A 60,993-nucleotide genomic window follows, 5' to 3' on the forward strand; every position below is an offset into this window, starting at 1 on the left:
ATGTATATTACTATATTTGAAATAAACAACCAGTCCAAGTTCGATGCTTTGAACAGGGCCCTCAAAGCTGGTGCACTGGGACAACCCAGAGGTACAGGATGGGGAGGGCGGTGGGAGGGAAGTTTGGGAAGGGACACATGTACACCATGGTTGATTCATGTCAATGTATGTCAAAAATCACCAAAATATTGTAAAGTAATTTTCCTCCAATTAAAATAAGTAAATAAATTAAAAAAATAAAATAAAAAGAACACACCTGCTGATGCAGAAGATGTCATAGACCCTGGTTTGAGCCCCAGATCCAGAAGATCCCTTGGAGGAAGATGTAGCAACCCATTCCAGTATTCTTGCTTGGAGAATTCCCATGGACAGAAGAGCCTGGTGGGCTACAGTCCATAAGGTTGCAAAGAGTTGGACACAACTGAAGCGACTGAGCACATGCATGCATACAGTATGCTTTATTTTCAATATTTTTCAATATTTAAATATATATATATATAAAGTTATTATAAAATATTGGCTATGTTTTTTGTGCTGTACATTACATCCAGTATTTTATTTTATGTATAATAGTTATTTTTTAATAGGTGGGAAATTGCTTTACAATATTATGTTAGTTTCTGCCATATAATGTGAATCAGTCATAATTATGAATATTTGACTCCTTCTTGAACCTCCTTCCTACTCCCCCATCCTACCCCGCTACATCATCAGAGAGTACCAGGCTGGGCACTGTGTGTTGCATTGAACATTCTACTATCTGTTTTACACATGATGGTGGCTATATGTCAATGCTACTTTCTCATTTTGGCCTACACTCTTCCTTTATTGTTTCCAAATGTCCATTCTCTACTAGGTTCATCAGTACCATTTTCCTAGATTACCTATATATGCATTACTTTTGATACTTGTTTGTCTCTTTCTGACTTCACTCTGTACAAGAGGCTCTAGGTTCATCCTCCTCACTACAACTGACTCAAATTCGTTCCTTTTTATGGCTGAGAAATATTTTATTTTATATATGTACACCTTTTTTTGTTCATTCATCAATGGATACATATAGATATATAGAGATAGAGATATTAGTGGATTTCTAGGTGGCATACATGTCCTGGCTATTGTAAATATTCCTGCAATGAACATTAGGGGTACATATGTCTTCTAGAATTGTGGTTCTCTCAGGGTATATTCCCAGTAGAGGGATTGCTAGGTCATATGGTAGATTTATTCCTAGTTTTTTTTTTTTTTTTAAAGAATCTAGATACTGTTCTCCATAATGGCTGTATCCATTTACATTCATACTAACAGTGCAAGAGTGATCCCTTTTTCCATATCCTTTCCTGCATTTACTGTTTGCAGATTTTTTTTTTTTTTTTGATGATGAGCATTCTGGTTGGTATGAGGTGATACCTCATTGTAGTTTCAATTGGCATTTATCTAATAATGAACAATGTTGAGCACCTTTTCATGTATTTATTGGTCATCTGTATATCTTCTTTGGAGAAGTGTCTGTTTAAGTCTTCTGTCCATTTTTTGATTGCGCTGTTTGTTTTTCTGATATTGAGCTGCATGAGCTACTTGTATATTTTGGATGTTAATCCTTTGTCACAAGTATTATTTGCTACTCAGTTTAGTTCAGTTAAGTTGCTCAATCACATCTGACCCTTTGTGACCCCATGGACTGCAGCATGCCAGGCTTCCCTGTCAATCACCAAATCCCAGAACCTGCTCAAACTCATACCATCCAATAACCTCATCCTGTGTTGTCCCCTTCTTCTCCTGCCTTCAATCTTTTCCAGCATCAAGGTCTTTTCCAATGAGTCAGTTCTTTGCATCAGGTAGTCAAAGTATTGAAGATTCAGCTTTAGCATCAGTCCTTCCAATGAATATTCAGGACTGATTTCCTTTTGGATTGACTGGTTTGATTTCCTTGCATTCCAAGGGATTCTCAAGAGTTTTCTCCAACACCACAGTTCAAAATCATCTATTCTTCAGGGTTCAGCTTTTTTTTTATAGTCCAACACTCACACCCATACATGGCTACTGGAAAACCATAACTTTGACTAGATGGACCTTTATCAGCAAACTAATGTCTCTACTTTTTAATATGCTGTCTTGGTTTGTCATAGCTTTTCTTCCAAGGAGCAAGTCTCTTTCAATTTCATGGCTGTAGTCATCATCTGCAGTGATTTTGGAGCCCAAGAATATAAAGTTTCTTACTGTTTCCATTGTTTCTCCATCTATTTGCCATGAAGTGATGTGGCCAGATGCCATGATATTTATTTTTTGAATGTTTAGTTTTAAGTCAGCTTTTTCCCTCTCCTCTTTTACTTTCGTCAAGAGGCTCTTCAGTTCCTCTTCACTTTCCACTATTTGCTACTATTTTCCCTCATTCTGAGAGCTGTGTTTTCACTTGCTTATAGTTTCCTTTGCTGTGTGAAAGTTTTTAAGTTTTATTAGGTCTCAGTTATTTTTGTTTTTCTTTCCATTAATATAGGAGGTGGATAAGAATCAATCTTACTTCAATTTATGTCAGAGAGTGCACTGCCTTTGTTTTCATCTAAGACTTGTATAGTTTCTGACCTTACACTTAGGACTTTAATCCATATTTTTGTGTATGGTGTTAGGAGAAGTTTTAATTTCATTATAACTGTTTTCCAAGAACAACTTATTGAAGAGGCTGTCTTTTCTCCATTGTATGTTCTTGCATCCTTTGTCAAAGATAAGGTGCCAATAGTTGTGTGGGTTTGTCTCTGGGCCTTCTATTATGTTCCATTAGTCTATATTTCTGTTTTTGTGCCAGTAACACATTATCTTGATGACTGTAGCTTTATAATATATTCTGAATTCAGGGAGGTTGATTTCTACAGCTCCATTTTTCTTTCTCAATATTCATTGCCTTTTTTGTTTCCATACAAATTGTGAATTCTTTGTTCTAGCACAGTGAAAAATGCCATTGGTAGTTTAATGGGAATCGTATTTAATCTGTAGATTGCTTTGGGTATTATAGTCATTTTGACAATACTTATTCTTCCAATGCAAGAACATGGTGTATTTCTCCATTTGTATATGTCATCTTTGATTTCTTTCATCAGTGCCTTATATTCTCTGCATACAAGTCTTTGATCTCTTTAGGTAGGTTTATTCCTAGATATTTTATTCTTTTGGTTGTAATTATGAAAGTGATTCTTTCTTTAATTTCACTTTCTGATTTTTTTCTATTGTGAGTGTATAGAAATGCAAGAGATTTCTGCATATAAATTTTATGTACTGTGAATTTATTAAATTCATTGGTTATCTCTAGTAGCTTTCTGGTAGCATTTTTAGGCTTTTCGGAAGCTGCGGCCAGCACACTAAGAGCGGCAGGAGGAGCTACCCCACGTCTGAGGTCAGGGGCAGAAGCTGGGAGGACCCCATGCCTGAAGAGCAGCAGCCAGGAGGAGTTACCCCACGTCCGAGGTCAGGGGCAGCGGCCGAGAGTGCCAGGCTGTGATGGTGCAGAAACGACCGCACTAAGAGGGGCAAGAGGAGCTACTCCAGTCTGAGATCAGGGGTGACAGTCTGGAGGAACTACCCCGCGTCGGAAGTCAGGGGTGGCAGCCGGGAGGAGCTACCTCACATCTGAGGTCAGGGGCGGGTGGGAGGAGACACCTCGTGCCCGAGGCCAGGGGCAGCGGCCGGGAGGAGTAACACCATGTCCAAGGAGCAGTGGCTGTGCGGGAGCAGGAGGGCCTAGAGGAGCTATCCCACGTTGAAAGTCAGGAAGGGCAATGGTGAGGAGATATACTTCATCCAAGGTAAGGAGCAGTGGCTGCACTTTGCTAGAGCGGTTGTGAAGATATACGACACGCCCAAGGTAAGAGAAACCCAAGTAAGATGGTAGGTGTTGCAAGAGGGCATCAGAGGGCAGACACACTGAAACCATACTCACAGAAAACTAGTCAATCTAATCACACTAGGACCACAGCCTTGTCTAACTCAATGAAACCAAGCCATGCCCACAGGGCAACCCAAGATGGGCAGGTCTTCATGGATAGGTCTGACAGAATGCGGTCCACTGGAGAAGGGAATGGCAAGCCACTTCAGTATTCTTGCTTGAGAACCCCATGAACAGTATGAAAAGGAAAAATGATAGGATACTGAAAGAGGAAGTCCCCAGGTCAGTAGGTGCCCAACACGCTACTGGAGATCAGTGGAGAAATAACTCCAGAAAGAATGAAGGGATGGAGCCAAAGCAAAAACAATACCCAGCCGTGGATGTGACTGGTGATAGAAGCAAGGTCCGATGCTGTAAAGAGCAATATTGCATAGGAACCTGGAATGTCAGGTCCATGAATCAAGGCAAACTGGAAGTGGTCAAACAAGAGATGGCAAGAGTGAACGTCAACATTCTAGGACTCAGCGAACTAAAATGGACTAGAATGGGTGAATTTAACTCAGATGACCACTATATCCACTACTGTGGGCAGAAATCCCTCAGAAGAAATGGAGTAGCCATCATGGTCAACAAAAGAGTCTGAAATACAGTACTTGGATGCAATCTGAAATCCAACAGAATGATCTCTGTTCGTTTCCAAGTCAAACCATTCAATATCACAGCAATCCAAGTCTATGCCCCAACCAGTAATGCTGAAGAAGCTGAGGTTGAACAGTTCTATGAAGACCTACAAGACCTTTTAGAACTAACACCCAAAAAAGATGCCCTTTCCATTATAGGGGCCTGGAATGCAAAAGTAGGAAGTCAAGAAACACCTGGAGTAACAGGCAAATTTGGCCTTGGAATGTGGAATGAAGCAGGGCATAGACTAATAGAGTTTTGCCAAGAAAATGCACTGCTCATAGCAAACACCCTCTTCCAACAACACAAGAGAAGATCTACACATGGACATCACCAGATGGTCAACACCAAAATCAGAGTGATTATATTATTTGCAGCCAAAGATGGAGAAGCTCTATACAGTTGGCAAGAACAAGACCAGGAGCTGACTGGGGCTCAGGTCATGAACTCCTTATTACCAAATTCAGACTTAAATTGAAGAAAGTAGGGAAAACCGCTAGACCATTCAGGTATGTCCTAAATCAAATCCCTTATGATGATACAGTGGAAGTGAGAAATAGATTTAAGGGCCTAGATCTGATAGATAGAGTGCCTGATGAACTATGGAATGAGGTTCATGGCATTGTACAGGAGACAGGGATCAAGACCATCCCCATGGAAAAGAAATTCAAAAAAGCCAAATGGCTGTCTGGGGAGGCCTTACAAATAGCTGTGAAAAGAAGAGAGGTGGAAAGCAAAGGAGAAAAGAAAATATAAAAGCATCTGAATGCAGAGTTCTAAAGAATAGCAAGAAGAGATAAGAAAGCGTTCTTCAGCGATCAATGAAAAGTATAGAGGAAAGGAACAGAATGGGAAAGACTAGGGATCTCTTCAAGAAAATTAGAGATACCAAGCGAACATTCCATGCAAAGATGGGCTTGATAAAGGACAGAAATGGTCTGGACCTAACAGAAGCAGAAGATGTTAAGAAGAGATGGCAAAAATACACAGAAGAATTGTACAAAAAAGATCTTCACGACACATAATCACGATGGTGTGATCACTCATCTAGAGCCAGACATCCTGGAAAGTGAAGTCAAGTGGGCCTTAGAAGGCATCACTAAGAACAAAGCTAGTGGAGGTGATGGAATTCCAGTTGAGCTGTTTCAAATCCTGAAATATGATGCTGTGAAAGTGCTGCACTCAATATGCCAGCAAGTTTGGAAAGCTCAGCAGTGGCCACAGGACTGGAAAAGGTCAGTTTTCATTCCAATCCCAAAGAAAGGCAATGCCAAAGAATGCTCAAACTACCGCAGAATTTCACTCATCTCACATGCTAGTAAAGCAATGCTCAAAATCCTCCAAGCCAGGCTTCAGCAATACGTGAACCATGAAATCCCTGATATTCAGGCTGGTTTTAGAAAAGGCAGAGAAACCAGAGATCAAATTGACAACATCTGCTGGATCATGAAAAAAGCAAGAGAGTTCCAGAAACACATCTATTTCTGCTTTATTGACTATGCCAAAGCCTTTGACTTTCTTGATCACAATAAACGTGGAAAATTCTGAGAGAGATGGGAATACCAGACCACTTGACCTTCCTCTTGAGAAATCTGTATGCAGCTCAGGAATCAACAGTTAGACCTGGGCATAGAACAACAGACTGTTTCCAATAGGAAAAGGAGTACGTTAAGGCTGTATACTGTCACCCTGCTTATTTAACTTATATGCAGAGTACATCATAAGAAACGTTGGACTGGACTGAGAGAAACACAAGTTGGAATCAAGATTGTTGGCAGAAATATCAATAACCTCAGATATGCAGATGACACCACCCTTATGGCAGAAAGTGAAGAGGAACTAAAAAGCCTCTTGATGAAAGTGAAAGTGGAGAGTGAAAAAGTTGGCTTAAAGCTCAACATTCAGAAAACGAAGATCATGGCATCTGGTCACATCACTTCATGGGAAATAGATGGGGAAACAGTAGAAACAGTGTCAGACTTTATTTTTTTGGGCTCCAAAATCACTGCAGATGGTGACTGCAGCCATGAAATTAAAAGACGCTTACTCCTTAGAAGAAAAGTTATGACCAATCTAGATAGCAGATTCAAAAGCAGAGACATTACTTTGCCCATTAAGGTCCATGTAGTCAAGGCTATGATTTTTCCAGTGGTCATGTGCGGATGTGAGAGTTGGACTGTGAAGAAGGCTGAGCACCGAAGAATTGATGCTTTTGAACTGTGGTGTTGAAGACTCTTGAGAATCCCTTGGACTGCAAGGAGATCGAACCAGTCCATTCTGAAGGAGATCAGCCCTGGCATTTCTTTGGAAGGAATGATGCTAAAGCTGAAACTCCAGTACTTTGGCCACCTCGTGTGAAGTGTTGACTCATTGGAAAAGACTCTGATGCTGGGAGGGATTGGGGGCAGGAGGAGAAGGGGATGACAGAGGATGAGATGGCTGGATGGCATCACTGACTCGATGGACGCGAGTCTGAGTGAACTCCGGGAGTTGGTGATGGACAGGGAGTCCTGGTGTGCTGCGATTCATGGGGTCACAAAGAGTAGGACACTGAGCCACGGAACTGAACTGAACCGGGGAGGTGGGTCATAAAGGTTCTTTCTGTGACTTGTCAGCGAGTGTACTGCCTTTGTGTTCCTCTAAGAGTTATATAGTTTCTGATCTTACATTTAGATCTTTACTTCATTTTGAATTTATCTCTGTGTATGAAGTTAATAAATGTTCTAATTTCATTCTTTTACATGTAACTTTCTGGTTTTACAAGCACTGCTTATTGAAGAGACTGTTTTTTCTCCATTGTATATTCTTGCCTCCTTTGTCAAAGATAAGTTGCCCATAGGTGTGTGGATTTATCTCTGGGCTTTTTGTCTTGTTCCATTGGTCTATGTCCCTGTTTTTGTGCTAGTACCATACTGTCTTGATGACTGTAGCTTTGTAGTATAGGCTGAAGACAGAAAGATTGATTCCTCCAGTTCCATTCTTTCTTCTCAAGACTACTTTGGTCGTTTGAAGTCTTTTGTGTTTCCATACGAATTGTGAGATTCTTTTTTTTAGTTCTATGAATAATACCATTGGCAGTTTGATAGGTATTGCATTGAATCCATAGATTGTTTTTGGTAGTATAGTAATTTTTACAATATGGATTCTTCCAATCCAAGAATATAGTATATCTCTCCATTTTTTGTGTGTGTCATCTTTGATTTCTTTCATGAATGTCATAGTTTTCTGCATACAGGATTTTTATCTGTTCAGTAGGTTTATTGCTAAGTATTTTATTCTTTTGTTTGCAATGGTGAATGGGATTGATTCCTTAATTTTCCTTTTTTATTTTTCATTGTTAGTGTATAGGAATACAAATGATTTCTGTGTATTAATTCTATATCCTGTGTCTTTATTATATTCATTGATTAACTTTAGTAATTTTCTCGTGTTATCTTTAGGGTTTTCTATGTATAGTATCAGGCTTCCCAAGTGGCACTAGTGCTAAAGAACCTGCCTGCCAATGCAGGAGATGTAAGAGATGTGGGTTTGATCCTTGGGTCAGGAAAATCCCCTGGTGGAAGGCGTGACAACCCACTCTAGTATTCTTTCTTGGAGAATCCCCATGGACAGAGGTGCCTGGCAGGCTACAGGCTATAGGGTCACAAAGAGTTGAACATGACTGAAGTGACTTAGTACACACACACATGTATAGATTCATGTCATCTAAAAACAGTGAGAGTTTTATTTCTTTTCCAATCTGGATTCTATTTACTTATTTTTCTTCACTGATTGTTGTGGATAGGACCTCGAAAACTATGTTGAATAACTGGCGAGAGTGTGCACTCTTCTTGCTCCTGGTTTTAGAGGAAATGCTTTCAGTTTTTCACCATTGAGAATAATGCTTGTTGTGGGTTTGTGGTACATGGCATTTATTATGTTGAGGTATGTTCCTTCTGTGCCTACTCTTTGGAGAGTTTTTTTTTTTTTTCATAAATTGGTGTTGAATTTTGTCAAAAGCTTTCTCTGCATCTATAGAGGTGATCACATGGTTTTTATCATTCAATTTGTTATTATGTTGTATTACACTGATTGATTGCTTGTATTGAAGAATTCTTGCATCCTTGGAATAAAGCCTATTTGATCATGCTCTGTTTTGCAGCATTGACTTCCACCATTCTGTCTTCCAGGTCACTTATCCATTCTTCTGCCTCAGTTATTCTGCTCTTGATTCCTTCTAGTATATTGTTCATCTATGCTTGTTCTTTAGCTCTTCCAGGTTTTTTGTAAACATTTCTTGCATATTCTCCACTCTTTTTCTGAGATCCTGAATCATCTTCACTATAATTATTCTGAGTTATTTTCAGGGAATTTGCTTATCTCCACTTCATTTAGTTGTTTTTCTGGAGATTTATCTTGATTTTTCATCTGGAACATAATCCTATTTCTTTTCATTTCACAGAAATTATATAGGTTTCTATGACTGTGATATTAGTTCTGGAGGCTGCTGGGATTGCAGTTCTTATTTCTTCAGTCTGCCCTCTGGTGGATGTGGGTAAGAGGCTTGTGCAAGCTTCTTGATGGGAGGGACTGTCTGTGGGGAAAACTGGGCCTTGCCCTGGTGGGTAGGGCCATGCTCAGTAAAACTTTAATTCAATTGTCTGCTGATGGATGGGGCTTTGCTCCCCCATTAGTTATTTGGCCTGAGGCAACACAGTTCTGGAGTCTACAGGCTCTATTGTAGGGCTATTGGTAAGCTCCAAGAGGATTTACCCCAAGACACATCTCCTTGGACTGCTGCTGCCAGTGCCCCTGTCCCATGGCAGACCCCTGACAACCCACGTCTCTGCAGGAAACCCTCAAACACTCACAGGTAGGACTGACTCAGCCTCCTGTGGGGTCACTGCTGCTTTCCCCTGGGTCCTGGTGTGCACAAGATTTTGTTTGTGTCCTCCAAGGGTGTGTTTTCCCAATCCTGTGAATGCTCTGTAATCAAATCCCAAAGGCCTTCGAAGTCAAATTCCCTGAGGATTCCCAGTCACATGGTCTGGTCCTCAGGCTGGGGAGCCTGATGCAGGGCCTAGAACCTTTACAACAGTGTGAGAACTTCTTTGGCATTATTGTTTCCCAGTTTGTGGTTTACCCACCTGGAGGGTATATGATTTGAATTTATCATAATTGTGCCCCTCCTACCATTTCATTGCAGCTTCTCCTTTGTCCTTGAATGTGGGGTATCTTTTTTGTGGTGGGTTCTAGTGTCTTCCTGTCAATGGTTGTTCAACAGCTAGTAGTAATTTTGGTCCTTTGGCAAGAGATGAGCACACATTCTCTACTCCACCATCTTGAACCAATCTCCAAAGCTCATTTAATTATGATGTATGATATTTTAAATACGTTGTTGAATTCTGTTAGCTAGAATATTCATCGGTGATATTGGCCCATAATTTTCTTTCTTTGTGGCATCTTTGTATGGTTTTGATACCAGGGTGACAGTGGCCTTGTAGAAAGAGTTTGGGAGCTTTCTTTCCTCTGCAACTTTCTGGAAGAGTTTGAGAATGATAGATGTTAGCTATTCTCTAAACTTTTGATAGAAGCTGCCTGCAAAGTCATCTGGCCCTGGGCTTTTGTTTGTTGGAAGATTTTTGATTGCCGTTTTCATTTCCATGGTTGTGATTGGTCTGTTCATGCTTTCTATTTCTTTCTGATTCAGTTTTGAAAGATTATATTTTTCTAAGAATTTGTCAATTTCTTCAAAGTTGTGCCTTTTATTGATGCACTGTTGCTCTTAATAGTATCTTGTGATCCTTTGTATTTCTGCATAGTCTGTTTTAAATTGTCCTTTCTCATTTCTAATTTTATTGATTTGAATATTTTTTCTGTTTTTCTTGATGAGTCTAGCTAACGGTTTGTAGATCTTGTTTGTCTTATCAAAGAACCAACTTGTAGTTTTATTGGATTTTGCTATTGTTTCATTCATTTGTTTTTCATTTACTTCTACTCAATGTTTATGATTTCTTTCCTTCTACTAACTTTGGATTTCTTGTTCTCTTTTTTTGTGGTTGCTTTAAGTGTAAGGTTGCTTATTGGATGTTTCTCTTGTTTCTTAATGTAGACTTTCATTGCTATAAACTTTCCTCCTAGGACTGCTTTTATTTTGTCCCATATGTTTTGAGTTATCATGTATTGTCATTTGCTACTATGTAATTTTTACATTTTCTCTTTGATTTCTTCAGTGACTTCTTGGTTATTCAGCAGGGTATCATTTTCCCTGCGTGTGTATGTGTTTTTTATATTTTTTGCCTTCCAGTTGATTTTTATTATTTTAGTGTTGTGGTCAGAAATGATGCTTGACATTATTTCATTTTTTTTTCTTTTAAATTTAGCAAAGCTTGATTTGTGACCCAAGATATGATTCATCTTGGAGAATGCTCAATGTGCACTCTAGAAAAATGTGAAATCTAATTGTTTGGGGTTGAAATGTCCAGTAGATATCAATGGGTCAAACTGGTCCAATGTATTGTTTTAAGCTTGTGTTTCTTTATTAATTTTCTCTCTAGATGATGTGTCCATTGGTGTGAGTGGGTATTAAAATCTCCCACTATTATTGTGTTACTGTCAAGTTCCCCATTAATAGTTGTTAGCATGTGCTATATGTATTGAGGTGCTCCTATGTTTGGTGCATATATATTTATAGCAGTTATAGCTTCTTCTTGGATTGATCCTTTGATCATTAAGTACTGTCCTTCATTGTCTCTTGTAATGGTCTTTATTTTAAAGTCTATTTGTTTTCTGATATAAATATTGCTGTTCTCACTTTCTTTTTATTTCTGTTTGTATGGAATATCTTTTCGCAGGCCCTCACTTTCAGTTTGTATGTGTCCATAGGTCTGAGACGGGTTTCTTGTAAACAGTATATATAGGAATGAAGGGTTAATAGGGTAGCAGAGATGTGCCTGCAAACGGGTCTCTCTGCTCAGGCTGAGCATCCTTGCATACGAGGCGTTCTGCCAAAGAGTCTGGATACAGCCTTGAGTTTAATGGTCCCTTGCAAACGAGGGAGCATTCCCTTCTTGAGATAAGAGGGAGATGAGGGCTTTGTGCAGACTCTGCAGTAGACAGAGATTTCACTCCCCTTTGCTGTTCGATAACATGTATGCACCTGCACTGTATTGAAAAGGCTTATTCTTACAGTCTGGAATTCTGCCTAAGGAGGGCTTTATAATAATAAACGGCAATTAGTTTGCCCAGTTCTGTTCCTCTGGCCAGAGTGGTGTCCTGTCTGTCTCTTGTGTGTCTTGTATGTTCTGTGTCATTTCACTCGTAGTAACCAACATCTGGCGCCCAACGTGGGGCTCGAGTGAAACCGAAAGAGGTAAGAAACCCCGGGGGGATTTTAGATCCATAGCAGGGGAGCTTTCGGAAACATGGGAATTCCTCACCCTAGCGGAAAAAATTGCTAGGTGAATTCTTGTACATAATCATGGGGAATTCTTCACCTAGCAGATGGGAACTTTCAAAAGTTCATGGTTCAAAAAAACCATGGGGAAATCCTGCTAGGAAGAAATAAATGTTCATTACGGGCACAATATGTGAATTTATATATTGAATCATGTTATAGAATTTATGTAATGCTATAACACAGGCTTTGACTTTGCTATCTACTGATAATGAGACTAAATCTAATGCTTTAATGAAGGGGGAGGCAATTTATGAGGATATGCCAAATGTTGGTGGAATTTCTGCCTTGCCTGAAAGTAAGGATACAAATAAGCCTCCTTCTGGAAATGGTGAAACATCTGATAGTTCAGAATCAGATTCGGAGGCTTCTTCGGTTTCATCAGAGGAGGGCAAAGAGATTAAAGAAATGACCCATCTATTCCAGGAATAGTGGAAATCCAGTAAGGAGGAGAAAAAATCTACACCTTCTGCTCCTGCTTGTGCTTCTCTTCCCAATGCAGTTGATCGGCCCGATATGGGCAGGGGACATTGTTCGTTCTCCTTTCCTTTGTCTATGCTTCATGATGATGACTTGTCTGCTCCCCCTGGTTTATTGATCCTCCACAATTGTTTCCCATCCAGAGACAGCAGGATGGCAATGTGATAAATGTTCAATATGCTCCTTTGGAATATAATTTTTTTAAAGATCTTAAAGCTGCAATAGCGCAATACGGTCCTCAATCTCCCTTTGTTTTGGCTATGCTGGAATCATTGGGAAAAGGCAAACTAATCATTCCATTAGATTGGGAATCCATTGCCCAAGCTGTCTTGGAAGGTTCTCAATGGTTGCAACTTCGTAGCTGGTGGGAAGAAGAAGCTAGGAAGCAAGCTCGGATTAATGAGGGACAAAATCCCCCTGGTCCTCTCGAGGACAAATTAATGGGAGAGGGCCAATATCGGGCTTTAAGAGAACAGGCTCAATACTCTGACCAGGACTTACAACAAGTTTGCCAGGTCTTTTTATGAGCATGGCACTGTGTGGTGCCTACTGGCCAAGCCCAGCCCTCCTTTGTTAAAACAATGCAAGGCCCTAATGAGCCATATACTGATTTTCTAGCAAGATTGAGGGTAGCTATGGAACAGGCTGTAAAGAGGGATGAAATCTCAGGGATATTATTACAAACTTTGGCATTTGAAAATGCAAATCCTGAATGCAAGCGTATACTGGGACATTTAAAGGGACAGGGTGCCTCTATAGCTGAATATATCAGAGCCTGCTCGGGAGTAGGAGGAACTGAGAACCAGGCTAATGTCTTTGCTACGGCCTTGACCAAGATTATGAGACCACCAAAGGGAGGTAACTGCTTTCATTGTGGAAAACCTGGTCATATGAAAAAAGAGTGTCAGAAATTAAAAGCTGATAAAGACAGATCTCTTGCTAGGAAGAATAAGGCTCCTCCTGGACTTTGCCATTGGTGCAGGAGGGGATTTCATTGGACTAATGAATGCAAATCTAAAACAGACAAAATGGGCAACCCGATACCGGGAAACTATCCTGTGGGCCTGAGTCCTTGGGGCCCAGGAACAATACCGGGGGCTTCTCCTCCTTGCCCTCCTCCCATTCCATCAGCCCCGTTAAAAAGACCTCAGATGATGATTTTGGACTTACGGTCTGCTACTTCAGGAAGTGCTGCTGCTGATTTGCCGTTAGCTGATAATGTTCTTTTGTCACCAGGGGGAGGCATTTATAAATTAAAAACAAATGTATTTGTACCACTGCCTAAAGGCACTTTTGGCTTAATATTAGGCCATAGCAGCACGGCTTTGAGAGGTCTAACCATAATTCCTGGGGTAATAGACTCTGATTATCTCGGGGAAATTTTAATTATGGTCTCTACTTCTACCACACTTTCATTGTTAGCTAGAGAGCGTATTGCCCAAATACTTTTCCTACCTTATCACCCCTTTTTGGCTCTTTCTAATAAACGAACAGGGGGATTTAGAAGTACTGGGCAAAATATATTTTGGGAAATGCTTATCAGAGATTCTCACCCTGTTGTCCCCTTGATTATACAAGGAAACAACTCTGAGGGACTAGTAGATACAGGGGCAAATGTTTCAATCATTTCTTCTCAGCAATGGCCCCAAGGTTGGGAAAAGGAAAAAAGCCCTTTAATGCTGACGGGATTGGGCTCCATTGCAGATATTTGGAAGAGTACCCATCCCTTACAATGTCAATTCCATAATGGAAGATCAGTGTTTGTTACCTTTTATATTGTAAATATACCTATTAATATATGGGGGAGATATCTCCTCTCTCCTTTGGGGGCTTCTGTAACCATTCCATCGGAAAACTAGTGGCCACTGCTCAAATTCCTCGAGCACTCCCATTAAAATGGTTAACTAATACTCCTAAATGGGTTGAGCAGTGGCCATTAGCACAAATGAAGCTCGAGGCATTAGAACAAGCAGTACAAGAACAACTCCAACTTGGTCATATAGAGCCCTCTACCTCACCCTAAAATTCTCCTGTTTTTGTTATTAAAAAAAAAAAAAACTAAAAAATAAAAAATATTAACTGATTTACAAGAACTTAATAAATGTATTGAACCTATGGGAGCATTGCAATTGGGACTCCCCTTTCCAGCTCTTATTCCTCAAAATTGGTCCTTAATGGTGCTAGATCTTAAAGACTGTGTTTTTTTTACCATTTCCCTACAATTTCAAGATAGAAATAAATTTGCTTTTACAGTTCCTGTTCTTAATCATGCTCAACCTGTTAAGTATTATCAATGGACAGTCCTACCGCAAGGAATGATAAATAGTCCTACCTTATGTCAAGAATTTGTAGCTCACTCTTTGCAATCTCTCTGTCAAGAATACCCTAATTATATTCTATATCATTATATGGATGATCTCCTATTGGCAGCTCCTAGTATTGCTGAACATGACGAATTCTTTTTAAAAATACAAGAGGCTTTAAGACTACACAATTTGCAAATAGCCCTAGAAAAAATTCAAAAGGACTTTCCTATTTCATATTTAGGGACAATATTGGAACAACATAGAATTAAGCCCCAAAAGTCACAAATTAGAAGAAACCATCTCAGAACCTTAAATGATTTTCAAAAATTATTAGGAGATATTAATTGGCTACGCCCGGTACTTGGGATTCCTACTTATCAGTTACGACATTTGTTTCCTACTTTAGAAGGAGATACAGCTTTGGATAGCCCCCGGACCTTAATCCCATTGGCTTTACAGGAACTTCAACTTGTTGAACAACGACTGAATGATGGCTTTTTTACTTACTTACATGCATCTCAACCTATTTCTTTTATCATATTTCATACCCCTTATTCCCCATCTGGAGTAATTGCTCAAGAAGACGGATTAATAGAATGGGTTTTCTTACCTAACAGTTTTTCCAAAAAATTGACTATATATATGGATAAATTAGCCTTCCTTATACAGAAAAGTCACCATCATATTTTACAGTTATCAGGATGTGAACCACACCAGATTGTTACTCAGTTTACAACTGCTCAAATATCTCAATGTTTACAATTTAATGAAAACTGGCAAATTTCTCTTGCTTCGTATCCTGGTTTGTTTTCTAATCATTATCCATCATCTAAATTGATTGATTTTCTCTGGACTAACACTATGATATCTCATTCCCCAATTTCAGATGTTCCAGTTAAAGGGCCCACTATTTTTACAGGTGCAAATAAAAATACTGCTGGATATTGGACCCCAGAAAATTCCAAGGTTCTCCCCCACTCATTTTCTTCTGTACAGCCTGCTGAATTGTGGGCTATCTATTTCGTTTTACAAGATTTTCCCCAACTTCCTATTAACATTGTTTCAGATTCTCGATATGCTGTTCTCTCTTGCCTACAGCTTCCCCATGTCTCTCTTCCACTGACTTTTAAAACAGCGATTGATAAATTGTTTTACCAAGTACACCAATTACTTTTGCAACTTTCAGAGTTAATTTTCTTTACTCACATCCGTGCACATTCTGCCCTTCCTAGACCCTTATCACTCGGAAATGCTACAATTGATGCCTTACTTAATCCTATAGAAGCAGCAAAGCAAGAACATCTCTTACAACATATCAACTCCAAAGGGTTAGAAAAATCTCATGCTATTACTCAAAAACAAGCTCAAAATATTGTTCGTTCTTGTTCCATATGTGCACCCTTTGCTTTGCCATTTACCTTACCAGGTGTCAACATGAGAGGACAACAAGCAAATCAGATATGGCAAATGAATGTAATTTAAATTTCTTCCTTCGGACAACAAAAATGTGTGGGCCACTGCATTACATTCTAAAAAGGCTGACACTGTTATTACTCATTTGTTATCTTGTTTTGCAGTTATGGGATTACCAATTGAATTGAAAACTGATAATGCACCTGCTTACCAATCCGCAAAATTAGCTCACTTTTTATCTCAATACCATATAACTCATACTTTTGGTATTCCTTATAATAGTCAAGGGCAAGCTATTATTGAAAGAGCTAATTGTACATTGCATGATTATCTTGAAAAAATAAAAAAGGGGGAACAAGGGAGATTTATGAAACCTAAAGACATTCTGAATAAAACCTTACTTACCCTAAATTTTTTGAATGTTTGGAGCAAGGGAAATCTATCAGCAGCAGAGTTGCACTTTCAAGGGAAAGAAGAGGATAAGAAGATCTTGAATACGCCCATTTGGTATAAGATAAAGAGAAAGGCTGGATCCCAGCATCATTAATATATTTGGGGCAAGGGTATGCTTTCATTTCTGTTGATAATTACAGGTTTTAGACCCCAGCAAGATTGATCAAAATCAGCAATGGTTAATCCTCTTGTTCAGAAATTTGAAGAGCTTACTATGCAGAGAAGCCTTACCTCCCGTACAAGGGAAGCAACACCTCCTACGTGGGGTCAAATGAAGAGGTTGACCCAGGAAGCAGAGAAGACATTAATGAACGTAGGGCAACCTCTGAATCCTACCAATATTTTGCTTGCCACGATGGCAGTGGTGACATGTCAGGTAATCGGCATATCGGCAAGTAATCATACATATTGGGCATATATACCTAATCCCCCATTAGTAAGAGCAATTTCCTGGGGGAACCAGAAGTGCAGGTATGTACTAATGAGACTGACTTCTTTCCCCGGCCAACTTGCGTGGGAATAGAACAACTATCTCATCATAAACAATAATATAATATTAGTAATTTGACCATCGCAGTGGAAGGTATTCCTTTACATATAGGGGGACACCCCTTTTGTCTGTCCACCAAGGAACATTCTCATCATTCTTATAATACATGGGGAGTAAAGTATAATAATTACCATTTTGCTACTTTTACTGTGCTTGTTTCCACCAGGGGATATATTACCTCGACAGAGCCGATGGATACTCATAATGGAAAACACATGTCGCTATGTCCTGTTAACCTTTTCGTTCCTTCTCTAGAATCTTTGGAGTGGGAACGTTGCTGAGGCCATCGACCCTTTAAGGTCATGAATTATTCTGGGGCCATCATTGTAGATTGGAGTCCAGATCATGGACAATTCTTAGAAAAATGGTCAAATAAATCTTTTAGGTGGCATCGCGCAAATACCACTTTGATGGGCAATGGTAACAAAACAGTTAAATGGCAGCAATTTGCACTTGTCCCTCCTCAATTACAATTGCAAGGATATCCTCACATTCAAGGAGATTATTTGGAAACTATGGGCGGTTTCTGGTAACCTCACTATCTGGTCAGGAAATTATACTTTGGACAGTGGTGACTCTTCGGGTTCATTCCATGTTAATTTACATGTTAATAAATCTTATTCCACAATGGCATGTGTAAAATATCCTTTTGCATTGTTATATGGGAATTGGACCTAGAATGATACTGTGGGGTCTGTGTCAAGTAACTATTGTAATTTAACTCAATGTATAAATGTCTTGGTGGGAAGAATTTGAAAGACAAGCCTTTAACTCCAATTTCTCGCTAGTAATTGTTAAAGCTCAGACAGAAGTATGGTTGTCTATAAATCTGACTCAGCCGTGGTCAGATCCTTTTGCTGCTTCTCATCTAGTAACCGCTGTACAGACTTTGCTACACTGAACTCGACGTATGCTTGCTGTGGTCATTGCTTCGATTCTCGCAGTCGCATCAGTAACTGCAACAGCAGCTGTAGCAGGCCTTGCGTTACACCAAGGAATTCAAACAGCTGATTTTGTTCGGGACTGGCAAAAGGACTCTCATTTGTTATGGCAACAACAGCGAAATTTGGATGCACAACTTGCTACCTACATGCTTAATCTTCAAACACACCGTTTCCTGGCTTGGAGATCAATTGGCTGTTTTATCTACACAAAGTGTGTTGAAATGTGATTGGAATTCTGTTTTGTATAACGCCTGTGCCATTTAACATAAGCCCTTCAAGAGATTAACCGAGACATATAAATAAAAAGAATTCTAGATGCCCATCATCTAGAGAGATTCCGCCTAGCCCCTAAGAGGTGGCTGGATAGCCAATGATGGGTAAGACCCTCAGAGGAGGGCAACCTAAGACAGGCACAGCTGCAAGAGGGGCTGGCGAGGCTGGAGGTTGGCCGCCTACAGCTTTATACCTTGCTCTACAAAACACCAATACAAATGTCTCGAGGGCTTGAATAAAATAAAAAAGGGGGAGATGAAGGGTTAATAGGGTAGCAGAGATGTGCCTGCAAACGGGTCTCTCTGCTCAGGCTGAGCGTCCTTGCATACGAGGCGTTCTGCCAAAGAGTCTGGATACAGCCTTGAGTTTAATGGTCCCTTGCAAATGAGGGAGCATTCCCTTCTTGAGATAAGAGGGAGATGAGGGCTTTGTGCAGACTCTGCAGTAGACAGAGATTTCACTCCCCTTTGCTGTTCGATAACATGTATGCACCTGCACTGTATTGAAAAGGCTTATTCTTACAGTCTGGAATTCTGCCTAAGGAGGGCTTTATAATAATAAATGGCAATTAGTTTGCCCAGTTCTGTTCCTCTGGCCAGAGTGGTGTCCTGTCTGTCTCTTGTGTGTTTTGTATGTTCTGTGTCATTTCACTCATAGTAACCAACATAGGAATCTAGTTTCTTTTTCTTCCTTTTTTTCTTTTTAATCCATTCAGCCAATCTGTGTCCTTTTGTTGGAGCATTTAACCCATTTACATTTAAGGTAATTCTTGATATATATGATCCCATTACCATTTACTTTACTGTTTTTGTAGGCCTTTTCTTTCTCTCATGTTTCCTGGATAGAGAGGTTCTTTTAACATTTTTTGTAGAGCTGGTTTTGTGGTATTAAATTCTCTAAATTTTTCTTGTCTTAAAGCTATTGATTTCTCCTTTGAATCTGAATGAGGTCCTTGCTAGATAGAGTAATCTGAGTTGTAGTTTTTTTTTTTTTTCTTCCTTTCATCAGTTTAAGTATACTCTGGCTCTCCCTTCTGGCCTGCAGAGTTTCTTTTGAAATAGCTTTTAGCTTTACAGGGATCCCCTTGTATGTTATTTTTTGATGTTGCCTTGATGCTTTTAATATTTGTTCTTTGTGTTTCATTTTTGTTAGATTAATATGTGTCTTTGTGTGTTCCTCCTTGAGTTTATCCTGTATGGGACTCTTTATGCTTCCTGGAATTGGGTGGCTATTTCCTTTCCCATGTTAAGGAATTTTTTTACTATAATCTCCTCAAAATATTTCTCATATTATTTCCTTTTCTTTTCTTCTTCTGGGACCCTGAATATTAATGCACTTAATACCGTCCCAAAGGTCTCTGAGACTGTCTTCATTTCTTTTTATTTATTTATTTATTTTATTCTGTTCTACCTCAGGTATTTCCACCATTCTATCTTCCAGCTCACTTATACATTCTTCTGCCTCAGTTATTCTGCTTTTGGCTCCCTCTGTTGTAGTTTTAATCTCATTTATTATGTTACTCAGGCTTCTCTCATAGCTCAGTCAGTAAAGAATTTGCCTGCAATGCAGGAGACCCAGGTTCGATTCCTGGGTTGGGAAGCTCCCCTGGAGAAGGAAATGGCAACCCACTCCAGTATTCTTGCCTGGAGAATCCCATGGACAGAGGACTCTGGCAGGCTATAGTCCATGGGGTCTCAAGAGTCGGACATGACTTAGCAACTAAACTACTACTAGTACTATTATGTTGCTCACTGCTTATTTTCTATTCTTTAATTTTTTCTAGGTTCTTCTTCATCTGTGCCTCCATTCTATTTTTCTGTGCCTCCATTTTATTTCCAAATTTTTGGATCATTTTTACTATCATTTTTCTGAGTTCTCTTTCAGGTAGATGGCTTATTTCCTATTCGTTTGTTTGGTTTTGTGGGCTTTTTTGTTTTCCCTTGATCTACCCCATGCTTCTCTATCTTTTAATTTTGTTTAATTTACTGAGTTTGTTGTCTCCTTTCTGCAGTCTGGACGGTCAGAATTCCTCTTAATTATGAAGTCAGCCCTCCATGGGTGAGGTTGGTCCAGTGTGTTGTGAAGATTTCCTGGCTGGTGAAACTTGTGCTTGTGTTCTGGTGGATGGTGCTGGATCTTGTCTCTCTGAAGGTTAATGCTTTGCCCTGTAGTGTTTTGTCCTGTCTATGGGCTTGTTATGGCTTTGGGTAGCCTTTCTGCTGCCAGGTTTGTCAGCCTTTCTACCTGGTAGGTTTGTGTTCTAATTTTGCTAAAGGTTTGACATGAAATGTCCAGCACTGGAACTTGGTAGCCTTTGGGTGGGGCATTGTCTTGGTGATGAGATGGAGACTTTTGGGAGGGTTCTCACTGATTACTGTTTCACGGGACTGATAGTTATCTGGTGGTTTTAAGTCCTGTAATTACATCTCCCACCTCAGTGGTTCAGGCCCAACCCCTTGTTGCAGCAACAAGACTTCACAGACCACACAGCACAGAAGACAAAACCCCAAGATTAATGGTGAAAAAACACTCAAACAGCTAAGAGAACCCAAAGAAACTCACACACTTATAAAAGAAGATAGACAAAAGAAAAAGAAAAAAAAAAGATAAAAGTAGAAGTCAAAAAGGAAGACAGCAATCAAGCCAATAAATACCCAAATGAAAATGTATAATAAGAACTAGACTAGCAAAAATATAAAATAAAAAACATGGGAAAATGCATTATAACTAAACAGTACTGTAAAAATAGGAAAAATAGAAATAAAATAAATTTATTTAAAATAAGATGCTTTAAAATAGGAAATGCATGTTATAAAAATTAATGAGATGATAAAGAAAGAACAACATTAGAATAATATGAAAAAAAAGGAAATTATATACAGAGTGGTAGTAAGAAGAATGTCGTTATGGTTCTTCCATTTTTCTCTCCACACAGTGTGCTCCAGTCACTCTGCCTATGCAGAAAGCCCTCCAATATTTCCAGGAAGGTCTCTGGGCCTGTTGTGGGAAGTGTTAGGTCAACTGAGACTCAGATCTTGCCTTACTTCATTTGTACTTGCTCCCAAAGTCCACAGTAACCCCTAAAGTCCACGGTCTTGAGCTAATTGCAGGGATTTAATCCACTGCACTTGCAGCTTCAGGAGATAATTCCCCTCCTCTTTGGTCACACATCTCCTGGTGTCCTGCTTTGGTTTTGGCCTCACTTCTGCTTGTACACCTTGCCCAGTGTTCATTCTCTGACTAGATAAGAGGGGATGAAGCCCAAAGCTGGAGGTTTATTAGTGCTCACTTGCTCAGTTAGGCTGGGGAGAAGGAGGGTATGATAGCCATAACTGGAATGTACCAGGGAGTGCCTGGGGCACTAGAGGCCAATGGGATGTTATTACAGTCTGAGGCAGGTCATGAGCTCTCCCAGAGGAACTGGCCCCTTGTCATGTTTCCCTAGGAAAAGCCAAGTTGCTTAGGCTCCCAGCAATGTATGGGCATTAACTTGTGCCTTTTCACAACTTGGTAGTGGCTGCCACCTCTGGGGTTCTGACTACAGTGGTGGTGTTTTGTCTGCTGCTTCAGGGACTCTCCCTGCCTTTGGCAGTGGCTTATGTTTCCCCCTCTGCAGTCACATTTAGTTCCACCACTGGCACTGGTGGTCCTCATATCTTTGGTGATGGTTGCTGGGTGTATAACTGCTGTCTGTGAGCATGAAGAGTTAGAGTGCCTTGGTGGCTGTAATCTCTTGCCTCTCTGTGAGACCCAGGCTTTTCAATGAACTCCCTCAGCTGTGTTGTACTAACCCCCTCAGAGTATCTTTATGGTTGTCAACACCAGTCCTCTCCCTTGGGTCCAACCCCTAAAGCCTGAGAATTCAGCTCCCACTCACTATGGATATGTGTGCGTGCATGAAACCTCTCAACTGGGAAGTGCTGTTTAGCATCAATCTTTGTGGTGAATTTTCTATTTTGCTCCTCAAGCACCTGTTGTTGCATTCCCCCACTGATGTTCTGAAGCTCTCCTTCCCTGACCCAACCCGTGAAGGGGTTTCTGAGTGTTCAGAAGCTTTTCCTCCTTCATGACTCACTCCCCAGGGCTCTGGTCCCTGTCCCCAAGTCATTTGTCTCTTTTTTATCTTTATCTTTTGCCCTATCTCATTCTGAGGAAATTAGCTTGCTTTTTTGGAAATCTGGGGTCTTTTGCCTGCATTCAGAAGTTGTTCTGTAGGAGCTGTTCCACATGCAGATTAATTTTTGATGTATTTGTGTGTGTGTGTGTGTGTGTGGTGGGGTGATCCCCCTGTCTTATTCCTCCTCCATCTTGAAAGCATATCAAGAATCAACTCCTAGTGTTGTTATTATTTTCTATTGCTCTCTTGTTCTCTCTTTTACTTATTTATGTTCTAATATTTATTAATTCTTCCTTCTTCTACCATTGAGCTCAGTTTTTTTTCTTTTTTTTTTAGTTCCTTGAGGCATAGATATGTTTTTTATTTAATATCTGTCGTTTTTCTTAATGTAGGCATTTATTTCTGTGAACTTCCCTCTTGAGCTATTTTTGCAGAATCCCATAAATTCCAGTGTGTTGTGTTTTCATTTTCCTTTGTCTCTAGATATTTTTATATACCCCTTTAGTTCATTCTTTGATTCACTGGTTGTTCAGGAGATTATTGTTTAGTTCTGTGAGTTTTTTGTTTTTGATGTTGTTGTTGTCATTGTTTGCTTGTGAGTTCTTTTTTTTTTTTTTTTAGTTTTCCTCATGTTGTAGATGTCTAGTTTCATACAGTTGTAATCAGAGAAAATATTTGGTATAATTTCAATCTTGTTGAATTTGCTAGACTTGAGGTCTAATATGTGATTTACCCTAGAATGTATTCCAGGTGTGCTTGAGAGAAAATATGTATTATGTGGTTTTGGGATTGAATGTTCTATGTATTGTAAGGCTTGGAGAACTGCACTCTGAAAGGAACACTCAGGGACAGCCTCTAGTGGATTGACAAAGTTTATTATCCAGCTGTGCAGTTTTATGGTCTCAGGGAACAGAGCATAAGGCAGAATTGCACGTAGCCTTTCTCGATAAACATCAAAGCTTTCAAGCATAAAATACAGCTCCCAATACCCAAGACATAACATAACTTCAGTGAAACTCTAAAGGGAGTCTTATCGAGAAACAACAGTCCTTGCTCCAAGAAACAGATGGTTAAAAGGAAGCCTTTGAATGCTTCAAGGCCGGGTGTATGACCCTTCGTCATCCATTCCCAGCCTCAGGCACTCGATGAATGTTCATAACCCTTTGTTATGCTCGTTCCAGCTCCCAACCTTCGTCATGAGTGGAGCAAATACATTTTCAGTATTTGCTCAAAGCCTTCCAGCTCCTCCACAATGTATGACTGTTATGTCCATTTGATCTGTGGTGTTTTTCATATTCGTTGTTTCCTTATTGATTTTCTGGCTGGAGGATCTGTCCATTGTTGAGATGAGGTATAAAATTCCCCAGCTATTACTTTTTAATTAATATATTTTTAATTGAAGGATAATTGCTTTACAATATTGTGTTGGTTTCTGTCATATACCCACATGAATCAGCCATAGGTAAACATATCTCAAACTTCTTGAATCTCTCTCCCACTTCCCACCCCATCCCACCCCTCTAGGTTGTCATAGAGCCCTGGGTTGAGTTCTCTGAGTTGCGTGGCAAATTCCCATTGGCTATCTATTTTAAATATAGTAGTGTATATGTCTCCATGCTACTCTCTCCATTTACAGCACCCCCTCTTGCCCTCTCCCCCTCTGTCCATAAGTCTGTTCTCTATGTCTGTGTCACCATTGCTGCCCTACAAATTAGGTTCATCAGTACCATCCTTCTAGATTCTATATATATGCTTTAATATACAATATTTATTTTTCACTTTCCTACTTACTTCACTCTGTATAATAGGCTCTAGGTTCATCTACCTCATTAGCACTGACTTAAATGCATTCTTTTTTATGACTGAGTAATATTCCACCACCCATATGGCAGAAAGTGAAGAGGAACCAAAAAGCCTCTTGATGAAAGTGAAAGGGGAGAGTGAAAAAGTTGGCTTAAAGCTCAACATTCAGAAAACGAAGATCATGGCATCTGGTCCCATCACTTCATGGCAAATAGATGGGGAAACAGTGGAAACAGTGTCCGATTTTATTTTTTGGGGCTCCAAAATCATTGCAGATGGTGATTGCAGCCATGAAATTAAAAGACGCTTACTCCTTGGAAGGAAAGTTATGGCCAACCTAGATAGCATATTCAAAAGTAGAGATATTGCTTTGCCAACAAAGGTCCATCTAGTCAAGGCTATGGTTTTTTCAGTGGTCATGTATGGATGTGAGAGTTGGACTGTGAAGAAGGCTGAGCACCGAAGAATTGATGCTTTTGAACTGTGGTGTTCGAGAAGACTCTTGAAAGACCCTTGGCCTGAAAAGAGATCCAATCCGTCCATCCTAAAGGAGATCAGTCCTGGGTGTTCATTGGAAGGACTAATGTTGAAGCTGAAACTCCAGTACTTTGGCCACCTCATGCGAAGAGTTGACTCATTGGAAAAGACTCTGATGCTGGGAGGGATTGGGGGCAGGAGGAGAAGGGGACGACAGAGGATGAGATGGCTGGATGGCATCACCAACTCGATGGACATGTGTTTAAGTAAATTCCGGGAGTTGGTGATGGACAGGGAAGCCTGGCCAGCTGTGATTCATGGGGTCGCAAAGAGTCGGACACGACTGAGTGACTGAACTGAACTAAACTGAATATTCCATTTTATGTATGTACCACATCTTCTTTGTCCATTCATCTTTTGATAGACATCTAAGTTGCTTCTATGTCCCAGCTATTGTAAATAGTCCCAGCTGTTATTGTATACTTTTTATTTCTCACTTTAGTTGGTTAGCTTTTGCTTTATATATTTATATGCTGCAATGTTTGATGCATAAATGTTAACAACTGTTATATCTTTTTGAAATATTAACCTGCTTATTGTTGGAGAATGTCATGGAGAGGACATGAGCATTGATTGACCCACGAGGTGGACCCACGTATCAGAGTTCCCTTACCTCATCTCTATAATTTGGAATGCATGTTGCACCCACTGTTCTCACACTGAGCGCCATTTCAAAGATTAAACCTTGAGAGAGTAGTATTTTGTTGAGGACATCTGGACTGTATACATGCCTGAATCCCATTAATTTCCCTATATAAACTTCTAAGATTTTTGTGGGCAGGTTTGGAGATCTACTAATCTTGCAGCCATATAGGACAAATCTCATATACAAATTGCCTTGCTATTCAACCTGCTACCTATCAATCTGGAGTGGTCTCCAGTCTCTCCTTCCCCACCATGTAGAGAGGTCAGTTTTGAATTTCACCTAGGAAATTTCTGACGATGCAAAGCAACACTTGGTGAAACAGTCAGGAGACTGAAGATATGGGTTTTGTGAAAGAGGAATCTGTGGTTGATACACTGTGTTTGCTATGTGGGCATGAATGGCCTGCATGTTACATGTTTGTGAATATTGGTATGCCCCCAAATGCCAATTTATTTAGGGTATTATGGAACTTGGCATCACACGCTGTGGCCAAGAAGGAAAATGAATGGCTGCTTCAACAGACTGGCCTCTACTGTGGAGTTTAGCTAGTCACTGATGCCCAACTAGAAGCTGAGGCTCCAGTTAGAAAGTTGGAAGAAGAGCTGAGGGTAGAGAAGGAAGTGTAGTCATCCACTATTTTTCTGGCTTCAGGCTGAGCTGACAGGGTGACATATTAACAGCAACAAATTAATTTGAAGACTTTAGCATGCTGTTTTGCAAAGCCAGGAGGGTGAAGTCTGCTATGGCTTAAGGCCTAATAGTGCTCATGAAAAAGCCTTATTGTGACGCTAGAAGGTGAACTCCCTGGAAAAGTGAGAAGAGCAGAGTGGAAGATGCTATGGTAATTCACACTGAAACAGATAAAACGTCTCATGCCATCAGACCCCTAATACAGAGGAAAGAAAAGGCACAACAACTCTAACCAGTGGGGCATACACAACTCAAGAACATTCGTCATAAGAGAACATACATCTACCGAGCTTACTGGCATAGCTGCTAATACCCCCCACCCCAAAGGCCAGGGATAGTATCCAGGCATGGTTAGTGAAGTATAGGGTATGGAAGATGATGGCATTCCTCTGACTAGGCAGAAGGTAGAGAAAATGAGCAATCTTACCACCCACCCTTCCCACCAGTAGCACCTGTATGGCACTCAGGGAGTCCAAGGGACTCACTCCCTTATAGGTTGCATTATTCTATTCTGCAGGAAAATTATAAGCAAGGTGAAAATACAGCCCTCAGAATAGGAGAAAATAATAGTAAACAAAACAACTGACAAATAATTAATGTCCAAAATATACAAGCAGCTCAATACTAGAAAAACAAACAACTCAATCAAAATATTGGCAAGAGATCTAAACAGACACTTCTCCAAAGAAGACATCCAGATGGATAATAAATACATGAAAAGATCCTGAATATCAGTCATTATTAGAGAAATGCAAATCAAAACAACAATGAGTTATCATCTCCCACCAGTCAGAATGGCCATCATCAGAAAGTTTAGAAACAGTAAATGTTGGAGAAGGTGTGAACAAAAGGGAACTCTCTTACACTTTAGTGGGAATGAAAACTGGTACAGCCACTATGGAGAACAGTGTGGAAATTCTTTAAAAAACTAGGACTAGAACTGCCATATGACACAGCAATCCCACTGCTGGGCATACACCCCAAGGAAACCAGAACTGAAAGAGACACATGCACTCCAATGTTCATTGCAGCACTGTTTACAATAGTTAGGACATGGAAGCAACATAGATGTCCATTGGCAGATGAATGGATAAGGAAGTTGTGGTACATATACACAATGGAATATTACTCAGCTACAAAAAGGAATTTGAGTCAGTTCTAATGAGGTGGATGAACCTGGAACCTATTATACAAAGTGAAGTAACTAAGAAAGAGAAATACAGACACTGTATATTAATGCATATATATGGAATTTAGAAAGATGGTACTGATGATCCTACATGCAGGGCAGTAAAGGAGACACAGATGTAAAGAATAGACTTTTGGATTCAGTGGGAGAAGGCAGGTGTGGGATGACTTGAGAGAAGAGCATTGAAACATGTATATTACCATATGTAAAACAGATGACCAGTGCAAGTTTGATGCATGAAGCAGGGCACCCAAAGCTGGTGCCCTGGGTAGAGTGGGGAGGGAAGTGGGAGAAGGGTTCAGAACGAGGGTACAAATGTATACCTGTGGCTGATTCATGTTGATACATGGCAGAAACCATCACAATATTGCAAAACAATTATCCTGCAATTAAATTACTTAATTAAAAAAAAGAAATCTATCCATAGTATTTAGGGTGGGGGAGTCTCCTTATACGTAACTTTTCTTGTTTATTTCAAAAAAAAAATTAATTTCTTCACTTTTAACAATTTAATTATAATGTGTCTCAGCATAACTTTATTCAAGTTCAATATATTTGGGGTCTTTTAAGCCTCATAAATCTGGATGTTCATCTTTCTCCTCAGGTTTGGAAAGCTTTTAGCCATTTTTGCTTTTACTAATAATACACTTCTTGCCCTTTTATCTTTCTTTTTTCCTTGTGGAATTCTCATAATGTAAACATTGTTTCTTTTGTTTGTGTCCCATAAGTCACAATGGCTTTCTTCACTTTTTAAATTCTTTTTTTTTTTTTCATTTTGCTCCTCTGGATAATTTTTAAAGTTCTGTTTTTTAGATCACTGATTCTTTCTTTTATATGTTCAAGTCTGTTTTTGAAGCTCTCTATTGAATTCCTCACTTTTGTCATTGTATTTTGGAGCTCCAGGTTTTCTGGTTTTTGTCTTTTTAGTAGTGTCTAATTTTCTGTTAAACTTCCTGTTTTGTTCATACATTGTTTTCTTAATTTCACTTAACTGTATATTTTTGTAGTTTACTAAACTTCTTTAGGAGATTTATTAACTTTTTGTCTGGTTGAGAAGCAATATTTAGAACCAGACTTGGAACTGTAAGTTCGTTCAAAGTTGAGAAAGGAGTACATCAAGGCTGCATACTGTTGCCCTGCTTATTTAACTTATTTGCATAATGAAATGAAGTGAAGTTTCTCAGTCATGTCTGACTCTTTGTGACCCCATGGACTGTAGCCTTGCAAACTCCTCTGTCCATGGGATTTTCCAGGCAAGAATACTGGAGTGGTTTGCCATTTCTTTCTCCAGGGGATCGTCCTGACCCAGGGATCTAACTCAAGTCTCTTGCATTGCAGGCAGACTCTTTACTGTCTGAGCCACCAGACAGGCCCCTTATATACACAGTACATCATGCAAAATGCCAGGCTGGATGATTCACAAGCTGGAATCAAGATTGCTGGGAGAAATATCAACAACCTCAGATATGCAAATGATACAACTCTAATGGCAGAAAGCAAAGAGGAACTAAAGAACATCTTGATGAAGGTGAAAGAGGAGAATGAAAAAGCTGGCTTAAAACTTCATTTCTTTAGGTCATTTATTGGAGATTTATTATTTTCTTTGATGTTATCCCCCTGGAGGAAGGCATGGCAACCCACTCCAGTATCCTTGTCTGGAGAATCCCTATAGACAGAAGAGCCTGGGGGGCTATAGTTCATGGGGTCTCAAAGAGTCAGACACAACTGAACAACTTTCACTTTCACTTTTGATGTTATCGTGTTTTTCTAATTTTTTTTGATTCTTGATTTCTTATGTTGGTATCTGTGTGGTTGGGTAAGCAGTTTCCTCTTCCAGACTTTATAGGTTCTCTTTGAAAGAGACAGTTACTTTTCAGTAAGTTCAGCTTGGGTTTCTGTACATATCTGCTTGTTATATCCTCAGGCATATAGAGTCTGCTACCAAGGTCTGTTTCGGGGTAAGGCCACTGCCAAGCTCGGAGGTTAAGGTGGGTAATACTGACTGAGAAAAGTTGTATATGATTGCTGGCTCTATTTTTTGTTCAAGCAAGGCTGTATGTCAGGCTCTGCAGTTGCCTGTGTTCTCTGGTCAGGCTTCATTGCTCACCAGGACTCAGTACCATACTCAGCAGTAGCTGAGACAATAACTGTTTCCCTGCCAGGCAGCTGAAAAGGCTCCAAGTTCTGCATGGTTCATTGTTTAGGAACCTGAATTATGCAAGACTGTGCACTGAATTCCCTGACCAGAGATGGTCACAAGTTTTTCTCTGAAGTTGGGAAAAATCACAGTCTTTGGTCTCTGTTCAAGTGCAACCATAAGCAGGATGTTGGATGAGCTAGAGCATTACCTCTGTACTCTGTTAGGCTCCCTTGTTGGGAAGACTGAATACTGTATTCAGCAGTGGGTGGGGCTATGACTTTGCTTTCCTGCCTGGGCAAAGTGGGAAAACTCACTTCACAGTCAACAAGACTCTGTGGTCTTCACTCAAGTGGACACATGCCCCAATTCTCTGGCTGAAATGAAACACTGATTTTTCTCAGTGGATGATCAACTCTCTTGCTAGCCTCTCTGATCAAGTGTTGCTGGGCTACCGAGCTCTCCAGGTGTTCTGTCCAGGTTTTCTTGTTGGGTGGAGCTGGGAGTTTCACTCAGCTCTATGTGAGGCAATTAATTAGCTCCTCGGCTGATGGTGCAGGGAAGTTGGGTCCAAGAAGCCTGCCAGGTGCTCCTAGTTATGCTTCCTGCTCAGGAAATGGCCAGTAGCTACACTCAGTCATGGGCTGGGCTATGACTATCTGCCCTATCTGGGTAGAGGGTGGGCAGAATTCTAGATCCAGAAAAACTTTTTGTTTAAGGACTTGACTCATCCAGATCTGTACCCAGTCAAGTTTCCTGGTCAGACTGCGCTACAGTCTGCTTTCTGCAGATGAGAATATCTGCCGATTGGGATGACTACATAGGTGCTATGGGTAGGACCTTAGTCTGCCAAGATCCATGCAGTGGTTGTTGGAATCCTCCCCACTTCTCCTCACAACTAGAGTCTCAGTGGGCAAGCCATGCACATTTCTCCACAATCCTGTGAGGCAGGACCAAAATGGGGACTCCCAAAAAGCAATCTATAATGCTGGGACATGGGTACCTACCCTGGGGACTCTTTCTCACTGGAGGGACTTTAGTCTTCGGGAAATCTCTCAGTGTAGTACAGTGCCAGCCTGAAGGACTGGCAATGCAATCAGCATGTAGTCACTTCTTTAAATCTTCTAGCATGGACTGTTTTGGTCTCTGTGGTATAGGAAGGGTGCTTCAGTCTTATTCATGTTCTATTATTTTCTCAGTGGTGTTTTATCCATGAGTAATTGTTCTCCTTGTGAGTGGGAGTGAAGTTGGGACAATCTTTCACCATCTTGGTAGTATCATTCCTCTGATTCTATAGTTTGAAGTCTTCAGTCTACAAGTCTGTAACTTTCCAAGTGGTAGACCAAAAACTAGGCTATTGGTAATACATCATGAGTCATTAAAATATGACAAACTTCCTCTAGAGTAGTACCAAGACCTATGCAAATGCCCTTCAGTCTGAACACTGAGGACAGTGACCACGATCTGCTTTCAATTCTGTTTAGCTGGTAGTGAGATTAAACATACATAGCAGCATAGTAGATACCACTAGGTTTCAACTTATCCAAACCATCAGTGAACCAGGCCTAGGGATTAAATAAATCAAGACCTCACTTAGCTAGCAGTTTTACTTCAAGTGGCAGTGTGGTTAATAGAGCTTCCCTGAAGGTGTAGTACCCACTTTTTCATGTAAAGTCCATATACCATTGGGTTGAGGCCAGGTAAGTATTAAATATACTATTTACCTCTGACAAGCAAGACTTATATTTTCCCACCATTATAAATGTTAAGTTGGAATTGTCTATCACAAAAAGGGAAAAACAGGCTAGAGAGACACAAGGTCTCCATGGTGTAGATGTTCAGTTTTGAAAACAGATGCTTTCTATAGGGATATATTTAACATACATATCAAGGAGAAGCTAAGTCTAAAATCCCAAAAGCATACCTCCTGGCAGAGAATGTTTCCCTCTGCCAGAGACTCCAATCGGAAAATCATCAGTTACAGGGCCTTAAATCTCAACTTGGTCAGTATGAATGTAGGGCCCCAAAGATACAGAGTATAACACAGCTCGAGAGACAGTTTCCACAGCAGAATGTTGTTTTGGGCCCCACTCAAAAGATGGTAATTTATGGGTTAGCCAATATATAGGACCAAGCAGAATTTTCAAAGAATCACAAACTCTTCAATATCCGAGGGATCCAGCTTAATGATAGTCCTCCTTTTTAGTGGTAGGGGGCTGAATAGACAACAAATTTTCCTTGACTGCCTAAGGACTTAGTATTGTGAATCTGCCTGCAAAGTCCCAAGAAACATTACTAGGCAAGCAGGCTACTGAATTCTGTTGAAGGTTTTAAAGCACTCTTCCTAGGAAACCAACACTTTTAAAACTGAAGCTTTTGAAAGCCAACCATCAGGACACCATGCATATATGTGAAAACTTTATAAATCAGAGTCCTTACTTATAGTGAAGGGCAGGGAAGCCTGGCATGGTGCAGTCCATGGGGTCGCAGAGTCAGACACAACTGAGTGACTGAATGACAATAAATACATTAAATTCTAAACTATCTGATTTTCACAAAAGGCAAAGAAAATTAGGTAACCAAGAGGAGTACAAGAAAACATATATGAGATGCCTTGTCACATAAATGTGAACAGATCTTGATCATCAGGTGCCAATAGTATGGCAAAGAAGGTGCTGCCATTGTTCAAGACAGTGCGTGTAATAGATTCAGTTAGAGTCACATTGTATGCAACAGTTGAGATGATAGAAGAAACAATTGAATTTACCTGACAATAATCCACTATATACCTTCAGCTCTTCTTAGACTGTGCATGCATGGCTTTTCTATACAGATCCTGCATTTCTTACTCCCATTGATTCCTTTAGGTAATATTTAATCATGGCTGTGATTTTTTTTTTTTCCTCCCGGGATTCTATACTCTGTGTATGAAACCACCCAGGATGAGTCAGAGAGGTTACTGGTGGAACAATTTATGTTTCTCTAATACTTTTCTACATGTGGCTGAGTTTCATCTAGCACTTATGGGACAGGAAAATACAAGCATTATTTCCTACTATATATTCAGATATGAAGGTAACACTGAGACTGCACAGAATTGGCACAAATGGTTTCATTCAAGTTTTATATTCAAGTTTTCCTTATTCTAAACCCAGGCAAAACCTATAACACAAATCTAGATGCTGTTCCCTTCCATGGGTCCTGTACAATAGTAATTTGGACATCCATATCTACCAGAGCCATCAAATTTGATTCTCTCTCCTCACCAAAATTCTCCAGCCTACTCAGATAAGTACGTATGACATCTAATCTCCATTAGGGACAGAGAGGACTCAGTGTCATCTCTAATAATTTTTCTACTTATAGCAGCTGTTGTTGGGTGAGCCAGCTGTTTACATTCTTCATTTACAATAATTGTTTATCCAGCCCTCTCATATCCTAAGCCAACTATCAAAAGTTCCAAGGATTCTCCAGTTTGTGCTTAGGGTGCTTGTGCTTTCCTTCCTTTAACTCTGGGTCCCTGTGTATCTCTATCACTGTTATATGAAAGGATACAAAAACTTCTGCTTACTTAGGATTAACCTTAGGACTATTTGTTGTAGTGGAGTGGACCTGAGGTTAATGACTAGATTGAGGAACAACTTTCAACTGGAGTTGAATTATCAAGAAATAATGCATGAATATATTAATGCATAAGTATAGAATCTAGAAAGATAGTACTGATGATTCTACTTGCAGGGCAAAAGGAGATGCAGACATAAAGAACAGACTTTTGGATACAGTGGGTAAGGAAAGTGTGGGATGGTTTGACAGAGTAGCATTGAAACATATTACCATATGTAGAATAGATAGCCAGTAGGAATTTGCTGTATAACACAGGGAACCAAAAGCCGGTGCTTTGTGACAATCTAGAGGGATGGGATGAGTAAGGAGATGGGAAGGATGTTCAAGAGGGAGGGGACATATGCATATCTATGACCAATTCATGTTGATATATGGCAGAAGCCATCACAATATTGTAAGTTATCTTGTAATTAAAAATTAAAATTAAGAAAAAAGAAATAATGCATGATTACAGCCTGTCTTTGTATGTACTTCCTGGTCCTCATCTTGCAACAATTTCCTCAATTACTCCTCATTAACAGCTTATTATTCACAGCAACAGCTACACTCAAACTTATTAGCAGTTTTACTCTAAATCCCTGAGTCCCAATTATCACAGGGTGACAGTAAGTGGACACAGGGCACATATATTCACAGTAGATAGCATTAGAGGAAAGGAAACTATTTTAATTAACTTAATCTTTTATAATGGGCAGTAAATATGTCTTCCTCTTATTGTAGAATAAGACATATTTATTATATTGCCAGTAAGCATTCCTGCTCATTGCTATAGAAGGAACCACTATTCCATCTCAAAAAGATATTTGTTATTCAAACATCCTTCAAAGGAAAGTGGCAAGTCAAAACTATTCATTTCTTTGCTTGCAAAATGTAGAGAGGGATCCATAGAGAACTGTCCTCCAACAGTAAAAACGGTTGGAAATATGCCATCTTCAAACTCACTAGATAATGGCAAACTTATTTCCAACAGAACTCCTAGCAGTGGATGGGATCTCTCACTTTTTTATTTGATTGACAACAAACATTTTTCAACTTCATGCATGTTGTTGATCCGATGAATAGAAAGGTATATAGCATAACAATTTCCACTGTAGAGCATGATTTTTGTCATATTAGAGGATTCATATTTTATATGATGATATTTACCAAAATTTCCATCAATATGTCAATATTATAGTTATTAAACAAAGTTTCACCATTTCCATAGGAAAAATATAAATACTTTCTTCTACTTTATTCTAATATTTTATAAATGCTACTTCCTAAATTGAGTACTAACTTTTTATCCATTCAGAACTAATTTTGTGTGCAAGGTGTGAAGGGATTTGAGTATATTCCCTGGCAAATGGAAAATAGATTAATCCTGCACTGTTTATTGAGGCTTCCCAGGTGGCTGTGTGTGTGAATGCATGCTAAATTGCTTCAGTCATGAAGACTCTTTGTGACCCTGTGGACTAGCCTGCCAGGATCCTATGTCCATGGGATGCTCTATGCTAGAATATGGGAGTAAGTTGCTATGCCCTCCTCCAGGGGATCTTCCTAACTCAGGGATCAAACATGCATCTTTTACGTCTCCTGCATTGGCAGGTGGGTTCTTTACCACTAGCAAGGTGGCTCTAGTGGAAAAGAAAACACCTGCAACACAAGAGAAATAACAGATGTGTGTTTGATCTCTGAGTCAGAAAGATTCCATTGGAGAAGGAAATGCAAATGACTCCAGTATTGTTGCCTGGAGAATCCCATGGAGAGATGAGCTCGGGGTCCTACCATCCTGGGCATCAATTATTTGGACAGGACTAAAGTAGAGCTGGACATGGAACAACAGACTGGTTCCAAATACGAAAAGGAGTACATAAAGGCTGTATATTGTCACCCTGCTTATTTAACTTATAGGCAGAGTACATCATGAGAAACGCTCGGCTGGAAGAAGCACAAGCTGGAATCAAGATTGCTGGGAGAGATATCAATAACCTCATATATGCAAATGACACCATCCTTATGGCAGAAAGTGAAGAGGAGCTAAAAAGCCTCTTGATGAAAGTGAAAGGGGAGAGAGAAAAAGGTGGCTTAAAGCTCAACATTCAGAAAACGAAGATCATGGCATCTGGTCCCATCACTTCATGACAAATAGATGGGGAAACAGTGGAAACAGTGTCAGACTTTATTTTGGGGGGCTCCAAAATCACTGCAGATGGTGATTGCAGCCATGAAATTAAAAGATGCTTACTCCTTGGAAGAAAAGTTATGACCAACCTAGATAGCATATTCAAAAGCAGAGACATTACTTTGCCAACAAAGGTCCGTCTAGTCAAGGCTATGGTTTTTTCAGTGGTCATATATGGATGTGAGATTTGGACTGTGAAGAAAGCTGAGCACTGAAGAATTTATGCTCTTGAACTGTGATATTGGAGAAGACTCTTGAGAGTCCCTTGGACTGCAAGGAGATCCAACCAGTCCATTCTGAAGGAGATCAACCCTGGGATTTCTTTGGAGGGAATGATGCTGAAGCTGAAACTCCAGTACTTTGGCCACCTCATGCGAAGAGTTGACTCATTGGAAAAGACTCTGATGCTGGGAGGGATTGGGGGCAGGAGGAGAAGGGGACGACAGAGGATGAGATGGCTGGATGGCATCACGGACTTGATGGACGTGAGTCTGAGTGGACTCCGGGAGTTGGTGATGGACAGGGAGGCCTGGCGTGCTGCAATTCATGGGGTCGCAAAGAGTCAGACACGAGTGAGCGACTGAACTGAACTGAACTGAAAGTGACTAAGCCAACGCACATGCACACTTATTATTGAAAAAAAAATCTGTCCTTATTCATCTAAAATGTAACCTATATTAAACTTTCAGTTTCTATAGGCAAATATCATGTATTTCACTGAAATATTTGACGTTCCTCTCTCAGTCCTTGTACCCCATTACAGATTATTCTCAAGAGTTGCCAAAGTGTCCTGGTTAAAAAATGAGACAAAAAATATTGTGCCTCTGCTTAAAATACTGAATGGTTCCCCATCACACACAGTGTAAAAGTCAAATCCCATTCTTCTCCCAGATCTGCATCACTTCTCTGCACTCACTTCCTTGATATTCTCTACCTTGTTCACTCAGTTCCAGCCATGTTGGTATTCTCAATATGGCTTGAACATATCAGGCCTACTCTTGCCTTGGGCCTCAGCACTTGTTGACCCTCTTGCTGGAATGCTCCTTCCCTAGACAACCACAGGGCTAGTTCTCTCAGTGCCTTCAGGTCTTTACTCAAAAACTGTGCTCACAGTGAGGCTCTCTCTGGACTCCCTATCCATCCAATTTCAGCTTCCTCCCTGGAATTCCAGTTCCCCCATTCTTTGCTTTATCTTTTCTTTCTTAACATTTATCAGTGTGAAAATACTTTATATTTTACTTTTTGTCTCTTGGCTACTGTCTGTCTCCTACACTACGATGAAAGTTCCATGAGGGTAAGATTACTTTATCTTTTTTAATGACCATATCCTAAGCGCCTGTCTAGAAGACTGCCTGGCAGAGAGCCCCTCTGAAGTAAATCTTGGTGAGATGAAGATAAAGCAAATAAAATAAAAAGCAAATGGGGTTAAAGTTAGCCAAACGGGGGCTAAGCTACCAATGCAAATTCTTCCGGGGACATCTGGGCATTTTATTAGAGTGAAGCAGACCATCTGGGGGCATGGCCTACTCGAGAGAGTATTCTGAGTTTAAAATGGGCTGAGCCCTTCCTCAGAGTCAACTGCTTGTGTCCTTGTTGGAATGTGGGCCCCAAAACTTGGTCTATTGTTCTGTTTTCTCAGACAAGCCAGGAATGTGGATTTTTGAAATGTGAAATCCCCCAAATGTCTATATAGCTAATTTTAAAATGGAGAATGATAAAAACATGAAGATCAACCAAAATATGACAGTGGGCTGAAACTGGCCCATGAGTGGCCTGCAGGTGTTTGCTAGACTGAATTATGTGATGTATGACAGAAAACCTATCCCTGCTCTGGTGAGGTGGGCTTGTCTTGTGGAATTCTTGAGGCAAACAGCTTCAATCATGTTGGGTGGAGAAAATAAACTGGAATTACCAACTTCTTTCCACTCTGGGAAGCTCCCTGCCTCCCCCTCTACCTGCTATGCCTAGAGTTATTGGCCAGAAGAGAGACACCAGAATTGTTTCTTTGAGGGCAGTGATGAGTGTGGAGTGGGAAAAACAGAGAGTTTTGAAGTTTTTCCCACAGCTGAACTGGGAGAAGGAAAGAAAGAGAGAAGGACAAAGACCCATGTATTGGGACACCATACCTCAGAGGGAATTTATTGGGAATTACCACACCCTCTTCCCACCAACCACCTATGTGGCACTATACAGTCGAAGGACTTAGTTATACAAAGTCACATCTCCCTGCTCAACTGCCCATGCCACCTATCTCACCTGGAAATAGAACTGCACACATTTCCAGCACAGTTCCCTGTGTGCTTGAAGTGGGCAAAACTAGTCAGGAGGTACCGTGAAGGGTCAGCAGGCACTGGTTTTGTTGAGATATTGCCAGAATGGGATTTCTGGAGGCAGCAGACCTCCATCTGGTGAAGCACAGGCTGGGGGGACAGGGGTGGGATACCTGTGGCTTCAGGCAGGGGCTGAGAGAAGCATGGGCAGTCAAGTATTCCCCATGCCCTGGAGAGAAACATTAAGCTCAATCCTCTGTTGCCTCTCTTCTGTAAGGATGCAAGGCACAGCCCCGAAGGATGAAGAACAGTGAGATGAGTGGAATATCTGGATCAAGCAAGTTTCCATTTTTCTGGATAAAATGCTTTCCAAATGCAAGGTGGCACATCTCGTATGATCTGAGAACTCCACTAACTCATTCTTGAAAAAATTGTTTATCCAGTGTAGGGGAAGTGAACCAAGAACTTCATGTCTGAGATTTCTTGCTCCTGGGTCCTCTGGAAACTATGAGGAAACTCCCCACAGCCCCTCTGCTATGGAGCATCATGCAGTGTGTTTAAGCTGAGGGCTGGGCTCGGCTCAGCAGGTGTGGCATGATATCCCTGATATAATAAAAGTCTTTTAAGTATAAACTTGGTTCCTGCTTAACTCTTGAGACTGTCCTGTCAACATTCCCCTCTAGGGAAGCTCCAATCCATGCGGTTTGTTTGTTGCCACATCCTTTGTGCACAGAGCTAGGGAGGGCAACTTGGATATTGCCAGAGGGCCGTTTTCTTGGGTCTTTCCATCTCTCATAGGCTCTACACCTCATACCCTTTTTTCCTCTATTTTCATTCTCTTTGTCAGTCTTTCTTCTTAGAATTCCTCCTTCCTCTGTGTCCCTTCCCTTCTGGAGTGTCCCTTTTTTCCCTCCTCTGATCTCTGCCAACTTTGTCTTTCTCTCCCTTACTCTGGACCTCTTCCAAACGTCTTTGTGTCCCTTTTCCTCAATTTATCCTGTCCATTTTCCTCTTAGCCCCAAGATTTCACTCTCCCTCTGTTATTCTTCACCCTCTTCCAGTTGGCTGCCTCCCACTCTTAGGTCCCCCTCCCCTTAAAAGCTTCTCCATTTCCAGCCCCTTCCCACATCCGTTCTTAAGCAGCCACCTTCCCTTTTCCTTTCCCCCACAGCCCATCTCTAGCTCATTCTCCTCTCCTCTTCCTAGCCCAAACCAGCTAAGTCCTATTCCGTTTTTATTTGGCTGATTATGATACTAGCTGAAATTTATTCACAGCCTGAATTTTACAGCTTCTCCTTCCTATCATGTTCCATCCACCCAACCTTTCCTCTTCCATCCACCCAAACACACCCAACCTTTTCAACGTGACAAATTCTTTACACACAGCATGTCATGACCACATACATTTGTATTTCTTAGAACAAGACAATAGTTATGCTGGCAAAGATGTTGAATCAACATGGACCCTAAAGTTTTCAACACATTGAAAAGTAACATTATTTTGCATGTCTACAAAGTACAATTTTGTTTTCACAAATGTGGCAAAGTTTATCGTGACAGTTAGGACTTTTTCACCAAATCATAGACATAGATATGGAAATCATCATCAAACTTGATGAAATACACAGAGGGTTTGGCTTCCACTTGGTGAATGACCATTCCGATCCGTTTGGAGCCATCTTCTTTGGTATATTCCACATGTTTACCTATCAGACCATCTACAACTCCTCCTGGCTCCCTTTCTGTGAGAGGAGACTCACTGGACTCTGGCATGATACGGAGGTCTCCTTCTTTATAATCATCTAGAAGTTGGTACATGTACAAGACAGGGTCTTTCTCATAGGTAATATAAAACCAGGCTTTCATGATCGGTGCTTGGGCTAACACCATTCCTCTCCATTCGTCCTTAGAACCATGCTCATCCTCAAACATATGTTCCACAGCTTTACCAATTATGGTATTTGCAAGGTTTGCATCACTGACTTGAGTTGATGCCACCCTGTCAGAAAGAATTTTAAGAGACAAAACTCTTTCATCTCTGTGAAGTTCCAGTCCATAGACACAGTCAATTCCATCATATTTCACCAGATAAAGAGAAGGATTTATAGGCACCTGATCCAGAACAGTTCCTTTCCACTGAGTGATGGGTTCATCACCTTCCTTCCATCCGTGTGAAATTCTGCAGCCCACAATGTTCCTGCGGGGCTGCGATGAAGGTCTGCCTCTCTGCTTCTTTTGTGAGGCTTTTTTCTTCATCATGTTTGCAGACCCAGTGGCCTTTCCTGCAACAGCCCTGGTTTGCTGCGCTTCGGCCTCCTGTGAGTTGGGGGTTTTCATGTCTGCAGGAGGAGGAGAGAAGATAAGAGAGGAACACTGAATATGCCATAAAGTGAAGTTCTGCCGACAGAGACGTCTCCATGTGCCCCGCTCCGGCGCCTTAAATTTCCCTATGAGCCTGGCAGAAATGCTGGAAATCCTGTCTATGTGCCTGAAAGTGCTCTCCCTTGTAGGTTCCCTGAGGCTGCAGTGAAAGGCTGCAGCGGCAGCAGCGACAGCAGCAGTGGTGCTGCCTGAGGTTAGGAACTCTGCAGGAGGGGGCAGACTAAGTCCTGAGACCTCAGCCTCTGTCACCGCCACTGACGCCCACTGTGAATCCCCTGCAAAACCTCTGTCCCTCCACAGCCCTGACCCACATGCCCTCACTCACTGTCGTCCTGCTCAGAACACCCCAGTAGTCTGCTACTCATACGCCCCCTGTCTACCTCCACTCGCTTTCTTGGCCCCCAGTGCCCTCGCCTCCCTGTGCTCATCTTCAATATCTTGCCTGCTTCCTAACGCTATGCCCCTTTCCTATTGCCCATTGCACTCCCCCTTCCTACCCTAGCCTCACCCGGTGCCTGCCTCCACCCCTTGTCTCTGGCAGGAATCCATCCCAACCCCCTTCTCTGTCCTGGCGCCCACCAATGGCCTTTTCTTTCCTGGCGTCCACCGCCCAGATCTCAGGCTTCACGTGTGCAAATCGGACACCTCGCGGCTTCCTTTGCGGTGAGTCTGTTTGCAAGCAGGATAGGCAGGCGATGAGCTGGGTTCTTGCAAGAGCTGGGAGGGAGGATCCTTAGTCGAGGAGCTCTTTCAGAAGGGCGGAGGAGTAGGAGAGGAGGATGGCGGCGGTGTCTTCAGCACTCTGTTCTGAGGCCCTCCGCCTCTTTCTTGGTGGCGGCTGCCCCTCTGCGACATGGGGATCCCACCAGCCGCTACTGGTGCAGTAGTCTCCTCCCTTTTTCCGTAGCGCAGCTTCCTGCCAGGAGAGAAGCCTCCCCTTCCTGCCAAACACCGCCTGCCCCACCTCAACTCTTAAGCCCACCACTGCCCTGAGCATGGGAGGTGCTACTTGTCTCCCGATCCCGCCCCTTTCCCAAATCTGAAGCAGCTGGACCTATAATCCTCCTCCCTATTGCCCCCTCCTCTTTCCTCCCCGTTTCAGGGTCCTGTTTCTCCTGTGCTCACCTCCACCTCCATCCTGTAAGCGTCCCTGCTCCATCTGCTTTCCATCTACTAGGAATTTGTCTTTACTTTCCCCCGGTGCACTTATGTAGTTATTTTTCATACTAAAATGTGCCTTTCCTGTCATTAACAAAGATTTTTGGTAGAAAGGGAGAAATGTGCTCAGTCTGCCATCTTGACCCAATCTCTATATCAGCTTTCCTTGTAAGTAAATGTGTGAGCTCAGTGGTGTGTGACTCTTGGAGTCCCCATGGACTGTAGCCCACCAGGCTGCTCTGTCAATGGAACTTTCCAAGCAAGAATACTGGAGTCAGTTGCCATTTCAGACTCCCTTCCCTACCAAGGTTTGGAACTCCTGCATTAGCTGGCAGTTTCTTTACCACTAGAACAACCTTACTGGTCATTATTGGACTTGATTTCTTAAGTCTCTTTTCTTTTGCTTTTACTCTATTGCAAATGAATTTCCTCCACAATGTTAACATTGTGGAAATTTTGGAAAATGGATATGAAGAAAATAATCAGCTGCAATTCTAGCTCTCATTCCGTAGGGTTCCCAGCCATATACTACCACTCACTATTTGTTTTGTGATTTTTTTCTAGGCTGTTACAAAACTAGGATCACTTTACACAGGCAAGTTAATACCCTGTTTTTTTTTTCCTTATTGATTATGCATTTTCTTAAAATATTAAATATTCTGAAAATCATTATTTCTCTTATTCATTATCAATTATTTATTGAGCACTTATTGCATGTATGGCTTTTGGTCCATGAAACTCAGTTTTACATGGGCCACAATTTAATTTCTCCCATTACTGAATATTAGGACTATGTTTCCACAATAGCTGGTAATTTAGTCTATTTATCAGAAAAGAGAGCTTCAGGAAAAAATAATTTATGAAAACCAATTAAAAAAAAACCAATTAGATAAAATGATGGAGAATCAATGAAGAATTATTCTTTAAGGAATACTGGAATGATTCTTTAAAAATTTGAGGAAAATTTTTACACTAAATTTATTCTAATATCAATAGATTTATTAAAATGTAAAATGCAACAAAATAAACAACTCAAAACCAACTAAACAAACTCAATGTTTAGTGGTTATTAAATACAGATAATATCTGAATCAAGTGATTAGATTGAATGTTAACAAAGCAACAAAGCTTAAAATAATTACTAAAAAAGAAAGATCAATAAAATTTTGATTCAATTATCAAAGTATAAAATATTAATATCATCAATTATGAAAAAATTTGTCATATCTAAAACTGATGCAAATAAAAGTTGATACAATTTTTTTTTTAACAGAAGGCAAATTTCAGACGTGCTTTAGTTCATGGGAGAGTTTATTTCTGGCTAACTTTTATTCCTTGGAGTCCCAACCAAAAATTAATGGGATATGCCAGGACTCTGGATTCCAATTATCCTTAGCTTCAACAGGGTGTCATAACCTGTTCTGAGATAAGACTTTTAGCAGTTCCCTCTAGAGTGGTTAAACTTCCTCAGTGGAAAAACATCCACCAAATTCTCTGTCTCTTGGACCTGTTGTCCTCCATACCTTGGTTGGGAAATTATTTACTATCATCTTACTTTTCATATCAGCTATTTATTATAGCTCCACACTGGAAATCACCCAAATTTCCATAAGTGGTAGACGGCATATTTTGTGGTATATCCATTCATACAATGGGCTATCATACACGACTGAGAATGAGCAAACTACAACTGCATGCAACAATTTGAATGAATCTACAAATAAGTTGTTAAAAAGAAGAAACAAAAGGGCACACATTTTCTTTCCAATTTATTTAAATTTCAAAAATCAATAGTCTATTATCTTAAAATAAAAAAAAGCAGTTATTCTTACAAGGATGTTTTCAAAATAGATAGTAACAATTCACATTTCACTGGTAATTGATGAAAGAATGCATGGAGGCTTTTAAAATTTTTTCTCCTTTCCACTTTTATTAATAAATTTTAAGAGCTTTATTGAGGTATAATGACTTACAATAAACTTTCATTTTTAAAGTGTACACTTTGATGAGTTTGGCACAGGCATACATCCATGAAACCATATCCACAGTCATGATAGTGAAAAATCCAAATCCTTAACTTTCCTTATGCCCCCTTGTTTATCCCACCATCCCACACTTACTTACTGCCTCCTCTGCTTATCTGCTTGCTGTCACTGTAGATTGAATTTCATTTTCTACAATTTTTAAAATTTGTATGGGGATATAGTTGTTTTGCAATGTTGTTAGTTTCTACTGTACAGCAAAGTGAATCAGTTATTCATATACAGATATGCCCTCTTTTTTGGATTTCCTTCCCATTTAGGTCATCAGAGAACACTGAATGGAGTTCCCTGACTTATACAGTAGGTTGTCATTAGTTATCAATTTTATATATTGTATCAATAGTTATATATGTGAATCTCAGTCCCCCAATTCATCCAAGCCCCCTTTCTCCCCTTTGGTATCCATACATTTGTTCTCTATATCTGTATATCTATTTCTGTTTTGCAAATAAAATGATCTATACCATTTTTCTTGATTCCACATATATGTGTTAATATTTTTTTCCTCTTTTTGACTTACTTCACTCTGTATGATAGTTTCTAGGTCCATCCATGTCTCTGCAAATGACCCAGTTTCATTCTGTTTTAGGACTGCATAACATTTGACACAATGGAGACATATTTGAACATGTATATATAGCAAGAATGCTTCATAAGGATGATACGCAGCAAAATGCATTGAATTGTAACACATTGCAGCCTAGCATTCATCACACTTTTTCTGGTAATATGTCCTTCTTCCTCTTGGGAACAACCTAAGTCTGACCTTTCAGAGCACTGAAATACTGTCCAAGTGATTGTTTTATCACTAGGTATCCAACCTAGTCAGAGTCAATGAAGCACAATGCTATTTTTGCACAAACTGCTGGGTGTGAAGTAAATGATCTTGTCCACTGGACATGAGTGAACCTGAGAGGATATGAAGATTGAGCTGCTCTATTCACCCCACCATGGTCTGGAGACTGAGGACAAAGCTGCACAGAGAAGAGATCACAGCAAACTAAGCAAAAGAGGGAGACTGTTGTCCTAATGACACATTCTATACCTATAGGTGGTCATGGCCACTGATTTCCCAATATTCATCCCACTCTAAAAGTTTACTCTAAGCTATTCATGGTAATGCTACTCCCCCTGCAAGTGGTTGGCTCAGCATTTGGCATATGATCTAATCTTGGCCAATTAAACATGATGAGGTACTTCTGAGGAAAAAAAAAATATTCTTAAGGGAAACAAAATATGGTGTTTCCTTTTCTTCTTTAGGGCAATGCTATTTCTGTATATGACTGTTGGAATCTGTAATCAGCCTGAGGACAAAACCAGCACATTGAATATGGCCTAGGAGGAAATGAAAATACTCTGAGCTCTTTGTCATTTCATTTAGCTGCTGATCATACCATTCCTGGAGTCTTAGTTCTGACTCCAAGTTATGAGATAAGAAACTTCTTTATAGGTAAAGCAATTTGAGTCTGGGTTTTAATAATAACAATACTTGAAATAGAAGGTATCTGAAATGGCAGAGTCTATTTAATAAATGTATGTGCATTTGTGTTTTACACATAGAAATACACTCATACATAAAAAAATAGTAAGTCTTATGTAGGGTTAAGAATAAATAAAATTTGAAGGTAAAAGTTAAATTTAATATTTGCAAACTATTAGCATGTAACTTTATATTTGTGGAGTGGCTTAATGAAATGTATTTACTTACATGAATTATAATGTATAAAATCTGCAAATTAGCTATATATATTTATATCAGTATAATCAAACTTTACAAAATACTTAAAAACCTATTTTTCTAGACAAAGCAGAACACTTGAAATTTTACGTTTCTTAGAAGTATTTTCATTGAATTTGACTTTTGATGTTTACTTCATATGAGAAAATAAGTTTTAACTAGCTGTTAGATGTTCATTCATATATTATTGACATTTTTTATTTTCATCATTTGACATAATAAATGACATGCTTTAAAACCAATATAATATTGTAATTAGCCTCCAATTAAAATAAATAAATTTAAATTAAAAAATGACATGCTGAATAACTTTTGTAGAATTAAATAAATACTATTTTTATTTAACTCTCAAAGCCCAAGTCATATTCAAGGACATAGAGGACAATATATAAAGGCCTTCAATGGCAGCCAATAGGCTCACATAGGTCACTTCTCAAGATATGACTTCAGAAATGAGCAATGATTTGAAGCTCTCCAATCACAGCCATTATTTTTGCTAGTATTTTGTAACACTGATCTTGCATACACCTTGTATAGTTCTATATACTCAATGTCAATGTTGCTCATGCTATATCTGAGAAAACCCAGTGAGAGTAACTGAATTCTAAAGAATAAGATTTTGTCAGATACAGTTAAGCTTTGGAAGGCCACAAACCATTCTAAAGCTAAGATTTTCTTTTTCATCTCCCAAACAAAGAGTCAGTTTCTTCCCTTTTGTGGGCAGTATCATTCTGGTTGAGAATGCATGATCTAGAGCTTGCAGGATAAAGCAAGGAGATTGGGTTGTATGTCAACTGTAATAGGAAGCTTTTGGAGAGTTTTAAGGAAGGTGATATAATCTCAATTATATTTTAAAAATCTTACTCCAGCTATTATGTTGAGAATTGAAAAGAAAGCAAGGAGATCTTCATTCCCAACACTCAATTTAATCAGGCTTAAGGTTTTATATTCTACTCTAAATTCTTTAGTTACTGAGATAACACATTTCTCTGCCTAGCTGTGAAAGCATCAGGTCATATGCTTACTGCTTTTGTTTTCAGTTTGTTCTTCATCATTGGTTCTGGGGTTTTTCTCACAATCTTTAAAGTTCAGCTATAAATTTAAAAGGAGAGCTGTAATATTTCATCCAATATTTTAAAGTGATTTAATAGAAGAGTTTTCCTCTACCTACACTTTATTCTTTTTTTAAGCCTGCGGGTTCATTAGCCATTCTTAGTCAACTAGTTGTGCACTTCTCTTCCTTCATGATGGATACAAGAAGATTACAGGGGAATCAGATGAGTCATGCCCACATTTTGTGAGAGCCCTCCTTCAATACCTACTGTTTTTTCTTTAATGAATGAACTAGGTGGCTCATGGCTTATTTCAGAATCCTCTCAAATTGATATTAAAAATGACATTAAAGCCACACTGAAACATTATTTCTTTAAACTATAACACATTGCAAATTATGCCCAGGTATGTTGTACAACATATTAACAGTACAAGGCAAGAAATATTGGGTGAGATGGATGAAAGGGGTCAATACATACAAACTTCCAGTTATGTGTCATATAGATATAATGTACAGCAATATGACTCTAGTTAATAATATTTTATTGCATATTGAAAGCTGCTGAGAGTAGAGCTTAAAAATTCTCATCACAAGAAAAAATTATGAATGATGATGAATATTAACTGGACTACTGTAATAATTTTGCAATATATGCAAAATCAAAATATTGTACACCTGAGACTAAATAATATTATATGCCAATTATATACCTCAATAAAAAGAAATATTATTTTTTGAAAATAAAATGAAAGTTATTTTTTCAGACCCTCATTCCCCTTACTTCACATCTCCCAATAACTTCTATAATTGGTGAGTTTGAGAGGATGGATATATGCGAAACTTTTTGAGTTGTTTCTTGTAGCTACCTCTTTTAGGCACAATCTAATGAACTTTAAGACAAAACCAATACAATATTGCAAAGTAAAAAAAATAAATAAATAAATAATAAAACAAACAAACAAAAACAGTAAACTTTGTAGGCAAGTGATACTTGTCCCTATCAGGGAGACTTGCAGTTGTATCCAGCTTTGCCTGTGATTGGGTGAAGTATGAGGAAATACTTGTCACCTCAGAGCTAAGCATGTCCTCCAAGCCAGGTTTATCAATTACAAAGGAAATATTTTGACCTCCATTTGTGTCATTATTGTGCCTGTCCCTCAAATGGTTCAAAACTTGCAAGGAGAAAAGGGGCTTTATTTATCGGTCTTTTTGAACCTCAACCCAAATATTATGTTGAGCTGTGGAACAATTTCAATCTGCAAGGGAAGGAGCTACCATTATAGATATGCCATGGCCTGGCATTATTTCTTCAAGATAAATAGAGGACCTGGATAATGAGAGGATGTATTGTCATCTCTAAGATATGAAAAGAAACCTTTGGTATTCCAAATATTTGTAGGTGCCTCAGGTAATGGCACCCCACTCCAGTACTCTTGCCTGGAAAATCCCATGGACAGAGGAGCCGGGTAGGCTACAGTCCATGGGGTCGCTAAGAGTCGGACAAGACTGAGCGACTTCACTTTCACTTTTCACTTTCATGCATTGGAGAGGAAAATGGCAACCCACTCCAGTGTTCTTGCCTGGAGAATCCCAGGGATGGGGAAGCCTGGTGGGCTGCCGTCTATGCGGTCACACAGAGTTGGACGCGATTGAAGCGACTTAGCAGCAGTAGCAGCAGGTAATAACCTGGAGGAAAGGATTAGGGGATTCTGACCGTATTCCTTTAAATGTAATGCATGCCCAAACCAAGACTGATTGTGTGACTCCCATTAGTAATTAATCACTAGTACCATACCTATCTCTATTTTAACTCAGAAAGGAAAATATCATCTTGGCTTGGGGAAGGAGGATGGAATGTTATCTAAGCAATGCACTTAAAACAATGCTACATTACTATAGGCATTTTTACTAATAAGAAAATTCAAGACCTGTCCAAAACCCGCCTCCTTTTGAAGAGTCGGTTATGTTAAATTCTTTACTAACTGATTTAAACCGATGATAAACTCTGTTGGGGGTACCTTCTGCCCATTATCACGGGAGCAACTATTAGTTCTTATCTGGTTACAACAGAAGGACTAGGGAACGTTCCAAAAAGGAGAAGCAAAAGGAGGAATGCATACAGGCTTTCTTTGACAGTTTCTAATTCTCACTTCATCAGCATTATATACTCAATTTAAGGAAGGAAGAGCCCAAATGCTTAATCTGTTCTTTCACTTGGGAAATTGTGTGGCTCAAGGATATCAGGAAACCTAGTATTGTAAGTGATACCTCTTATAATTCCCTTCAAGCAGATATCTTTTCTAAAGGGAAAATCGGGCATGCTACACTATACTGTAAAATATAGCAAGATAGACCAATTTGGGGCATTCCTGGTAGCTCAGTCATAAAGAATATCCTGCCAATGCATGAGATGCAAGTTTGATTCCTGGGTCAGAAAGATCCCCTGGAGATGGAAATAGCAACCCATTCCAGTGTTCTTGTATGGGAAATACCATGGACAGAGAATCCTGGTAGGCTATAGTCCATGGGGTCTCAAAAGAGTCACACAAGACTTAGCAAGTAAACAATCATAAAAAGAAGACAAATTTCACATTACACATAATGGTGCCAGACTGCTTTAAGCAATATATGTTGCCTGGATTATTGAAAAGGTCACAAAATGATCTCACATTTTCAGTCTGCACCCCATTACAGACCACTCTCAAGTGTTGCCACAACAAATAATGTGCCTCTGCTGAAAATACTGAATGGTTCCCCATCACACACAGTGTAAAAGTCAAATTCCATTCTTCTCCCAGATCTGCATCACTTCTCTGCACTCACTTCCTTGATATTCTCTACCTTGTTCACTCAGTTCCAGCCATGTTGGTATTCTCAATATGGCTTGAACATATCAGGCCTACTCTTGCCTTGGGCCTCAGCACTTGTTGACCCTCTTGCTGGAATGCTCCTTCCCTAGACAACCACAGGGCTAGTTCTCTCAGTGCCTTCAGGTCTTTACTCAAAAACTGTGCTCACAGTGAGGCTCTCTCTGGACTCCCTATCCATCCAATTTCCGCTTCCTCCCTGGAATTCCAGTTCCCCCATTCTTTGCTTTATCTTTTCTTTCTTAACATTTATCAGTGTGAAAATACTTTATATTTTACTTTTTGTCTCTTGGCTACTGTCTGTCTCCTACACTACGATGAAAGTTCCATGAGGGTAAGATTACTTTATCTTTTTTAATGACCATATCCTAAGCGCCTGTCTAGAAGACTGCCTGGCAGAGAGCCCCTCTGAAGTAAATCTTGGTGAGATGAAGATAAAGCAAATAAAATAAAAAGCAAATGGGGTTAAAGTTAGCCAAACGGGGGCTAAGCTACCAATGCAAATTCTTCCGGGGACATCTGGGCATTTTATTAGAGTGAAGCAGACCATCTGGGGGCATGGCCTACTCGAGAGAGTATTCTGAGTTTAAAATGGGCTGAGCCCTTCCTCAGAGTCAACTGCTTGTGTCCTTGTTGGAATGTGGGCCCCAAAACTTGGTCTATTGTTCTGTTTTCTCAGACAAGCCAGGAATGTGGATTTTTGAAATGTGAAATCCCCCAAATGTCTATATAGCTAATTTTAAAATGGAGAATGATAAAAACATGAAGATCAACCAAAATATGACAGTGGGCTGAAACTGGCCCATGAGTGGCCTGCAGGTGTTTGCTAGACTGAATTATGTGATGTATGACAGAAAACCTATCCCTGCTCTGGTGAGGTGGGCTTGTCTTGTGGAATTCTTGAGGCAAACAGCTTCAATCATGTTGGGTGGAGAAAATAAACTGGAATTACCAACTTCTTTCCACTCTGGGAAGCTCCCTGCCTCCCCCTCTACCTGCTATGCCTAGAGTTATTGGCCAGAAGAGAGACACCAGAATTGTTTCTTTGAGGGCAGTGATGAGTGTGGAGTGGGAAAAACAGAGAGTTTTGAATTTTTCCCACAGCTGAACTGGGAGAAGGAAAGAAAGAGAGAAGGACAAAGACCCATGTATTGGGACACCATACCTCAGAGGGAATTTATTGGGAATTACCACACCCTCTTCCCACCAACCACCTATGTGGCACTATACAGTCGAAGGACTTAGTTATACAAAGTCACATCTCCCCGCTCAACTGCCCATGCCACCTATCTCACCTGGAAATAGAACTGCACACATTTCCAGCACAGTTCCCTGTGTGCTTGAAGTGGGCAAAACTAGTCAGGAGGTACCGTGAAGGGTCAGCAGGCACTGGTTTTGTTGAGATATTGCCAGAATGGGATTTCTGGAGGCAGCAGACCTCCATCTGGTGAAGCACAGGCTGGGGGGACGGGGGTGGGATACCTGTGGCTTCAGGCAGGGGCTGAGAGAAGCATGGGCAGTCAAGTATTCCCCATGCCCTGGAGAGAAACATTAAGCTCAATCCTCTGTTGCCTCTCTTCTGTAAGGATGCAAGGCACAGCCCCGAAGGATGAAGAACAGTGAGATGAGTGGAATATCTGGATCAAGCAAGTTTCCATTTTTCTGGATAAAATGCTTTCCAAATGCAAGGTGGCACATCTCGTATGATCTGAGAACTCCACTAACTCATTCTTGAAAAAATTGTTTATCCAGTGTAGGGGAAGTGAACCAAGAACTTCATGTCTGAGATTTCTTGCTCCTGGGTCCTCTGGAAACTATGAGGAAACTCCCCACAGCCCCTCTGCTATGGAGCATCATGCAGTGTGTTTAAGCTGAGGGCTGGGCTCGGCTCAGCAGGTGTGGCATGATATCCCTGATATAATAAAAGTCTTTTAAGTATAAACTTGGTTCCTGCTTAACTCTTGAGACTGTCCTGTCAACATTCCCCTCTAGGGAAGCTCCAATCCATGTGGTTTGTTTGTTGCCACATCCTTTGTGCACAGAGCTAGGGAGGGCAACTTGGATACTGCCAGAGGGCCGTTTTCTTGGGTCTTTCCATCTCTCATGGGCTCTACACCTCATACCCATTTTTCTCTATTCTCATTCTCTTTGTCAGTCTTTCTTCTTAGAATTCCTCCTTCCTCTGTGTCCCTTCCCTTCTGGAGTGTCCCTTTTTTCCCTCCTCTGATCTCTGCCAACTTTGTCTTTCTCTCCCTTACTCTGGACCTCTTCCAAACGTCTTTGTGTCCCTTTTACTCAATTTATCCTGTCCATTTTCCTCTTAGCCCCAAGATTTCACTCTCCCTCTGTTATTCTTCACCCTCTTCCAGTTGGCTGCCTCCCACTCTTAGGTCCCCCTCCCCTTAAGAGCCTCTCCATTTCCAGCCCCTTCCCACATCCATTCTTAAGCAGCCACCTTCCCTTTTCCTTTCCCCCACAGCCCATCTCTAGCTCATTCTCCTCTCCTCTCCCTAGCCCAAATCAGCTAAGTCCTATTCCGTTTTTATTTGGTTGATTATGATACTAGCTGAAATTTATTCACAGCCTGAATTTTACAGCTTCTCCTTCCTATCATGTTCCATCCACCCAACCTTTCCTATTCCATCCACCCATACACACCCAACCTTTTCAATGTGACAAATTCTTTACACACAGCATGTCATGACCACATACATTTGTATTTCTTAGAACAAGACAATAGTTATGCTGGCAAAGATGTTGAATCAACATGGACCCTAAAGCTTTCAATACATTGAAAAGTAACATTATTTTGCATGTCTACAAAGTACAATTTTGTTTTCACAAATGTGGCAAAGTTTATCGTGACAGTTAGGACTTTTTCATCAAATCATAGACATAGATATGGAAATCATCAGCAAACTTGATGAAATACACAGAGGGTTTGGCTTCCGCTTGGTGAATGACCATTCCGATCCGTTTGGAGCCATCTTCTTTGGTATATTCCACATGTTTACCTATCAGACCATCTACAACTCCTCCTGGCTCCCTTTCTGTGAGAGGAGACTCACTGGACTCTGGCATGATACGGAGGTCTCCTTCTTTATAATCATCTAGAAGTTGGTACATGTACAAGACAGGGTCTTTCTCATAGGTAATATAAAACCAGGCTTTCATGATCGGTGCTTGGGCTAACACCATTCCTCTCCATTCGTCCTTAGAACCATGCTCATCCTCAAACATATGTTTCACAGCTTTACCAATTATGGTATTTGCAAGGTTTGCATCACTGACTTGAGTTGATGCCACCCTGTCAGAAAGAATTTTAAGAGACAAAACTCTTTCATCTCTGTGAAGTTCCAGTCCATAGACACAGTCAATTCCATCATATTTCACCAGATAAAGAGAAGGATTTATAGGCACCTGATCCAGAACAGTTCCTTTCCACTGAGTGATGGATTTATCACCTTCCTTCCATCCGTGTGAAATTCTGCAGCCCACAATATTCCTGCAGGGCTGCGATGAAGGTCTGCCTCTCTGCTTCTTTTGTGAGGCTTTTTTCTTCATCATGTTTGCAGACCCAGTGGCCTTTCCTGCAACAGCCCTGGTTTGCTGCGCTTTGGCCTCCTGTGAGTTGCGGGTTTTCGTCTGCAGGAGGAGGAGAGAAGATAAGAGAGGAACACTGAATATGCCATAAGGTGAAGTTCTGCCGACAGAGACGTCTCCATGTGCCCCGCGCCAGCGCCTTAAATTTCCCTATGAGCCTGCAGTAGTGCTGGAAATCCTGTCTATGTGCCTGAAAGTGCTCTCCCTTGTAGGTTCCCTGAGGCTGCGGTGAAAGGCTGCAGCGGCAGCAGCGACAGCAGCAGTGGTGCTGCCTGAGGTTAGGACTTCTGCAGAAAGGGGCAGACTAAGTCCTTGTTCAGAGACCTCAGCCTCTGTCACCGCCACTGACGCCCACTCTGAATCCCCTGCAAAACCCCTGTCCCTCCAGAGCCCTGGCCCACATGCCCTCACTCACTGTCGTCCTGCTCAAAACACCCCAGTAGTCTGCTACTCACATGCCCCCTGTCTACCTCCACTCGCTTTCTTGGCCTCCAGTGCCCTTGCCTCCCTGTGTTCATCTTTAATATCTTGCCTGCTTCCTAAGGTTATGCCCCTTTCCTATTGCCCATTGCACTCTCCCTTCCCACCACAGACTCACTGGGAGCTGCCTCCACTCCTTATCTCTGGCAAGAATCCATCCCATCCCCCTTCTCTGTCTGGCGCCCATCAATGGCCTTTCCTTTCCTGGCATCTACTGCCGGGATCTCAGGCTTCACGTGTGCAAATCAGACACCTAGCAGCTTCCTTTGCGGTGAGTCTGTGTGCAAGCAGGATAGGCAGGTGATGAGCTGAGTGCTTGCAGGAGCTGGGAGGGGCAGATGCTTTAAGGAGGAGTTAATTCAAGAGAGCGGGGCTCCAATAGGTGAGGAGTTAGTGGTGTCTTCAGAGTTGTATTCTGCCTCCTTGTTGGTGGTGATGGCCCCCTCTGAGACATATGCCTTCATCAGTGCTATTGATGCTGTATTTTCATCCCTCTTTCTGTACAGGACTGGGATCTTAGTTTCTTGTTAATGAAGTTTGACCCCTTTTATCCTCAACCCTATGCTGCCATATATCATCCCTTGCCTTGGAGGCACGCCAAGCTGCTCCTTTCCTTCCAAATTTAAATCTCTGGAGGTGATAGGTCCTTTCCTCTGCAGGTTCTTGCCAACTTCACCCCGTCAGACTCTCTAACTCTACCCTTCAGCTGCCCTGCTAGAATGCCTCTTCATTTTCCACACATTCTTAACATTTTTTCAGACACACAAAATTCATGCAAAACATATATATGGGTACAGAAATCCTTTATATTCATATACATATTTATATGCATATGTATTTTTCTATGTATTTCTGATATTCTTTTTCAAATATATATAATCTTAAATACACACCTCTATTCAATCACATAACTCATAAACATTTTTGGTATACAACTACACAGATATAATTAGAATTTATCCAAAGCAGATGTAGCATCTTGTTGTGTTGGAGAAGGCTCTTGTGAGTTAGGAGATCAAGCCATTCAATCCTAAAGGAAATCAATATTGAATATTCGTTGGAAGGACTGATACTGAAGCTCCAAATAAGTAGAATAGGCATTGTGTGATTAAAAAAATATTTTTAAATTGCTTTTATTTTTAAATTCATTTATTTATATTAATTGGAGTATAACTAGTTTACAATATTTTGATGATTTTTTGCCATACATCAACATAAATCGGCCATGGGTATACTTGTGTCTCCCAGATCCTGAATCCCCTCACACCCCCTCCCCATCCTGTCTCTCTATGTTGTCCCAGAACACTGGCTTTGGGTGCCCTGCTTCATGCATTGGACTTGCACTAGTCATCTATTTTACATATGGTAATGTATATGATTCAATGCTATTCTTTCAAATTGGTCAGAATGGCCATCATTCAAACATCTACAAACAATAAATTCTGGAGAGGGTGTGGAGAAAAGGGAACCCTCTTACGCTGTTGGTAGGAATGCAAACTGGCACAGCCACTATAGAGAATAGTGTGGAAATTCCTTAAAAAAACTGGAAATAGAACTGTCATATGACCCAGCAATCCCACTTCTGGGCATACACACTGAGGAAACCAGAATTGAAAGAGACACATGTTCCCCAATGTCCATCACAGCACTGTTTACAATAGCTAGGACCTGGAAGCAACCTAGATGTCCATTGGCAGATGAATGGATAAGGAAATTGTGGTACATATACAGCACATAATATTACACAGGTATAAAAAATAATGTATTTGAATTAGTTCTAATGAGATGGATGAAACTTGAGCTTATTACAGAGTGAAGAACATCAGAAAGAGAAACACCAATACAGTATATTAATGCATATATATGGAATTTCGAAAGACTGTATTGACGACCCTATATGCAAGGCTGCAAAAAAGAAACAGATATAAAGAACACATTTTTGGACTATGTGGGAGAAGGTGAGGGTGGGATGATTTGAGAGAATCACATTGAAACATGTATAATACCATATGCAAAATAGATAAAGCTGGTGCTCTGGGACAGCCCAGAGGGATGAGGTGGGGAGGGAAGTGAGAGGGCATTTCAGGATGCAGGGACACATGTGCACCCATGGCTGATTCATATTGATGTATGGCAAAAGCTACCAAAATATTGTAAAGTAATAACCCTCAAATTAAATTAAATTACATAATTTTTTAATTAAAAAATTGATACTACTGTTTTAAAACTGTGATAAAAAGAAAAGTCTTATTTGACTTTTAATATTTGGGACCAGTACGGAGTCCTTTTTTGCCCATTTAACATTAAGTAGTGTAGTAAAATCAAATTCTGACCGACCGTGACTTAAACACATTCACAGGGTGAAAGAGATTGTAAGGAATCCTATTTCCAGTGCCTGAATGCTCCACTGAGGCCATTTAAACTGTCCAGGAGGAGTACAGCCAGTCTTTTCTGAGGTGTATTTTGGACAAGTGGGCCACGTGGTTTCAAAGATGATATACAGCTAATAACAGCTAAGCTGACATAAGCATGATACACATCATACACCATAAGGGAGCTACAGATGAAAGAATAGGAGAGCACCATGCACCTGTTGGTAAAGACCCTGATGCTGGGAAAGATTGAAGGCAACAGGAGAAGAGGGTGACAAAGGATGAGATGGGTCGATAGCATGACCGACTCAGTGGACAGGAATCTGAACAAGCTTTGGGAGATAGTGAAGGACAGGGAAGCCTGGCATGCTGCAGTCCATGGGGTCACAAAGAGTCGGACATGGTATAGCGACTCAGCAACAAGAACACAAACCTATTAGAACTGCTCCCTCCCTCCCCCCTCCCCCAAAAGCAAACACCAAATACTGGAGGCTGGGAAACAACACCAAATTTAACTCATTGCTGAAAGAACGCATTTGCTGCCTCTCCAGAGACTGTCAGTATTTTCCGAAGCTAAGCAGGCCTCACACCTTGAGATCCATTGATGTAGGCACTTTTTGGCCCCTTGTTAGTGTTTCCCCACCAATGCTGCTGCTAAGTTATTTCAGTCATGTCCAATTCTGCGACCCCATAGACAGCAGCCCACCAGGCTCCCCCGTCCCTGGGATTCTCCAGGCAAGAGTACTGGAGTGGGGTGCCATTGCCTTCTCCATTCCCCACCAATAGGATTTCACAAATGCTATCATTCCATCAGTTGGTCAGTAGTTTAATACATGTTACAGTGGCTCTGAGGGGGAATTTTAGTCTCCAGTAAAGCTGCACTGCTATTTGGTCTGACTTGGATCTTTCCCTTTTAATCAAACCAAGAATTGTTTAACCCTCCAGTCTTGCTTTCCCTTCTCTGAGGCTAAGTGTCAGGCCCCCCTAGCCAGTTTCCCCAAGTTATAATTTGGGGAAATATCCTTGTGCACCATGACAGAGGTTTGGCTACTGTCGGTTACTTTAAGAGCAGCATTCCTTGGGGAAGTATCAGCAAGGTGATTTGATTTGCCATAAGTTCCAGAGAATCAAGTTTAGAATACCTCAGTAAGGATTGCATCCACTAATCCCTGAACAAAAGCCATCTTAATTTTGCTTCCCTTGGAAGTTAGGAAGTTGTGTTGTTTCTACACCATTCCAAAGCCATGAGCTACTTTTGAAAGCATATCAACTAAAAATTTAAATATTGTTTGTTTTTCACTTTGTAGAAGGCAATGTCACCCCACTCCAGTATTCTTGGCTGGAAAATCCCATGGACAGAGGAGCTGGGAAGGCTGCAGTCCATGGGGTTGCTGAGGGTTGGACAGGACTGAGCGACATCTTTCACTTTTCACTTTCATGCATTGGAGAAGGAAATGGAAACCCACTCCAGTGCTCTTGCCTGGAGAATCCCAGGGACGGGGGAGCCTGGTGGGCTGCCGTCTATGGGGTCGCACAGATTGGACATGACTAAAGTGACTTAGCAGCAGAAGCAGCAGTTTTGCACTGGAGAAGACACTTGAGAGTCCCCTGGGCTGCAAGAAGATCAAGCCAATCAATCTTAAAGGAAATCCACTCTGAATATTAATGGGAAGGATTGATGCTGAAGCTAAAGCTGTGGTACTTTGGTCACCTGATGTGAAAATACCCTAATGCTGGGAAAGATTGAAGACAAAAGGAGAAGAGGCTGGCAGAGGATGAGACAGTAGCATAGCATCAGTGACTCAATGGACATGAACATGAGCAAAGTGAAAGACAGGAAAGCCTGGAGTGCTGGAGTCCATGGGCCTGCAAAGAGGCAGACACCACCTAGCGACAGAACAGAGCAGAAAGTTCAATCCTGCATGTCTGCTAAGTCACTTCAGTCATGTATGACTCTTTGGGACACCATGGACAGTAGGCTTCCAGGCTCCTCCACCCACAGGATTCTCCAGGTAAGAACACTGCAGTGATTTGGCATGCCTTCCTCCCAAGCCTGGGTAAGAAAACAGAGCTCATGCTTCTCTATCAAGAAGGTGGAGTAGAAGGACATGTGCTCCTCTCCTCCTGAGAGAGCGCCAAAACTGTAGCTGTTGAACGACCATTGAAAGGAGGATGCTGGAGGGCGTCTCTTGAAAGTTTGTCTGCCAAACGTCTGATGGGGGCATGATGTTTCAGGTGATCTCCAGTGTCTATGATCTTGAAAATGTGAACTTTAGAGAAAAGTGCCGGAGAGGTCTCCATCTGGCCCCTCCTTCTTACTCTAAAGTGAATTCAATACGGTTCCAAACTCCTGACTTTCACTATAACATGGGATGCTATGCCCAGGAGAGGTCTTTCCTGGCATGAGGGTATGGGCAGGATGCGGGGGCGGGGGGAGGTAGGAGGGGAAGGAGGGTGGGCAGGGGTTGGCAGAAAGCTGCTGAAACTGGAAAAATCTAACTCTTGATCAGTGATGCTTTCAGAGAAAGATTTTGGTCAGAGGGGAGATGGGTAAAAATTAATAAAAAGACACTTCCATTAAGATAGAGTTGGGAGGCTAGAAGGGAGGGCCCTCAGACATGACAGCAGAGCCAAGCACGAAGAAGAAAGCCTTCCTCTTCTTGCGTGCTAAGAGCTCAGCCAAATAGAGATTGTCAGAACTCAGTGAATGAAGAGCCACCATACTTCAAAGCCTCAGTCTCCCATGGACACTTTGCTTAGTGCAGCCTTCCTAACCTCCCCATTCTTTCAAAGAAAGAATTATCTTCTCGCTGTTAGGGAAGCTTGCGTGTAGCTCAGCATGGTTGTAGACCCTGAATTGCAATTCTCTGTTTATCTAGAGTAAACTCATTTATGGTGGACCAATCCCTGGCAGTCTATTTGTTTTAGGTTAACACAAACTTAACACTAATCTGGGTAAACATGGACTACCTTAGGGTCCTCTCGGCACTAGCATTCTAGGCCTGGCAGCCTTCAGAAGGGAAAGAAAAACAAAACAAACAGGCAAAACTCACAACAGGTTTCTTTGATTGGTCTTCAAATCACGCGGCTGTCATCTTGCCTCAAGTGACAAAAAATGCCTGACCCACACAATGGGCTTCTCAGGGGTCGGAAGAGGACCAGAGATTAGTGAGTGAATATTGAGCAAGTGTCCTTAGAAGGCTGTGAATCTCCCCAAGCAAGGAAGAGGGGTGGAACGCGGGGTCCACTCCTCACATCCACTCAAAAAAGCAAGAGGGTGCTCAAGGCCCTTTCCTAGAGCTTCAAGTGTGCCTCCTTCTCTACCATGAAGCAGGAGTACTATGATGTGGTGGCGTGAGGCAGGGGGAGAGTGTATTTTGCCCCCCTTCCCTCCGCCCGGCTCAAGCTACTCTGGGAAACCACCCAGCCCCCACCCATCGAGAGCTCACCCATCACCATGGCAGCCATTGTTTTGGTCAGCGTCCCCGTTGTCCCAGGAGACGCCACAGGCCACTCCAAGACTCTCGGACTAAATCCAGAGAGCCCTTGGCCTAACCCACAAACCTTCCAGAGAAAAGCTCCTGCCTCCAGCTCGAGCCCCCTCCCACCCCTTCCAACCACAGAAGGACAAATTTCCCCCTGATTCTCGGAGAAAGGAGAGCAAGGACGACCTGATGAGTGAGGCGGGAGAGGCCACCCTCCGGACGTGCCACTTCCTGCTGTCCTCCACGCCGCGTGGAAACCCCTGGCATCCTTGGGAGGCAGAGACCAGAACCTAGCCCTAGACCCAGGCCACCTCAGCGGGGATGGGATCCCCAAGGCCACCACCACGGGCGCCAAGGGAAAGGCGCCTAAGAAGGTCATTGTTAAGAGGGTCCTAGGCTCTGTCGTGTGGTTTAAGGGAGAAGAAAGGGTACGGCTTCATCAGCAGGCATGATACACAAGGAAGATCTGTTTGCTCACCATATGGCCATCACCGGAAGAAACCCCTTCAAGTTCCGAGGCCAGTGTGGACGACAGCGAGACGGTGGAGTTCGACGTGGGTGCAGGGTGAGCGGGGCACCGAGGCCGCTAACGTGACTGGGCCAGCGGGCGGCACCACTGAAGGGAAGCTGCTACACTGCCCACTGCACCAGCATCCGCCAGGACTTCAGCATCCACAGCCATGCATTGCCACTGCGAGGTCCCAAGAGCACAGAGGGAGATGCTGATGAATGCGAGAGCAGTGGCGAAGGCTTCACTGTGGCCAGGGCCTGTAACGCCCTTCTGCCTGGTCGCTCCCAAGACCAACGACTGAGCCGTTCCCTCCCTCCCGCAGGCCCACAGTGATCTGCCACCCATTAGATCCTGGCTTTACCACCACAGCCCCTCATCCGACAGAAGCCTGGGTTCACCCCCACCGCAAGGCAGGAGGGGCATCCTCGGCGGGGGTCGGGCCCCAGCCCGAGTCTCTGAATCGCCCTAGGGGCTGAAGCCACTACTTCTGGTCCAAGAAGCTCACCAGACGGTCTCGCCAGGAGCTGGGGAGGCAGAGCACACAAAAGGTGGTGCACAAAAGCAACAACATCCGCGACAAAGGCCCCCTCCACGCTATGGATCCTGCCGTCCCAAAAACCCGCAACCCACCAGCAGCAAGTAACCTGGCGCCCAGGGGACAGAATTACGAACGAGGAGAGGGCCAAGATCAAGAAGAGCTCCACTGAAACATTCTGCTTCTAGTCTCTGTGACAAGAAGAACGACGCCCCTTAGGAGGGAGAACCCTCGGTCATAGATTCGCCCTCTACCGCCAGCCTAGTCACAGCTTGCTCGGTCCAGGGACTCCCTTGCCCTGGGCTACAGGTGATGTCCCGTGGGAAGAGCTCCAGTCCAAACATGCACAGAAGATTGTTAGATTTGGGCCCTGAAAATTGATAGCATACACTTATGCATGGTGAGAAGATAAATTGCAAGATTTATATAATTCAAATTCCCTCATACCATCTGCCTTGGTTAGTTTCACTACACACACACACTCACAACACACATGCAGACACGCACAGAAAACACACACTTTGAACCTATATCTTTGATTGGTGACCAGGACCACACCTATTATTCTGCATCCCCAGGTGAATTTCGTGAAGTATGTTAAAAAAAAAAAATAAAAAAAAAAAAAACTCTGTCTTATTTTTAACCAAAAAAAAACACACAAAACAACAACACAAAAACAAACAATGAGATTATCTGGAAACTGGACAGATGATGTCACATTGCTCACCGTGGCTAATATTCTCACAATAAAACAATTTTCATGGTTGCCTTATCTCTTATCACTGTTCTCCAATTTTTTTTAAAGCCTTACTAAGCCCAAAATTGTATTGACAGTCTCTTACAGTATTTATTGATTAATTTACTTTTAAATTTGAGTTTTAGCAAAAGTCAACATATTGATCTCTCACAAGCCATGAATTAATCTAGATTCTGTTCTTAACAGTTGAACATTCTTCAGGGTGTTCTAAAGGGAACAATGCATGAAGAAAGATGTATCCTGATCTCAGTCATTTCCATCTTCTTCCCCTGGCCCTGGAATTAGATCAATAAGCTGGGAGGATGGGGACCAACTACCGACACTTACTCCTTCACTACTACTCGGTGTTTTAACTGAGAAAAAACACCATGACCAGTTAAAACTGTGCTCTCTAGAAGCAGAATTTGCCTCTTTCCTATC

General features: G+C 41.2%; 2 protein-coding genes across 2 annotated transcripts; both read right to left on the reverse strand.

The window, feature by feature from the left end:
• Positions 1-38,979: 38,979 nt before the first annotated feature.
• Positions 38,980-40,933, reverse strand: LOC102181286 (spindlin-2B). Its single transcript, XM_005701140.3, has 2 exons — positions 40,551-40,933; positions 38,980-39,928 (listed from the first exon to the last, which is right to left on the reverse strand). The coding sequence occupies exon 2, from the start codon at positions 39,924-39,926 to the stop codon at positions 39,150-39,152; it is 777 nt and encodes a 258-aa protein (XP_005701197.2). The 5' UTR covers positions 39,927-39,928; positions 40,551-40,933; the 3' UTR covers positions 38,980-39,149.
• Positions 40,934-51,698: 10,765 nt separating this feature from the next.
• LOC102184238 (spindlin-2B-like) lies at positions 51,699-59,149 on the reverse strand. The gene is made up of 2 exons (XM_013976698.2): positions 58,850-59,149; positions 51,699-52,475 (listed from the first exon to the last, which is right to left on the reverse strand). The coding sequence occupies exons 1-2, from the start codon at positions 59,147-59,149 to the stop codon at positions 51,699-51,701; spliced, it is 1,077 nt and encodes a 358-aa protein (XP_013832152.2).
• Between the last annotated feature and the right edge of the window lie 1,844 nt (positions 59,150-60,993).

Source organism: Capra hircus, unplaced genomic scaffold (genome assembly GCF_001704415.2).
Source record: "Capra hircus breed San Clemente unplaced genomic scaffold, ASM170441v1, whole genome shotgun sequence".
NCBI lineage: Eukaryota > Metazoa > Chordata > Mammalia > Artiodactyla > Bovidae > Capra > Capra hircus.

Coding starts and splice junctions, on each gene's coding strand:
- LOC102181286 (XM_005701140.3), bottom strand. CDS start 39,926: ATGAAAACCCCCAACTCACAGGAGGCCGAAGCGCAGCAAACCAGGGCT.
- LOC102184238 (XM_013976698.2), bottom strand. CDS start 59,149: ATGACCTTCTTAGGCGCCTTTCCCTTGGCGCCCGTGGTGGTGGCCTTG. Junction 52,476..58,849: donor CAGGAGCTTTTCTCTGGAAG/GTTTGTGGGTTA, acceptor CTCCTCCTGCAG/ACGAAAACCCGCAACTCACA.